We start from the raw sequence: 72,089 nt of genomic DNA, 5'->3' as shown, positions 1-72,089 counted from the left end.
GAGAGATGGGATATCGTCTCTGGCACCCGGAATCTTGTCAAGTCATCCGTAGTTCAGATGTGATATTCAATGAGTCAAAGATGCACAAACAACTTATCAAGGAAATAGAGATTCGGAGAGTCACTTTTGAGGATGTTGCCTCAGAGACAGTGAAATTAACTTAGCGGGCTAGTGATGTACCTTCCACTAGCAATGCTCCAGAGGGATCGGATAGCAATGGTCAAGGAGTGAGACGGTCTACTAGAGTCTCTCGTCCACCTGCGTGTTTTGAGCCAGGTCTTGATTACATCATGTTGACTGATTGCAATGAGCCAAGCTGCTACCAAGAAGCCATGATGGCAGATGATGTGGAGAAGTAGGAGTAGGCTCTCGATTTTGGCTAATGACACTTGGGACTTGGTAGAACTGCCAAATGATGCGAAATCTTTACCTTGCAAATGGGTTTACAAGAAGAAATTTACCTCAGGTGATCCAAATCCAAAGTACAAGGCTAGACTTGTAGCCAAAGGGTTCAAACAACAAAAGGGAGTCGATTTTGATGAAATCTTCTCGCCTGTGGTCAAGATGACAACGCTTAGAACCGTACTTGGTCTTGTAGCGATTGAGGACATGGAACTTGTCCAAATGGATGTGAAGACATCATTTCTTCACGAGGATCTCGATGAGGATGTTTACATGCAGCAACCTGAAAGGTTTGTTCAGGAGAATGCATCTTGTGAGGAGCTAGTATGTAAGCTCAAAAAGACATTTTATGGCTTAAAGAGGGTTCAAGGGAGTGGTATCATAAATTTGATGCATGTATGAGGTCTCAAGGATATAAAAGGAGCAAAGAGGATCACTGCTTGTACACAAGAAAGCTAGATCATGGCTCGACGATCATTCTAGTTCTGTATGTTGATGGCATGCTTATTGCTGGGAAATCCATTACGGAAATTGCCAACTTGAAGAAAACACTTAGCAATAATTTTTCAATGAAAGACTTGGGGGATGCTACACACTTTCTTGGCATGCGAATCAAAAGAGATCACAAACGTCCTATTCTTGAGTTATCTCAGGAAACATACATTGAGAAAGTTTTGCAGCATTTCAATATGCACGGGGGGAAAGCATTGAGTACCCCAATGCAAGCATTCTTGAAACTCAGCAAGGAAGATGCACGCAAATCTGATGCTGAGCGAGCTGAAATGGCTAAGGCACCATATTCTTCGGTAGTAGGTAGTCTCATGTATGCTTTGGTGGCCACAAGACTAGACATTGCTTTTGCAGTGGAAGTGGTGAGCCGATATATGGCAAATCTTGGCAGCAAGCATTGGGAAGCAGTGAAGCACATTCTTAGGTACCTCAAAGGTACGATCGGCAAGTGTTTACACTTTAGGAATAGTGATGCATCCATCGTGGGTTATGCGGATGCAGACTATGCGGGTTGTGCTGACAATAGAAGATCGGCATCTGGCTATGTCTTCATGTTTGCTGGAGCAGCAGTATCTTGGAGGTCATGTCTTCAAGATATTACATCGTCTTCCACTACGGAAGCAGAGTACGTTGCATTGTCGGATGCAAGTAAAGAGGTTGTATGGTTATCTCGCTTGGTCAGAAATCTTGGCATTGATGAGACTCCAGTGAATTGTGATAGTCAGAGTGCTCTTGCATTGGCAACGAATCCCGTGTTTCACTCCAAATCGAAACACATCGAAGTCAGGTATCATCTCGTGAGAGATTTCTTGGCCAAAAAGCTCATTGATTTGATCAAGATACACACCGACGACAACCCAGCAGATGCTTTGACTAAAGGCTTAGCTTTGGAGCGGTTTACACATTGCAGTGAGCTGATGGGTATAGGTTGAAGCCACTAGATTGCTTCATGGTTGTACATACCAAGTCACTTGGGCTGCGTTGGCCTTCAAGTGGGAGTTTGTTGGGATTCAGGCCGTTTGGCCGGACATCCCACTTACTACTAACCCATCTACTAACTTAACCAGGTATAAACTTATTCTTTAATACAACAGAATAAGGAGCTACAAAACAGGATAATATTGCTGTGCGCTCCACCCAAAGCAGGTCTCTTTGTCTCTCTGCTCTCGCAATTGCACTCGCACACGCTTCCCTTGGCACCTGCAATGAAGTGACTTTTGCTCCCACTTGTCGGATGACTATTGTGCATTTTCTATGTGAATTATAGCTTCATTGCCGCAATGATCCCCTTGCGGTTTTGTCAAGAAAGGACAAGAGGATAAAGTGTGCAAAGGTAAGAAAGCTTTGTATGGGTTGAAGCAGTCTCCTCGTGCTTGGTATGAGAAAGCTGACACTCATTTGGTTAAACGAGGCTTTCATAACAATCCAATAGAAAGTACTTTGTATGCAAAGCGTGAGGGTGATGTACTTCTCATTGTTGTGCTATATGTTGATGATTTGTTGATCACTCGACCGAATGAGATATATAAGGCTCAGTTTAAGGCTGATTTGAATGCTACTGTCAAGATGAAAGATTTAGGGATGTTGCATCATTACTTGGGCATAGTTTAAGCAGCAAGATGGTGGTATTGCCTTGTGTCAAACAAGCTACATAGAATCATTACTATATAAGTTTGGACTTGAGGATTGTAAGCCTATTGCCACTCCCATGGAAACATGTTTGAAGTTCAATCTTCAAGATGCTGGTGATCCTGCAGATGCTACTATTTACCAGGTTTTTATTGGATGCTTTATTTATGTATGCAATACGAGGCCGATATTCAATTTACAGTGTCACACGTCAACAAATTTATGCATAGCCCAAGGTCTAAGCATTGGCAGGCTGTCAAGGGGATCTTTCACTACTCGAGTGGCACTTTACATCTCAGGTTGTTCTATCCCAAGGAAGGATCATTGACGCCAGATTTACAAGCTTTTTTGGACTTAGATTGGGCTGGTTGTTATGACACGCAAGTGTCTATGAGTGGTTTCTATTTCATGCTCGACATTTCATATAGATCATGGTTGAGTGAGAAGCAACATACTGTGGCCACTTCCATCGTTAGGCTGAGTATAGGGAAATCTTCACAACTACACTGACAACAATCAAAGTGCATTGGTAGTTGCGAGGAACCCTATTTTTCATGCTCGCACAAAGCACATTGAGGTGCATTACCATTATGTCAGAGAGAGAGACTCTCAGCAGGAGAGATCATCTTGGCTTATGTGCCAACATAGAAGAGCCTTGCAGATCTTTTCACAAAGGCATTGTCTCATGAGAAGTTTGAAGCTTTTTGCAAATCTTTGGGCTTACTCCCCTTTGTGGACTGATCATGTCCTCAGGGCATGGCACTTCCCTATACTCTATGTGCCAACTCTCGTTCGTCGTATCACTAGGGGGGATTTGTTAACATACATATGCGGTAGTGATGTGTGTGAAGATACTTAAGACCGCCGGGGCATTTTTTCCCTTACTAGGAGGTTTTTTCCCCCATGCATTGTATATACGCCCATCACTCTAAGTTTACTTATCTTTCCATTGTGCGTGTGCCTTGAGCTTCTTCATCGTCTCCAAGTTGTGTGTGTTTCCCTGCAAACCTTTTTTCAATAGATTTGACTAAAAAGAACATTAAATCCTACCAAAGAGAATGAATCATTTGAAAATTGAAAGGTAAATCTTGTCTCTCAACTAGTGTTAATTTTATCTGACCTTTCAAAGCCTTTTGAAGTCCAGTGTGATGCTTGTGGACAATGCCTTGGAGCTGTTTTGCTTCAAGAAGGGCATGCCATAGCATATGAAAGTAGGAGATTGGATGACCAAGAAAAAATCTAGGCAAATGTGAAAAAGATATGCTAGTTATTTTACATGCCCTAGATGCATGGTAGTATTATCTCCTAGGCACTCCATTTATTTTGCGTATAGATCACCAAAGCCAGAGTACTTTTTGAAGCAAACTAAATTAAGTGATAAACAAATGAGGTGGAAAACACTATTTCACAATTTAATTTTCATATTTCTCACATGTCTGTTAAGCAAATCAAGTGGCTGATGTTCTTTCACAACGACCAAGGGTATATGTTGTATCAACAGCTACTCACATTGATCGATCCTCAATGATAGATGAGTATGCTACAGATTCAGGCTTTAAAGATGTAATGTCAGCCAATGCACTAGGGAAGAAAGAGGATCCATACAATGTGCAAGATGGTTATCTTCTCTATGGTAATAGGTTATGAATTACACATAGCTTATGTGAAAAAGTTATGTACAAATCTCATGTTCCACCTAATGCAAGATATAGAGAGATTCAAGCTACTCTCAAAGGAGTAGAGATATACTTTTATTGTACAACAATGAAGGTAGACATGACTATGTTGCCAAATGCATTGTATGTCAAAAGACAAAGTATGATAGAGGGAAGCAACCTGGCTTGCTTCAACCATTGCCTATACCAGATTCTCCATGAGAAAGTATATCCATGGATTTCATCTTTGGATTGTCAAGATCCATTTATGGGGATACAAGAATATGGAGAATAGTAGGTTGGTTTAGCAAGAAAGCACATTTTATACCAATCAAAAAGACTATTGAGGCACAACATATGGAAACCCTCTTTATCTCACATGTCTTTAAGTATCACGGCTTACCCACATCTATAGTATCTGCCGATAGAGATCCAAGAATGAGTAGAATTTTGGGAAGGGTCGCTTTGAGAATCTGGATACTAAGTTGAATTTCTCCTCGTGCCATCACGCAAAAACGGATGGACAAAGTGAGATAGAAAATTCAACTATCATTTATCTACTTAAAGCCTATGTTGTGGAAGTAGATCAAAGAGATAAATTGGAAAAGTATTTACCCTTAGTAGAGTATGCGTATAATAACATTGTCCATACTTCTACAAGAAAGGCACCCTTTGAAGTAATTGAAGGAAGACCCAAGCTTCCATTGATAGTCAAGACACTTGGGAAGATATTTGTTGTTGATGATGAGTATAGTAGAGACCTTAAAAAATATTTTCACAAGATTAAGAAAACTATATCCATCATGCAAGAAAAGCAAAAGGCTCACGGGCAAGGGAACACAAGGACGCTCAACGGGTCACCAAAAATATTATGCTAAGTTAGCAGATATTATGGCCCATTTTAAATTCTTAAGCCTATGAATGAAACAATTTACAAGTTAAGGTTACCTAGCACTTGGATCATCCATAATGCCTTTCATGTGAACCTCTTGAAATCTTATAAGGGCGAGCCACCCAAAGAACCAGTAATTAAAGAACCACCCGAGTTTGAAGGCCAAGAAGAGATTTTGCAGCCAGAGAGCATTCTACGACATGAGGACAAGGTTTTAAGAAGTGGTAAGAATATCCGAAGATATCTTGTCAAATTTAAGAACTATCCTTTCAAAGATGCAAGGTGGATGCAAAGACATCTAGCTAAAGGATAATGTACACCTTGTAAATACTTACAATGACTCCTGACCAAGATAAGAATCAAGTACAAACAAGTATGTTTTGTAAAGAAATTTATCTTGGTTTTTCTACTAAATGCTTATAAATTTTAAGTGTATGCATGTCATGAATCAACTTAGTCTCTCAAGCATGTAGTAGACATTGCCAATCTATCATGAAAGATGATTAGGGCTGAGTAAACACATGCTTACGATAGATAAGTCATCCAAGCACCAAGTGGAGTTAGTCACCATTGTGGAAGAATATCGACGGGTAAAAAGGGATCCTCTACCCAAACCAACATGACTAGCTATTGCTTTATTTTTCCTACTCCATAGTCAAGGATGAATATGATTTCAAGGGAGAGGTAATGTCATGAAAACTAATTTCTAACCTTCTTAAGAGTATTTTTCCATTTTAAATTGTCCATTTAAGTTCGGGGAAAATAAAAGAGAACAAGTGAATTTAATTTAAGTATTTATGGACCAGTCGAGTCAATGGCTTGGGACCCAAAGGGAGAAGTCCATAAAAGAGCAAGGGTAATTGCTATTTAGTTATCTCAGTTATAGATACGGGTCAAGGAAGGATGAATATATTTCGAGAATCTTTGATCAAAGATACAGGAAAAAGAAGATGACTTAGAACAATTATAGGAGTCTAAAACTAGAAAGTAGTTATGCTACTTTCAAGTCATTAAAATAACTCTTTAGACTCCAAGTATGGATTTTGGAAAGCCTAAAGGTAAATTTCTAACTTGCCAGAAAAATCTAAATTTAGTTTTGTCTAACTTTAACAAGTTTTGGGAGTAGCTTGGTGGCACCTCCAAAGCATTGTGCTAAGTTTTTTCATAGGATGTAAAGCTCTAAAGCCCAAGGGCGAATTTCATTTTTACTAAAGTTCGTCCTAATTTTGCAAGTCTTAAATTAACAAGTCGGTTCTAGTCCGGGTCAGCTTCATAAAGCCTCCAAGGTTAGTGCAAAGGTCTTGTACTGGAGCTAGTTAAATTAAAGAATAAGTTTATGATTTTTTATAAGAGAAAGGGAAAATCTAAATTCAAAGGTTAGATCAACCCCGCCATTTTTCTAAGTTGACCCCAGATCTTCTCTTCCAATTTTGGCTAGACCACATATCCAAAGTAGCTTGTACTTGCTTTTGTGAAGTTGGACAAGTTGGTGAGTGTGAGTGCACCCTTACTAAGCACAAGTCAAAAGAGAAGGGGGATAAGTCCTTTGAAGAAAGGCAAGGGAGACATGTGTTTGCATAAGCATTAAGTTGCATTTAAAGCGTTTACTTCTCATTAGACAAGTGGTAAGCATTCCAGTTTATTTGTAAGTTTGCACGAATACAAAAGGAGGGGCTTGTTGGATTTTCCTTTTTCTCTTTCTCATTCTCATATGGATGCTCAAGAGTGAGTCTCTATGCTTGAAAGCTTGGTTATGGATACAAATCCAAGTAAGTGAAAGATCTCCTTTTCTTCTTCTTCATTTTCTATCACTCTATTATGTTGAGCTATGCTAAGAGCTTGCTCATGAAGTAAGAATATGAAAAGTTTCTCTTTCTTGAAAAATACTTCTTTCATCCTCATCTACCTCTTTCCCAAAGTTCTTTTTCCCCATTGAAGTGTTTAGGGCTTGGAAAGGAGGTCTATACCATGGAATCTTGAAGAACACTATCTTCTTGGTTTGAGGAAAACTCCGCAAGAGCATAAGTTGTGTTGTAAACAAATCTCTCTTTGAGAGAGAATTATAATACAAAAACCTTTTGGAGGGGGAACTAGCTTCAAGCAAATCCGGTTCTCATAAAGTTTCAATCTTAATTGTGGTATTTCTTTGAATTATGTGCATAGTTTTTTATTTTCTAATGTGTAAATATGCAATCAAATGAGCCCGTCCCAACCTCTAGTCTCCTATAAATAATATTCTTAAGAAAAACTCTCTCCTTTTATAAGTTAAAATTTTGCTGAATCTAAAGTAAGTATTAGATTCTCTAACAAATTACTACTCTTTTCATCTAATCCAGGTATCATCAAGGTTTTGCCAAGCCTTTGTTATGTTGAATACTATGTGGCCGAATCCCCCAATGGAGTCCCAAGGAAAGTCCATATAGCTCCAAGAACGTTCCTATCAAATTTTCTTTGTGTGTTTGCCTTCTTAATGAAACTATTAGATTATATTTCTATCTATTAGCTTAGATCCTCAATCCAAACATAAAATTGGATTATTAACTCTTAACTTATATCCCCTTTGTGGAATACAACGTATGATGAGAAGTAAGGGTTGATAGCCGTGCTAAAATATTTGTCTAAAAGATCAATCCGTACTAGTCATACTTGTAATTCTCTAGATATAACCATCCAAAACATTGATTGGTTAAGATGTTTATCCATTGTGAGAGATTGTCCACAAGTATCACCCTTGCAAAACCCTGTTGGTAAGCTGATTAGAACATGCTAACAATCTTTTGAAAGATCACACATTGTACTTTGGGGTCCCATTCCACCAAGAATGCTACAAATAAGTATTACCTTGATTGTTGGTCATCTACAACTAACCATATTATACATATTTAATGTCCCATACGACCAAAAATGCGTAAATATTGATGTAAAGTGAACTTTGAGAGTATGCTTGAACTTCCAGCAATGATAGTTGTGCATCGTACACTCCTAATTTTTCTACATCTCTTGTGCAAGTGGGTCCTACTACATTTCCAAATGTGTGCTTAAAAACAAATCCAACATGAGGATTGAAGATCTTGGATCCTAGACTATCTTAGTCCAAGATTAAGTGGCTATCTGTGTCATCATGTGACATAACCTCGTAAAAAAGAGCAATAGACTATAAATCTAAGCCTCAAACATGAGGCATTGAACCTAAGGTACCCTGCAAATCTTTTTTAGTGCAATAAAAACATATAATGAACTTCTGCAAACAATTAAATCTTATGAAAGCCAAACTTGTGGTTTCATAAACGTTAATAATTCTAAAATACCCCTTGGGTTGCCAAGAAACTTTAAAAAACCCTTGCTCCATTATGAAAAAGAAAACACTATCAATGGTTTGAGGTAGGTTTAAGAGGCCTTGGCTACAAGCATAACTCAACAATACCAAGCCATGTCACACACTATAGCTTCATTCTTTATGCCATTGTGGCAATGGAACTATCTATCACAAAGCTTGTTGTAGCACCATCTTATGGTGGGATGATAAAGAAGCCATTATAAGTGTCCTTAACATAGCGCATTCATATCATAATCTTGTATAAGATGACATCAACATGGCCTTGTTGTACACATGTCAAGCAGAAGTATAAATCCAGACAACATGTCTCAAATCATATTGCTTCGTAGGGAACGATTCAATTCAATTCACATTCATGAAGTAAATCACTCTCAAATATACACAAATGGAAGGGTAGTAATGTACCTCTATTTTGTGTCAAAAATTGATCCCAAAGCACCTGTATTCAAGTTATCAATTGTCCAACCTTGCAAGAATGAAAAATTATAAGTTAGTTGATGTCCAGATAAATAAAAAATTTATAGACATAGGTTCAAAAGATCATAATCAATGCAGTATGCACTTACATGTCATGCCCTAAAAAAATTAAAAACCATACCTATGTATGTCGGGGAGGTGGTATTGTCCTTACCCAATTGGTATAAACCTTAGGGAATGTGCCGTTCACCCGTATACTTGTTCCCTCCTCCATTGTTGAAGGGTTATGATATGCTTCTCCTCCAAGGTAAGAGGTTCACTTTTTTGGAATTTTCAATGCATTGGGAGGAATTCATTACCCTTAAATGTATGCTTGCATATCACATCACTTTGACCAAGTCTTGAAGACTCACTTGTCATGAGTCTGGTTTTGTACTTGTGATGTATCTTTATTGTACCAACCATCGTGCTCTACTTAATCAATCCACGCCTTTGTGTGTAATTTCTCCTCAAACGTAAGCATTTTTTATTTTTTCATCAAGAAGCTCAACAAAAACAAAACAAAAGATCGTCAAATCGATGTTTCCAAACTGATTAGATGTATTCCTATATCTAGCTATTCTAATCTTCATCTCTTGATACACCGATTGTACTCTTACATCTATGTCAGCATAATAAAAACTTTTGTTGCAATCTTGACGTGTTTCAAGAGATGAAATTTCAGACAAATGCTTCCATCTACTGCTCCACTCTTCTTTGAATCAAGCTACTTGAATACCACTAGCATGTGGTTATACCTCATGAATAGTCTACACAAGAGCTTTATCCTTACTGCAGTTTACTCTCTCCTCAACGAAAGAAAGGTTTTTTCATCTTTCATACCTTCTCTCAACCACAATCTCCATTAGCTTTATCCTTACCGCAGTTTACTCTCTCCTCAATGAAAGGTTTTTTCATCTTTCATACCTTCTCTCAACCACGATCTCCATCATCATTTCAATCATGTGTACTTCAATCTCCATCATCAATCTTTTGCAACTTTTGCCATTGTGTCAATTATTGCGTTCACTAGTGATGATTTTCGTGAGTCCTTCAATCACCATCCCTCTAGCTACAATCTCTTATGTATTCATCGTGTATATCATGGTCTCTTCATCTTTTATACATTCTCTCAGGTCGATAGTAATCTCAATCATGTCGATTGCAATCTCGACCATCATGTCTCTTGCGATCTTCACCATCATCTCCTTAGTGACTTTTGCCTTCATGTAGATTGAACTTACACACATTCATGTATCAAGTGAGTCCTTTGACCACCATCCCTCTAATACAGTCTCTTCTATATTCATTCTCTATGTCATGGTCTCTTTGTCTTTCATACCTTCTCCCGGATTAGGAAAAAATTGAGCTCATTTTTGGACCTTGTAATGATATGGCAAGATTCTAAAAAGTGGGCACCGGTAATTTTTTTGCAAATAAGATCCAATGTTTTTGGAGGTTGGATATTTAGAATCTACCCTTCAAATGCTATCTATTGATATATAGCATGCATATATCGGACATTGCCTTCATATAGATCTAGAAAAAGGTAAATTCAGGTTTATAACGGTAACAAAAACTAGCTGATGAAAAAAATGGCATAACTTTCATAGAACTCATCCAAACTTTTCAGAACTTGGCTCTTTAGAATCCATTTTTGAAGAGCTTTCTAATGATAGGTTATATCATGGGGTTCTGACCAATATTTTGAAGGGTTTATCGGGTTGCTCTCTTTTGTGCAACTTTGGTGATGTGGCACCCTTAAAAGGCCAAAAATGAGCTCAATTTTTTTCTAATGCCGTGGGATTCACTCTTTATAGAAAAGGACATGCCACCTTCAAGAGCAAAGAGTCCTAGAAAACCCCCTATTTACAACTTTTACATTGTAATTATGAACCCCCTTCTTACGATTATAAGAGCTATAGCGAAAAAAATTTATTATATACCTATCATACATATAAGGTTTTGCATGGCTCTTTGAATACACACTGTATCTAAATTTTTAGTGGATTTGTTTTTTTAAGCACTAGTTTATGCCGTTATATCTTCGTGGGATTAACCTTATTCCTAAGCCTCAAATAATCCTAACACCAGATTATATTGGCAAAAATATATAGGGATTTTACAATCACTCCGTAGCCAAGATTTCAAGTTTCTTGTTCTTCTCACCTTTACAAATTGTGAGTTCACATATCCAAATGTCTTTAATGTCGGAATCAAGCCAATTACATGGTACGTCTGAATGACTTCTAGCCTACCAATTGCTGACGTGTTAGCCGCTGCAAACCTTCCCCCCTCCTAATTTGGTGCACATCCTTGTGTGTCGCTGAAAATGCATGGTGACATGGTGGAAGTTACATTCTCAGAAGTAATGTTAAGCTGACAAAAAGTATAACATGTCATAAGTATCAAAGGCCAACAAATATACATAGAACATGAAGTGCAATGAAAGACCATGCAAAGTGAATTGTTCTTGCAAAAGATGGGTCCAATCATAACTAAAGCTAGACAACATAAATAAAAAAACACCTACACTATTATGAAGATTAAAGAACTAATTTTTTTAGATTTATGAATGTAACATAAGAAATCAAATATGACCCTACGTTAATGCAAGTTCATAAACCTACTAGTTTAAAACATATGATCATTCTTAACACAACAACCAAGTCTATGCATGTCGATGGGTTACAAAGAAGGTCAAAAACCCATCAGTACATTGTCAATTAGGTTTTAAATGAAGCGGATGAAATATTTCTTTTCGCATTTAAAAAAATAAATAAAGCACATCACAAGGCTACCACCCCAAGGCAAGTCAAGCTATGACTCTTAGCTCCATGTATCCACAAGGAAGTGCTCCAAAAATCTACTAGCCTATCATGGTGATGGCTAACCCCTATTAGCCTAAAGCATTGGTTTAGGGCCTCGAACAAGTGAGCCAAGGTGGTTTCCTTCACCTGCCAAGTGCTAATAAAGTGCTAGGCCTAACATAAACACAAATTTAAACATAAAAATTTTGATTTTCAATGTGCTGCTTGTTTGGAACACCTTTTTTTTCACTTTATTTGTTCTTTTTTAAGCACTTTTTATGCTTCCATAATGAGAGATGCTTATGGAAAATGGACTAAGGGATCCGTAGGTCATGTAAGAAATAAGTGGGATATTAAGGCAATCATTAGGAATCTAGGACTAACAAGAAATGAACCTAAATTAATCTAAGGTCAAGGTCAATTGCCTATGATTAACATAAATAAAACCAAATTTTCAATGTTTGTGTTAAAACTTTAGTGTATGCCTCATGCGCATGATCAAAAGTTGATTAAATACTTGCTCAAATGAAAATTTGAATCTAAGTCAAGCCATGAGCTAGAAATCATTCAACTTGAAGAAATGAAGTGGCTCTTGAAAGCCAAATTTTGCATGTTTGATTCTTCCAAAAAGTTGGCTAATACACGCTAAAGAGAAATTTACAATTTTAGGTCAATCCAATGAGCTAGAGATGATTGCAACTTTTGATGAAGTTGAAGTGTTTGGCTTAATAGCCAAATTTACAATACAATGCGATGCTGACCCCTCCATAGGTCAATGGAATCCCATTGTAGCTATCAATCTTCAAAAATGGACTCGATCATTAGTGCTATGCTAGCATTTTTCATTCGAACCAAGCAATAAGAATGTAACAGTCAAACCCATGTCCAAATTTTTAGTGCACAAAGCATCAAATTATTGTCAGTAGCTCTTAAAATGAAGCTCACATGAAAAAAGAATTTCTTTTAGTGCATAGAGGATATTTAGTTAAGCCAAGCACTAAAAGAATGTGTAAACTAAAGTTTTTGTGCAATGAAGTTCATTTATGCATAGAAATTATCACAATCATCACACACAATGAATGCCTTTCTTGCTTTATGTAGCATTGTATGGCATACGTAACAAAGAGAGAGAGAACTATATAGTGAATTTTGATCTCTCTTGAGTCAATCAACACTGGATTTTGTGTTATTGGCCATTTAGTCTACCGTTCCAAAATAGAGCTCAATCATTGTTGATGAAAGTATCTTGCACAAGGATCAATTTTTATGAAAATCTCATTATTTAAGTGCAAACTCTTTCTTTAAAATCCAATTTTAGTGAACAATGGATGCACAAATTTGATGCTAGCAAGCTCTCAAATTGGAAGTTGGTTCATAAAAATTAAAAAAGAGAGAGGTCTCACTTGCAAGAAAGCTCGGTCTTTAGTGCATGATAGCATTTTTCATTCACAACAACAAGCACAAAAATAAAAAACCATCACAAATCCCACATTTTTCATACCCAAGAATTTTCAATGAATCAATGAAAAATACAAAATTCATATCCCATGCTCTAATGTAGCAGATTTCAATACCCAAAGGAAGGAAGGAGAGAGAGAGAGAGAGAGAGAGAGAGAGAGAGAGAGAGAGAGAGGTATTGATCATTAAATGCACATAAATCCATTCAAAAATTCAATTTTTAGTGTTAAAAAAGGGTCTATTAGGCACAAGCACTGATCAATCAACATTTATTGCAAACTTTGAGCTCACCTTTTTTTTGTCCTAACTCTAACCACCATAGTTTTCCATGCTATCCTCGGTCGTGTTTTGATCTCCCGATTGGCTCGATGGGGCCCCTTTTTTTTATTGAGATTTTTTGGGTCACAAGGGTGGGCACTCCCTCTTTTAAAAAAATTTAAAAAATTACAGATTCCCCTCATTTCAAATTGATCGTTGCTAAGTAGGTTTGTCAACTAGTCTTGCATGGCCACACACAAATTATCATAAATTTCACAGCAATTAATCAATCATAGTGAATTTCCAAACCGAGTTAATAATCATTGCAAAATCAATTGCTCATATCCAATAGCTCTAATCATCCAAACCCAACGGATTTTTCATCTTGATTCGTGAGGCTACACACACATTCAACTTAGAAGCACACGATTCAATGCATCTTTGTCATATTCGTCCAATTGTCAATCATCACCATGGAAATACACATAAATTACCAAAATTTTTGCACAAATTGAGTATTCCAACTCAACTCTTGTGTCAACTTTATGGTTCCTACGCACCAAGTCTTTGGCCAAAATAATAATCATGAATAGAAATGGCTACTAACCATTCATTCACATGTTTGGATATCAAATGCCATTGAATAGGCATACACACCCAAATTTAAGTCAAAATTGTATGTAACAAATACATCAATTTCTCATTGCATTTTTCCAATTGCATACTTGATCAAGCATAGATGAGTACATGCATGCTTAATTTCTTAAATGCAACAAATATATCAATTTCTCATTGCATTTTTATGATTGCATATGTGATCAAGCATAGATGAGCACATGCATGCATGTGTGTGTGTGTGTGTGTGTGTGTGTGTGTGTGTGTGTGTGTGTGTGTGTGTGTGTGTGTAAGTACTTATAGGCGTAGAATTTATTCAAAGATTGTTTTTCGTAAAGAAAATTGAGCATTATGAGTTTTTAGTTATGTTTTTTAGTTTAACTAACTCTCTTGTCACTTTCATGACTACAATGGATGATACGCTACGATCATATTTTAGAAATTCGTCATTGTTTTCTTAGATAACATTTTGGTCTATAGTGCTACTGAAGAATAGCGACAACATCTCAAGTTGGTGTTTGATTTGCCAAAAGAGCACAAGTTTTTGCAAAGCTCAATAAGTGTGATTTTTTGAAAACAATAATCAATTACTTAAGGTAGCTCATATCTTCTGTTATCTTCAAATGGATCCAATTAAGAAAGATGTAATTCTACAATAGCCTCATCCTCTTAATTTGAAAGAATGGTAGATTTTTTTGGTATGATACGCTATTATCGTAAATCCATTAAGGATTATGCTAAAATAGTGGTTTTTATGAGAGACAAATTAAAGTCTCAATGTAAAGCCTTCACTAGGAGTGAAGAGCAAAAATCGAGTTTTGATAAGCTTACGATAGCTTTAAGTATGACACCTATTTTATCTATTGTTGATTCTCTCAAACTATTTGTGCTTGAGGCGAATGTGAGTAACAAAGCTATTGGCGTAGTGCTATTGCAGAAAAGACGGCATGTCACTTTTAAAAGAAAAAGGTTAGCATTCACTATTTAGTGCTCAATTTGAAATTTTCTTTGATCATGAAAGCATCAAATGATCTGCACAATAGAAAGATCTTAAGGGACAAAAAACGAAGTAGGTTAAAATCTTTCAAGAATATGACACTATTGTGGCTAATCTTTAAGTCACATGTTTGAAGTCAATGCTCTTGCATTTACAAAGATTCAAAGTGAATTAATGCGATCTCTTAAGGGCAAATGAGAGAATGATCAGTCTTACTCCAAAATATGGAGTCATACTATGAAGACCTCTCACCAACAATCAATTTAGTGTTCAGGACTCTACATAAAGTTCCATTTTTTCTAGTGATAAACTTAATCGATGGAAGCATTTCTCTATTGATAAAGGTTACTTACTCCACAAGGGGAGAGTTTATGTATTGATAGATACTAACATCAAGCACCAAATCCTAATGAGTCTCATGATAGTTTTAGTGTTGGTCATCTCAAGATAAGAAAGACTTATGCACTCATACGTCGCTAATTCTACTCGTCACACTTGCATAACGACGTACAAGATTATTGATTAAATTTCAAAAGTGTTATGTTAATAAGGTAGAAAGAGTAAAAGTAGGAGGGTTGCTTCATCCTTTAAAGAGCAAGTAGAAAAGTATCTCTATGGATTTCAACGTAGGACTTCCGACTATTTTACATGGACATTACTCCATTTGAACAGTGGTTGAGTGTCTTACCAAGATGTGTAGGTGTATTTTTAGTAAGCCTATTGTTGAACTCTAAAATTAGCAAGGCTATTCGTGAAGAACCTTTATAAGTTGTATGATTTATCCATGAATATTGTGAGTGATCGTGATGGTAAGTTCACTAGTCACTTTTGGTAAGCAATAGTTTAAAAGTTGACGTCCAAGTACGTCTGACCATCACCTTAAAAGTGATGGGTAAACTAAATAGTAAATCAAGCCATAGAGAATATGTTATATGCCTATGTGAGCAAAAAACAATCAAGTTGAAAACATTATCTACCAACTTCAAAATTTTCTTACAATAGTCTCAAGCATTAGAACGTATTTTGGATTCTCATGTTTTACATACAAAGCATCAAAAATGCCATCAAGTGTTGGTTAAGTGGAAGGATGGATTTGAAGAGGGTTCCACTTGAAAGAATATTAGTTTGATTAAGAAAAGATTTTCTACTTTTGTTTTTGAGGATGAAAGCTACTCTTCAAGGGGGAGTAGTGTGAGGGCAAGGGTCATGGGCAAGGCCTAGGCAAAGGGCAACATGGATGGCCAGGAGACTTAGTATAGCAAGGTCTATTTAAGTGTAGGTTAGTGGAGAAGCAATTGGCCATCCCCTTCCCTTCGCCTCCTTAGTACACACCTTCAAGTAGTTTGATAAAAATAATTACATAGATGCACTACAATTATGAGTGTAGAATTCACATTAAAAAAAGCGACGTTATCGGTTCATTGTCGAGATAGTATGAACTGAAAAATTAACATGTTTTTATTAACAATGGTCTTTCATAATTTACCTTTACTCCCACCTTTGGAAGTTGTTTTATTTGTTCAAATGTGCAATCCCTATCTTCGCAAGATACAAGGGAGTGGGTGTGGAGAATGGGTGTGGAGAAGGCATACTATCGATGAGTTTTCAATGCTAAGGAAGCTTTGTATGCAAAAGAAAGTTTACATACATGATGGCGTTGATGACTTTTCAACTACAGTTAAGAATAAGTTTTCTAGCCAACATTTATGGAGTATTCATACTAAAACCCATTTGTCCATACATGCAATAATTAGACTCTTTCTCAGTATCATTTCCATATATGCATCTTTCATCAATAGCTATTAACAACATCACCAATTGATATTTATTCCCAAGAGAATGGATTCGATATGCCAATTCTAAATCCTTGTGCATGGGCTATGAACTCGATTCTGAGGTTTTTGATATTATGGTTCTTGCCTTGCACATTTTACTTTTTAGAGTAGATTCTCCAAGGAAACAAAAGAGCCCCTTTTCTGAGCTGATTCATAGTAGGGGAGAGAGGGATGGTGTGGATGTGAACGTATGAGTGGATTTTGGGACATATCAATGATAGGGAGTGGGTGTGAATGTGGCCAAAGATCTCTAATGGTTTTGGAAGCACAAAATTTCTTTTAATGATGGCAATCTAAATTATTATTTTTGTTACTAGTATTTTTTTCACAAGGATGAGGATTTTGAGTAGCCGTTACCCATATGTATCCTCCTACAAACTAGTTGTCTCTCTGAAAAAGCTAGATGGCATGTACTAAACTTCTTGGATACATATACCTCAACATCAGGGATTGTAGTTTTTATTTTGCATTCTTAATGACAAAAGGATGTGTGTGTTCAATTTGTCCACTTGCGGGTAGCACACCTGGCGTGTGGATAACAATACATCATTAACACCGTTGAGCAAAATGAGTGATGAATAACTGTTAGTGGTATTGCCTAGAAAAGCTTGGCAATCAGATATTGTCAGCCGGACACCCATTTTGATCTTAATTACTCGACCATGTTTTGTGGTTAATCAAATTGACACTACAACCACCTCCTACACTTACCAAAACATACAGCTTAGCATTGATGCTTTTCTTTATAAAGTAAAAAAACACTGGTTCAAAAATGTTCTTTCCTCCCAAGTCAACATGTAGTATATCTGTCATAGCTGTTGGCAAGTCTGAGCACATAAGAAAATTGGTTTCATGGTCCCAATCAGTTCACCAAGCCTGTTCAAAAAACATCCTCTCCTACCAAGATGTCGCATGCTTGTACGAAATACGCATGTGAGTATAGGTCTAATGGTACTGTAGGTCGACTTTCCTGGCCATTAGATTTAAAGAACCCTAGACAAACCTGATTGTGTACGGTGCAGATGATTCCTAATAGACGACAACATACACTACAAAAAGGTTTGCCCATGGACACACACATGTATATGACATATTTTGTAAACATTTTATGGATTGTTGTAATATCTATCAAATGTGTACAATGGGCTTACATTTTTGGTATCTAAATCTAAATTAAGTGATTTTAGCTAATCATCTCATATTTTAGTGCTCTTTAACATAAACCAAAAAACAAATCATACAGGAAAAGACAAATCAGAGATATTAGTCAAAAGAAACGTTTGAAACATCCTCTGATTCCTGATTTATAAAAGATTTAAGTGTCGTGATCCATGATGGCTGAAAGTACCACCTTTGCGGCCCTCCATAGCCAATCTAAACTCGCATATATACTAACAGCACAATGACATAAGTTTCAGGGCCAACAAGTAAAAAATAACAATGAATCACTACATGCATATGGAATTTCTGTACAACAGATATATACCAGATCACAAGCTCGTTCCATATATATATATATGGAGTGCAGCCTTAAACTAGACCACTTTTGATCCATCAGTATCGTCTGATCAATGCTGATGGATAGTGTTGGAGAGTGCCATGAGCACGTTAGACAATTTGCATAACATCTCACTAGCCACGTCAGCCGGCTGTCTGTGCCCCACAACGTTCCGAGAGATACTGCTTGATTTGTTCAGCATTTGGCTTCGGCTTGTCAGAGTAGATACGTCAACTTGGATTGCATTTTTGGAACTGCAAAAGTTTCCCAAAATCTACTGCTTGGCGCTGGGCAATTATGTTCAGCAATTCGAAGCTCCCCACCCTTGCTTGTGCAGTAAGAACCTCTCTAGAGTCCAGTAAACCTTTCTGCACCCGTGAAGTTTCAAAGCTGCTTCATGTTTCATAAATGGCAACAGTAATGAGGGTATGTTAATTCATAGCCATCATCAAGCTTTTGAAGAAAAGCCCTCTTCCAATTTACGCTATCAAACAATCAGATGGTCAATCTATGGTTGTCCTCAGATGTCTTCATCTCTGCCGCCATACGACATTTTTGGAAAAGCCCTGATCCAAATTTCTCTGTTGAAGAATCAGCTGGTCGATCTATGGTTGTCCACAGATGTCTTCATCTCTGCCGCCATATGACATTTTCGGAAAAGCCCTGAACCAAATTATGCTGTTGTAGATTCAGCTGCTCAATCTATGGTTTTCCTCAGGTGTCTTCATCTCTGCCACCATACGACATTTTTGGAAAAGCCCTTAACCAATTTATGCCCCGCTGAAGAATCCGCTTTGCCGATCTATGGTCGTCCTCAGTTGTCTTCATCTCTGTTACCATTCTACATTTCTTCTTTTCGTGATCCTTCTGATGAGATATAGATAGGTTGCAGTTCAACGCGGGTTGTGGAAGCCTCACCGCTGTCTAGCAGATTTAAATCAATGGAAAAATTCTTAACCTTCTCTTCTTTGCTCTTTTCTTGGCCCAACTGAAATGCTCTGCATGATTGTTCACTCTGCAGCTTTAGCTTCTTCACCAGCAACTCCTCCTCCAAGCTGTCAATTTTTCTTTGCATTTCCTGTTCCTTTTGCTTGAAGGCAGACGCTAGCGTACTCCGCATCATTCTTTCTGTATCTAATAGATTCGCAAGCTCGATTGAATGTTCTCTTAGACTCCTGACTGCTGCACTTTCTTCAGCTTCCTTGTTTGTGACGAAACTCAAGGGATAGTGAGCTAGTTGGTCTAAAACCTTATTTGCATTTTCAAGCCGTTCCAGAGTTGCGTAGTGAACCGTAACCAGCTTGTTAAAATTGAGCTGGTACAATTGTCTCTGCTTTTCTTCTTCTTGATATTTTGCTTGTAGTTCCTCCAGCTGTGCTTCAGCCACTGACAAACTGTCCACCATTGCCCTGTATTTGGCCGCTAGGTCTTCCTTCTCGACCCTAAGCCGTTCAGTGAGCTGTTCTTGTGCTGCAAGCATAGCCGAGTACTTCTTGAAAACCTTAGTTTTGGTCTTGTATCTTTGCAGAAGTCCCACTATATTGTCCAACATTTCTTCACAGTCGTTGGTGCTGATTGTTACCATCTGCAATGTGTCAACTGGCAGATCAAGCATGCAGCTGGAGATTCCTTGTGAAGGGATTTGAGATATACTGAGTGTACCTAACCCAGTCTCGCAGCTAATGCTCTGCTCCATGCTCCCTTTGTCCAATGCTCTCTCATCACTTTGAGCGCTTGGATTTTCACCTGATGGTGCTGACGTTTCACCCTTCTCCAACAAGACTTGCACCTCCCCTGTCTGTGGAGTAGAAACAACCGTCCTCGCCTCAGTCTTCTCTTTCTCGTACATTTTTTCCCATCCATCTGGCTTAATTTGTAACTCTTCAGCTTCTTTTTTTGTCTTCCACTCTTCTTTCTTCTCCTCTGTGGATGCTTTTGCGATTTCTTGAGGGGTTTGCGTGAATGTGAGCGCTCTCCCTCTTACCCACTCCTTCAACGGAACCTTTCTTTCCATTGCAGTGCTTGTATCTGAATCACTCGCATTCGCACTTGATTGGAACACACAAAGGGTTTTGACATCGTCAACTCGCTCTTCCTGCTCACTGTGTATCTGTTGTTGATCACCTTCTACTCCTATTGGTTCTTCTGTTCTTTGTTGATCTTTGGAGCACCCCTCCTTACCTTCCTCACTACCTTTTTCTTTGCTGACTTCTTTAGCTATCTGCATTGTTTCTTGACTCCTTTGAGGGCTAGCCACGGGGGCAAAAGATAATTCTTCATCGTTCTTTGTTTCAAGCAATGCCTCAGCATGAGTTCCGCTTCCACTTTGCCCAGTAAGACCCAAACAGGCTTTGATTTGAGGTGTTCCCTGCGATGTTACATTTGAAAAAAAATGCAGTAACTCAATAGTATATTTTCTGTCTTGATCACTTGTCACCTCATTGCCAGCTCGGTCGGTGCCTATAGCAGACTGATCTTCCTTAAAATTTTCTTTATTCTCAGCTGCATCTCCCTGTGGATGATTCATTTTATCGCCCTTAACATTTGGGGGCTCTCCCTCCTGTTCTTTACTTTGGCTCGATGGCCTTGCACTGCTCAGCTCCTCATTTTTCTTCACTTGCAATTGCTCTTGTGGATCGTCCGTGTCTCTGTCAAGCTTTTCAATAAACTGGGGATCTTCTTTTTGTTTTGTCCTTTTCTCCTTTGATGCAGACTCAAGATTCATAAGTCCTTCATTTCCTTTCCTCTTCTTTCTGGCAATGTAGTAAGCTCTCTCCAACCTCATTATCTCCTCAAACTTGTAAATTTCGTCCAAGGATGGATCTTTGGATAAAATAGCATTAGACAGGCTGGATAATGGCTCCATTTCTCCTTCAGACATTGATTTTCCAATGCCTTCATTGTTGCCTTCCTGATCTTCCCCGTCCTCATTTTCTTCATCGTTGTCATCTTCATTTCCATCTTCTGACTCCTCATACATCTCCTGCCTCCCACTTAGTTGTCTTTCTGGCTGTGATGGGACTGAATCTAAGTTTCCAGGCCACATTAATGAGCTTGCGCTTGCCGTGATGACTGGAGGCAATTCATCTATTATGCCCAATGCATGATAAGCAATCCTTGTAAGCATGTGACCCCCTGCTAGGTGATAGTTCCTCTGAAAGTTGGCTCCCTTCTTAAGTTGTTTGATGTCATTTAGAATGGACTTTATGAAATTGTAGCTCAAGCCGGTGTTTGCAGTATGAGCTTTTGTGTAAGGATGTGCCAGCTTTGCATCAGGTTTTGTGTGCCGTTCTGGCTTGAGCAGCTTGAAGTGCTGCATGTGTATCCGTAATGGAGCTACTACATCCTGACACACCATAGACTGAAATGTATACGACTGGCCCTGGATATTAACAAAGACCTCTTCTCTTTCCTTTGCACTGTGCATTTGATCAAGGTCTTTCTCTCCTTTATTAAGCTTGAGAGCCTCCTGAATTAACTCTTCTGTGATTGTGACTTTCACTCTATTGCCATCTAGGTCAGTGAGCAATGCCACACCATCGTCATCAATTGAGGTCAACAATTCCCAAGACCTCTGTATGTCCACCCCCCAAGGCTGAAGGGAAAAATAATTCTCCAATCCTAATCTCCTGAATATGACCTTGTACTCTGGCTTATACTGCATGCGAAAGAAAGAATCTGAGAGCATTACCAGTGTGGCTCGGTAACCTTCCATTGTGTTGAAGCGGCCTTTAATGATAACTGCATCATGGGCATCTAGGATCTCTTTTGTCACCCAAGAACCTTCCCCCTGCTTAGGCTTATAAAGCTCATAGGGATGTTTCACTACTTCTTTTGCCTTCTTTGCGGAGCATTTGTTACTCTTTGGTGAGGTATCCGAGGATTTGCTACCTGCAAGGTCACGCAACAAGTTCACTGTTTAGTTGAAGATTAGGACCTGCTTAAACTCTTTCATGATTGCAAATCCTACAAAGATAAATATTGAGTTTCTGCTTAGTATCTTTTAAACAAGTTCTGCTGATGAAACTCGATGAGTCTTCAAATGAAGCTTGTTGACAACTTCTTTCACTCTTTCTTTCCAACATTGGGCTTAGCACCCACATGGCAATGCTACAGAATGTATGGCATCCCATCGATTGGGCCTTGATAGGCTTGTAGCCGAACTACTAATGGAAGCGTGACTGGCATATATTTCAGCACCTAGACACGAACATACATAACCTAAGTTTATACAGGAAAACACAACACTCTGACATAGAGACAAAGACTCCGAGCGAGAGAGAGAGAGAGAGGGAATCTGCTGCACAGCGCGAGCCCTAACTGTGGCCTTGCGCGAACCCTAGCTGTGGCGTGCTGCGCGCGAATCTGCTGCACCCTGCCTGCCCTGGCGCGCTGCACCCTGCCTGCCTTCGCGCGAACTCTGCTGCCCTGCGAGTACTCTGCAGCCTGCGCGCGCTGCACCATGCCTGCCCTCGCGCGCTCAGCCTGCGGCCCTGCGCATACTCTGCAGCCTGCGCGATCAGTTACCTGCCTGCTGTCGCGCGCTCAGCCTGCGCATACTCTGCTGCTGAGCGTCACCCTAACTGTCAACATTTCCGAAACCCTAATTTTCCGAAACCCTAATTCCCAAACCCTAACCGTGCGCCTCTTTCTACCGCCTGCAAGCGAAAGAGCAAAAGAGAGAGAGAGAGCGAAAGAGTTCAAGCTTCAATTCGGGCCGTGCTTTTCCCGTTTGCCAGTTTCGCCCATTCTTCATGGCGGCTTTGCCGGTCTTGAGCGCATCACCACTTGCCTGTCGCATGGACTGTACTGGCGACCTGTTGACATGCATTGACTCTAAAGTACAACACTTGGCTCAGCATGCCTTGGTTGGCAGGATGATTGGACAATCTCCACCTCGATCTTCTATCCGTGATTGGTGTCAGACTGCATTGGGCACTACTCAGGGACGGATCTCGGAGCTTACATTCCTTGGTAGAGGCATCTTCATGGTACGTCTTTCAAATCCCGCCACTGCCTCAGCTCTCCTTGCTCGCTCTCCGATACTCTCTGATCGCAGGATGATATACTTGACGAGGTGGTATCCCGAGTTTACTACTGAGGAGTTTGACAGTCGGCATCTTATTCCCAGATTCCCTCTGACGCTCTCCTTCCCGGATATGCCTCTTCATTTTATTGATGAGCATCTCCTTCAAATGATTGCTGCTCATTTTGGCACAGTAGTTCCAGGATCCTGCATCTTCTCATCTGGTCCACCTCGCATTCAGGTCCTGGTGTTTGGGGATACTTCGTTACCAGATACAGTTATTGTGGCTGTGCGTGATAGAGACTACTCTTGTCGAATGGTAGTCACTGGCCGCCCAGGATAGTGCCTACGTTGTCATGCGATGGGACACTTGACACGCGATTGCCCCACTCAGCCACGGCATCGGCGACAACAACAGCCGGCTCGTGGCACCCAGGCTCAGCCACGTGGTCAGCGTCCACAGCCGGTTCCTACTACTACTACTAGAGCACCTCAACAGCCTACGGGTGCTCCCTCTGCTTCAGTTCCTACTGAGATTGCATGGCAGACAGTTGGTCGTAACCATTCCTTCCGTCCTCGTCAGCAACCCACACCGCATTCAGCCCCCAATGTTAACTCTCCTGCTCCCTCTCAAGTTTCCGCCACTCCCTTACCCCCTGCTTCTCCTCGCCATTCTTCTTCTTCAGCCCAGGATCACTTACCTCTGCTACCAGCTCCTCCTTCACTTGCCATTCCCCTGCCCGTTCCTACCCCTCTTCCCGAGGTCCCTATTCCCATGCAGATGGATCATTCACCACTACTACCTCTTCCTTCTCCTCCTCTCCCTCTCGCCCTTACTCCCCCCCCTCCACCTTCTGGTCCACCCCCTCCCTCAGCCGCTCATACTTACATCCCACGCAGCTTTCTCAGCTCTTGCCCTCTTTCCTGGGGAACTCATCGGGCTGAAATGTGCGGTGACTCAGAAGGACCATTGCGGGTACAGCTCTACCTTATGCATCATAAGCCAGGTTGTGTTCCCTCTTTAATAGGCGGTCGCTCTCAACCTACCCATTCCTTTTTCCTTCCATTTCATGCAGCTCAGGAATGGTCCGAGCATCAGGTTCTGCATTTTGTGCATGCACAAACTATGGCTCAGCTTCATTTATGGTTGCCTACTTCCGCTCCGGATGTATTGTCTCCACACTTCCCTTCATGTATTGGTGCTATGGAATGGAGTGATGTATATGCTTGCTATTCATTGCCTATGATCATTCATGTATCCTCAGATGTGGTGCTTCCTATGTCTATGCGCATTTGGGGTGTCAAAGCTACAGCATCGGTCATGCAATGTAAACAAGCTGAGGTCCGCACTTGGTGCAATGAGACACCATATTTTAGAGAGGGCTTGTGGGTTGCTTTCCTCCCGCCTGAAGCTCACCCCTTGGATGGCCCAGCTGCCTCCAAGAAGATGCGCAGTTAGACAGATGCTTTACCCATTCTTTCATGCAGACTATGGATTTACATGTAGTTTCTTGGAATGCTAATGGTTTACAGACTTCTCGGGTAAGAGGTTCACGTAAGCTTTTACTTCGCAGAGATTTACACGCTCATGTAGTAGGCACTGTGGATATATTACTAGTACAGGAGCATAAGATTGCCACTCCCTTTGGTAAGCTCATGCCCTCAAGAGCTCACACTTTTTGGGAGCCTGCTCTGGGCATTCATGGACAGAGTTGCGGTGTATGCATATCAGTGGGGCCACGTTACTTGGCATCAGTTCAGCAGCATGGCACCCTTGTCGCTGGCAGAGCAGTCTATGTTTCTATCCGGATTCAAGACTCTATCATTGGTTTTATGTCAGTCTATGCACCCACTACTCCTCGGGAGAGAGCTACTTTTTGGTCCTCCTTGGTTGCTGCTCTACCTGCTGTAGACTCTTGGGTTGTTGGAGGCGACTTCAGCAACGTCGAGAGCGACTCTGACTGGCGATCGATCACTCCTCCGGTTCTATCCTCCATTTCTCCCGATGAGCAGCCAGCTTGGGATCGATTTCTTCTAGCTATTCAAGGTGTTGACGCTTGGCACATACCCTCTTTTGGTCACCACCCTGCTACACTTCATTAATCGTGGGGGTTTCAGAGACAGCAAGGAAGATTATTAGAGCGACTTGATCGTTTTTACATTGGCCCTTGGGCAGCAAGTCTGGGTGGATTTACTACTATTTGGCGAGGGACCAGCCTCTCAGATCATTTACCCATCTCATTGTTTATCTCTTTCACTAGATCCTCTGCACAGAGACGAGGCTGCCGCATCCCTGACAGTGTTCTCACCGCTGAAGTTTTGCAGCAGCAGATTCGTGACTTGTGGTCCACGGGTGCTTCTTATTGTGGTCCACCTGGAGAGTTCCTTGCCCATTGTATTACTCAGTCTAGTATTTACTGCCGTGATCAAACTGCTACTATTCATCGTCAGTTGAGAGTACGCGAGTCTGACCTCCACATTCCTCTTGGTTCCACATAGCGCTTGCTTGAAGAATGGCCTCAGGATGCTTATCTCGCTACTAGACAGACAGAGCTCACAGAGGAAATTCGTCGCGTATAGGAGGCTAGGTCTGAGTTCACTCATCATGCTTCAGTATCTCACTGGATAGCTAAAGTTGATCGAATGAATAAGGACTTCTTCGCTGCGCATAAAGAGCGCCCTCCTGGCACCACCCTTCGGACTTTGTGCGATGCTCAGGGAACACTTCATATGCAGCCTGATGTTATTCTTGATATGTCTGCAGATTATTTTGAGGCATTGTTCACTGCTGATGTATGCACTACTGAGGTTTCACATGCCCGTGAGCAGATATGGCATCACACCCGACGTCGTTGTACAGACACTATGGCAGAGATCTTGTTGGCTCCATTCACACTTGCAGAGCTTTATGCCGCTATCGAGAGTCTAGACCCATCTTCCTGTCCAGGCGAGGATGGCCTCACTAGAGCTTTCTTTTTGACCTATTGGGATGTATTGCAAATACCATTGCTTCGTGGTTGTCAGGATATCTTTGCATCAGGATATATGCATTTGGATCTTTGTTCAGGTCTCATATCTCTTATTCCGAAAGGGGGTGACACCACACAGCTTCGTCAGTGGAGACCTATTACCCTACTCCCTTCGGTCTATAAGATATTAGCGTTACTGATCAGCCATCGCTTGCGACCGTTCTTACCAGATATTATTCATACTTCTCAGACAGGCTTTGTCATGGATCGATGCATACTGGATAATATCTTCACTTTTTATGAGGCAGTAGAGTGGGCCAGATCATCTTCTGAACCTCTCGCTTTTTTTCATCCTTGACTTCGAGAAAGCATACGATCGTGTTGAGTGGGAATTTCTTGAAGGATCATTAGCCAGGATGGGTTTCCCTTCGTCATGGATCTTAGGCATTTCTGCTCTCTTCAGGACTGCTAGCAGTGCTATTACTATTGGTGGTCGTATCAGTCGCAGTTTCGAGCTCTCTTGATCTGTCCGTCAGGGATGTCCTTTAGCAACATATCTGTATCTGTTTGTAGGAGAGACTATGTCCGACTTTCTTCGAGCGCAGAGTCCTGCATTTCGTGGCTTGACCATGCCAGTACCTTCAGCTCCGGACCTTATCGATCAGGAGTTTGCTGATGACACTATGCTGATGTTGTGCTATTTGCTAGCAGCTCTTGATGCCATGCGGGAGGCCTGGAGGTTTTTTGCATGGCCAGCGGTGCACGCATTAACTGGCATAAATCCTATGGGTTACTGGTTGGCAGTGATGACATACCTACTTGGGGGGTGACTGATGGTTTCACATGGCTGCAGCCGGGTCAGACATGCAGATATCTTGGCTTTCAGGTTGGATTAGACATTTCCTCACAGCAGCAGTTTGCACCCGTACTACAGTCTATTCGCAGGAAGCTATGTCATTGGTCTTCACGTCATCTGTCGTTGGCTGGCCGTGCATTGGTCGCCAACCAGGTCATTCTGGCTACAGTATGGTATACGGCCTCCTGTTGGATGCTACATTCTGGTGTGATAGCTCAGCTACGCAGACTCGTGCGGAACTTTTTATGGAGTGGCACAGATGGGACTACTAATACTCATGCTCGAGTTCGCTGGTCCACGATTATTCGTCCTAGGTCAGCACGCGACCTTGGCATTATTGATCCAGAATTACAGAGCCGCGCCCTTCTTACCAAGCTTATCGTTCGAGGTCTCTTTCCCGGCCAAGAACCTTGGAAGATGCTTCTTCAAGCCGCTCTTTCCACAGCGACCCCACGTCTCGGCACTAGAGATGGCCATACTTGGCAAACAGGGTATCGTTTTCTCTTTACAGATGCCCCCTTGTGCACCAGCACTCTCTCACCCTTCATCCGCTCACTCCTTCAGATTTGGGTATCCATGCGGCGAGCTATCATACGCTCACCTCCCTCATGCCGTGAAGAGATTGAACGCCAACCTCTCATTTGGAATGATGCAGTTCTTGATTCTTCAGTTAATCCACGCCGTCAGCTTGGAGAGAGGACTCACATTGATTGGGCTGCTTGGGACACTGGCCCTGCTGCCTCTATGCGGTTGTTTCATGAGACACGTATGCTGGATGCAGATTTTGTGGAAGACCATTATGACATTGGTCGCGGAGTAACAGACAGACTGCTTGAGATTGACTTCGCCATTCCTTCACACTGGGACGCGGTCATGCAAGGCACGGTTCAGATGCCTCCACATTGTGGCTGGGAAGGCCTCTTTGCTCAGAGCACTCTCTTATTAGTTCGTTTTGACACCATGCTGTTCACAGTTGAGACTGACTACTCTCCAGGGATGCATGCTAGATTGACATATGCTACCACCTCTCCGCACCTTCTCTACAGCGGCGCTCGATGGGAGGCCATATGAGTAGTTGGCTCCCGCGGGAAGCGTCGTTGTGTTGACCCCCGTTTCGCTTCCGCTGATGCTGCACTTTGGAGGCTTTGGGTGTGGGAGGGTCGTGCCCTATCTCAGCTTCATTGGGATCCAGGAGAGTGGCATTGGCCTCACCCTAACCCCACCGGTACACATGTATCATTCTTTGAGTACACTGTCAGAATTGGAAGATTAGCATTGATGAGACAGCAACCAGAGCAGCCCACTCGTATGCGTTTCTGGTTACATTCAGGTCTCTCCCATGCCTATCTACAGCAGTTTTGGTCAGCCATCTGGGATTTACATGTGGCTCGCCGTATTTCTTTTTTCATGTGGATGATTGCACATGCAGGACTTCCGGTTGGGACTTGGCTAGCTTCTATGGGTCACGATCCGTTATGTACTCGCTGTCCTTTGCGACTCCCTGAGTCACCTGCACACTGTCTTTGGTCATGCTCGTCTTCTCATGTAGTGTGGCTAGCAGTTTGCTCTTTACTTAGCAGAGCTCGAGTTCAGCATGGATTTCTCACTTGGGGATTTGTCTCCTGGTTGATGCCGATGCCCGGACCGCATCTTTTCTACGAGGGCTCAGACACAGATCCAGCTCTTATGCTTAACTCGACTGGTTATCGGCGAGGGACTTTGGCTATGTTACCACAGATTGCTTGGCAGGGGGATCGTGATGAAATCTTCTCAGTTATCACTAGCATTGCACTATGGAATGTTTGGAGAGCTCGTTGTCTTCGCATTCTCAGTGCGGCTCCACAGCTCCTTCCGGATACCCTCACTACCATTTGGTTGGACATCATTCACACCCTCATTTGGCAGTGGGATTCTTCCTCAGGTACATCTAGAGCAACCGAGGCTCGTCGATTTGACTTCCTTCGACGTTGGGCTCGATCTCCACTCTTCTTCACACTTACAGGTGGACAAATTACATGGCATTATGCACCTCCTCAGTGGTTTCTGCTCCACTCATCATATAGACCACCATGAGATTGTTCTAGTAGAGTTGTCACTATAGTGGCTATCACCCTTACATTCAGCTTGTACACCCCACGTGATAGGCTTTTTCTGGCATCCGCTGGGGATTATATTGTACTCAGTAATATACAGCCCTGATTTTTCCACACAAAAAAAAAGCCAGACTCCAAGCTCAATCTATAGATAACTTGTCACATGCACATGACTCTGTGTGCCATGCGGACATGCTACATCACCTTCCAAAGTCACGTTCTGACATGCATAAATAATTTGTACACACATTCTGTTGCAAACTGGTGACGTGGCATGGCCCTGGACAAGTGGGGAAGCAGACCCGGACACTCTCACTGGCTGGACAGGCCCAAAAAATGCGGAAGACACGCTGACGTGGCATTCCGGAATTTCCGGTGCAAAATGCGGAGGCACGCTGACGTCGCAGAGCGTACGGATTTCCGCTTTACGCTGATGCTGTACGGATTTCCTGCTTTAGTGCTGGCTGAGATTTACTGGCAACTTTTGGGGATAAACTGCTTTATTTTCAGAAGCTTTTGGATTGCTGCTTTTGGGCATCCCTTGTAACTTATAAATAAGTGGGCAAGGCCCTCACTTCTCAGAGCATCTGGACGTAGAGTCTGAGAGTGAGAACCCTCCCACTCTCTTGTACTTTGACCACATATTAATACAAAAAGAAATACCAAAAGTGGCGCCAGTCTTTGGGGCCAATATCTCTAGGCACAGAACTCTGCCTGGCCGTGTCGAATCAATAGTGAATTGTGAACTCTTTTGAAGTGAATCTCTGCTGTGTCGCACTAGAGTCTTGACTTGGCATGTCCAAGTTTGTTACAATGGTATCAGAGCGCGGCCAATTTCTCTTCTACCGGGAAATCCGATCCTTTTCTCGCGGCACTTATGGATTCCAACAAAGAACAATCGACTTCCTCTGCATCTGGGGATGCAGGAAGAGACCATGAAGAAGATTTGCACGAAGAGTACGGCCCACCTCGGCCTACTCAGGCGGAGATTAAAGAGATGGAACGTCAACAATTGGTTGGCAACGCGACAAAGATGATGTCAACCTTGCGAAGGATCCGAAATTTGCAAAATTTTTTGACTCAGACATCCTTCGACGAGGTGCACACCCAATGGCAGAAGGCCATAGAGCCACCCCTCAAACCGGCACTCAAGAAACCTCCTACTCCGAGGATGTTTACAAAGCAAGAATTGGAAGAGATAGTTGATACACGGATTACTCAACTTTTTGACGCGAACAACAAACCTAAAAAGCACGACAAAAAGCAGAAGAAAGGAACTGACTTCCCGGGATATTTAGGTCGTCAATCTACTTTTGCCTCGGCAAGAAAGCAGAAGAAGCGTGTGCGATTTGAAGGAGTATCCAGTTCTTCTTCTTCTTCTTCTTCTTCTGACAGTTCTTCTAGCTCTTCTGACTCGAGCGAAGAAGACACGAAAGGGAAAAAGCGAGGGAAAAAGCGAGGCAAAAAGCAAAGCTTCAGAAAGGGCAAGAAAAAGGCAAAGAAGCCTAAGTTTCGCCTAGTTTCTGACAGTTCTACAGAGGACTCAAGATAGCTCGGACTCCGACAATCACAGATTTTACACAAAGAAGAAGCATTTCTATAAAGCCAATCAGTATGACTTCCTCGAAGATAAAAGCAAGAAAGTTCGAGAATTTAAAGAAGGTGGACGGTCAATTAAGTTTGACACTTTTTTTGGGTACCGAGATGCTTCAAGGGCTTTGGCCTTCATACAACAGTTTGATATAGCTTTCTCTAGAGGGCATTACTCAGAGCACTCCAAGATTCGGAGGCCTACCTCTTTCTTCAAGGGAAATGCTCGAACATGGTGGTCCATTCCTCTATTGAACAAGAAAGCGCCAGTTAAATGGCTGAAATTTAAAAGGCTTTTTATTTCTTCTTGGCTGACTCGGGAGTACGAATTAGATATACGAACTGCTTGGAATCATCTTCGGATGACCAAGAGAGATTCTTTGGACGCATATTGCGAGAGATTTTGGAGCTCTTTTCTACCAGCTTCTTCATTTAAGAAGATCTTGATTAAAGAATAGATTGAGCGGTTTTGTTGCGGACTTCCTACAGAGATCCGAGATCACTGCTTAGAACAAAAGTCAAATTCTATTCAAGAACTGATGGGTCATGTGAAACGGGTTTTGCCATACATTCAAGCAACATGACTTACCCACAGATGAGATCATGACTCAGAGAACCGAACAGACTTCTAACAATGAAAGTAGAAAGAAAAAGAGCCCCCAAGAAAAGGAAGATAAGGATTCACACCCCCGGCTCACTCTTCGGGAGAGGGCCAACTACATCAAAGAGGGGAATTGTTTTGGATGCGGGGAACATGGGCACATCTCCGCGAAGTGCCCTAAAAAGGCACAGAAAGAACAAGATGAAGAAAGGCCAGAGAGTTCGAAAGCAGATGAGGAATGTGGACGAAAAGGCAAGATGAAAGCAGGACTGGTTCCAGACTGCATGGGTACTGACCCAAGCACGATTGATGAAAGTACAGAACTTTGTCGAGCTTGGGGCAAAGTGAAAGATCAAGAAGCCCTGATTTTCTTTGATGGAGGAGTCAAGGCCAACTACATTTCACCTAAATTGGCGGCGCAGCTCGAGATTACACCCGATCGGATGGGACCACAAGCAAAGGCAATTCTAGCGGCACCCGGCAGGGACGTGGCCATTACACCTATCATTGGCAAACTTCGGTTGCATTGTCAGGGGTATTTGGGGCACGAGGACTTCTACATAATGCCCTTGGAAGGTTGTGATGTTCTCCTGGGAGTCCCTTAGTACCATAAGAACAATGCCGTGGTCGATTATCGGGCGAAGAAAGCAACATTGACTACTGAAAAGGGCCGAAACATTGTACTTGATGTGAAATTGAAGGGCGAGTCTGTCCCTATTGTATCGGCTTTGGCCGTTTCGAAATTAATGAAATCCAGTATGTTTGTTTACTCGATCTTTTTGAAAGAGTTGAATGATCAACATATGACAAATATGTCTGAACTTGATAAAGAACGCCAAGATTTTCTCCACACTCACGCCGATTGCTTTTCTGAGGGCTTGCCAGGCGAGTTGCCACCAACTCGTCCTAAAGATCATACCATTGATCTGATACCTGGAAGCACACCACCGAACCGGCCACCTTACCGTGTGAGCCGAGCCCAGAATGAAGAGATTATGAACCAAGTGAAGACCCCTTGGAAAAGGGTCTTATCCAGCCGAGTACTTCACCTTACTGCTCTCCGGTGTTGTTGGTTTTGAAGAGAGACGGATCTTGGAGAATGTGCATTGATTATAGATCTCTCAATAAAATCACCATCAAGAACAGATTTCCGATTCCTAAGATCGATGATATTCTAGACCGACTACACGGATCCTCTTGTTTCAGCAGGATCGATTTGAAGAGCAGATATCATCAAATCCGAATCGCGCCAGGATATGTCTACAAGACAACTTTCGACTTATTTGAATTTTTGGTGATGCCTTTTGGCCTTACCAATGCTACAACGACTTTTAACCGAATGATGGACGGGATTTTCAGAGAGTACAGATCTTTTGTTGGCACTTTCTTTGATGACATTATTGTCTTCTCCTAGGATGAGGCAGAACATAGAAAACATCGGCTTCAGGTTTTTCAAGCATTGTGAGATCACAAGTTGGTGATTAATGCAAAGAAGAGTAAATTTTTTCTACCAGAGATGCTCTCTTTGGGACACATCGTCTCAGCAACACGAGTGCAAATGGACACGGCCAAGATTGAGACTATACGTGATTGGCTCGATTTGAAGAATGTCCATGAAGTTAGAACCTTCTTGGGCTTATGTTCTTACTACCGGTGGTTCATTAGAAAGTTTGCAGAGGTTGCTTCCCCTTTGCGTATCTTGACACAGAAAGGAGTTTCTTTCTCGTGGGGAACCACAGAGGTGATTGCCTTTCAGACTTTGAAAGAGAAATTGACTACAAGACCAGATTTGACTTTGCCGGATTTGCAGAAGTCATTCGAAGTATATTGTGATGCTTGTGGTCGTAGTCTGGGTGCATTTAATGCAAGAAGGCCATGTCATTGCCTATGAGAGCCGATTGTTTTCAAGGTCCGAATTGACAACACAGATATATGAGAAAGAGCTTTTGGCGGTTATCCATGCTCTTACTGTCACAAACTGCTGGCATGTCAAAGCCCTGAAGAAGGGAGCCAACTTGCAGATGTGGACCGAGGGGCCTAAACCCTAAGAAGAACAATGTCACATGACACATCCCAACCCTATGTGTCCGTGGACAAGCTACACCACAACAGGGTTCAGTCAAGTCAAGTCAAGTCTAGATTAGCAGTGATCTGGCACTTTTGTGAGTCTATTCGTAGACCGTGCATGCCCAATCACTTAGCATAGATGCATATCCTCCGATTGCACACAGCATGATCATCGGAATTCCCATCAGAATCCATTAGCATCAATTAGGGGAATTTTCCAGTGCATTTAGCCTATTTTCCTATTTATTGGGATTTTCACTTATTATTTTTAAGTGACTTTCCAACAAAAGTAGGTAGGGCAATTTTGCTAAGTTAATATATAAGCAAACCCAAGTTAGCACTTTCTGGCAGAAGAGGCAGCAGGAGCTTCCCGCTCAACCGGTAACTTCTCAGTAGTACCCCCCCTCAAGGACCCCTAGCGTTTCTGTTCCCAGCAGTAGACCACCATCTCTGGTGTTTCCTCTCCAGCAGTCATCGCCATCCCCATCAACACACTAGTGTTAGTAGATTGATGCCGCCACAAAGACCATCAGCATTAGCGTTTTTCCCAGAGTTCAGCCATGCCAGCGTTTTTGCTTGAAGATGCAGATTAGCCTGGCGTTTTTCACCACAGACATAGCCATCCAGTGTTTTTGATCCTCAGCCCAAACCAGCAGCCTTTCTAGCGTTTTCAGCCCCAACTACTAACGCTAGGAAACCTGCAAATTCAGCAGTGAGAAAAACGCAGATTTTCAGCCTTGTGCACAGTAGCAGATCCCCCCAAGTTGGTTGCAGATGATCCCCCATTTTCAGCCAAGAAAAACGCAGCCAAAACAGTCATTTTCAGCCACCAAGACAGTCCCCGAATTCAGCGATTAGAAGCCTATAGATTTCAGCCGTCGAGTCGTCGTCATCATCACTGTCGTCGTCATCATCACCGTCCAAGTTGCATCAGTCCATTGCATTCGCATTGTACACTTTTGTGCAATCAAGTAGACCACTCTCGCCGACGAGAGTGGGGCCTTCGGAGGAGGGTTTACAACCTCTAGGTGTCGTATCTCTTCTCTCTCCTTCTCTCAGTATCATTCACTTGCACGCACAACATCCACTCATTTTGTTCGTGACCACAGCACTCTACAAGACGGAAAGCTCTCTCTTTCCCTAAGAACTAAAAAGGAACCTTGAGCAATAAAGATCACTAATCTTGAGAAAATAAAACATTCATTCCGCTGCACCTTACATTGGTATCAGAGCCTTGGAAGTATTCTGCATTACTCAAGGGAAGAACCACAAGAATTTTTTTTGCTTGTTGCGGTCGCACGAACCCAAGTTCGCTTGGGCGTGTCGATTCCTAATCGTGTTTTGTTGAAGAGTGACAATAATCCCAAGAAAGAAGGGCTTGTCTAGCCTCCCCTTGTGTCTCTTTTCACTCATTGAGAGCGGACCGTGCACTTAGCGGCCTGCCAATCGACGTGAGGTGGGAAAAAGCAACTTTGGTGTGAGCGCAAGGCCGCCAAGGGGTGCGCCCGCAGAAAAGGGTAGAACTCGAGTGAAGAGAAGATCCTTCTCCAACGCGATTTGCAAGCGAAAGAAACCCTCGAGTACCTCAAGATCCAAGCACTCAAGAACCTCAAGACCCTCAAGAACCAAGTTTCTCGTGAACTTAAGAACCAAAGATCCTAGTGCATGGTCGTCACGCGAAGCGGCATGGATACTTCGCATTCAGGTGATGAGCATGAGAGAGGCGACGAAGGATTCTCCCCACCAGGAGATTTTTCCAACCCTCCCCCTTCACCATCTACGCCACGAGTTGTCCTCACTCCTATGGAGATGATGGTCAAGTCGATGTTGGACATGATGGCACAACAACAACAAACGAATGGAGTTGCATTGGCACAACTCGCAAGCAAAGTAGATATAACAAGCAGCAAAGGACCGTGCACAAGAAGCCAAGGACCGCGAGCGCGATGAAAGAAACGCCACACTTGCTGCCAAACAAGAAGAAAATCGCCTTGCTCGGGAACGTGAGCGCCTTGCTCTTGCCACAAAACAAGAAGAAAATCGACTTGCTCTCGAACGCGAGCGCGATGAACGAAATGCACGAAAAGCAGAAAAGGACGCAGAGCGTGAAGCTCAAAGGGAGCTTCGCAATCAAGAATTTATTGCCCAAATCCTAGCCACGACGACCGAACCACCCAAAGATCATGGAAGTTCGTCAAGTGGCGAAAGCCATGATGCGGGTACCACGCATCATGGCAAGAGGCACAGCTAGCCGCGCACTTAGAGGCAGCCGACGATTTCACTCCCCTCTCTTTTAGTTCGGCTGATTTCCAACACAAGCTCAAGGCGCGGTTTATGCCACGTCAGTACCTTGCATTATTGAAGGACGATTGGCGCGCTCTCAAGCAAAATGGTATGCCAGTCATGTCTTTTTCTAATCGTGTTTTGCAGCTAGGAACCCAATTACGCATGTCGGATGAAGAGCGCAAAGAGGCTTTTCTCTTTGGATTGGACGAGTATATCAAGTACGATGTCGAGGTACTCGATCCAATCGATCTCAACAAGGCAGTAGCGATTGCTCTTGCACAGGAGATGCAGCACAACAAGGGAAAGCCTAAGGAAAACAAGACTTCCACAAGTACCTCGCAGACTCCTCAGAACGGTAAGAACGGTAAGAATGGTAAGAATGATAACTCTTCTCACCAATCTACCAGCAGTATCTCATCAAAGAATTCTTCCAATGAATCTAAGGGTAAGGCTTACACAACTCCTAAACCTAAGCTTACTCCAGATGAAAAGGTAGCACAAGGAATTGTAGGAGGATACATCACGTCAGAAGAACAAAGCACTTATTCTAAGGAAGGTCGTTGTTTTCATTGTCACATTAAGGGTCACATAAAAAGAACAGTCCTAAGCTTGAATCGAATGAATCTAAAGAACCCACAGCACCCACTACATCTGTCAATGCAATGAATGATAACACGATTGTGCTCAAAGTTTCTCAGGACCCTCCCATTGATGATTCTCTCATTAAATGTTATGATCGTACGTCGGGGCACCGTTTTGTCATATTGTTTGATCCACGTAGTATGGATGACGTGATCAGTTCCTCTCTTGTTGAGAGAGCCCGCCTCGAGGTTAGTCCGAGATCTCCTATCGAGGTCTCTGGCTTTCGTCCCGGTATGGATGCTCTCATCACAGAGGAATGCCTTGACGTGTTGTTTGCAATTCAACAGACTGCATTCACTAGAACATTTGTTGTTTCTCCTCTCTCAGGATGTGATATGATTTTGGGCATTCGATGTTTTCGAGAGACTAACACTCTCATTGATTTTGAGGCTAACACTTTAACTCTCAATGCCAAAAGTGAGTCTCCTACTGTCTTTCATGGAGTGGATACTTCTCCTTTTCCATCTCTCATTGCTAATATGCAGGACAAGGTTGAAAGGATTCGAGATAAGGAGACTCTTTCAGTCTCTCTTTCTCCACAGCATGACACACAGAACTTGCATGATTATGAGAAGCATGATGATTTGATGGATAATGATTTGCATAATGATTTGGATGAAAAAGACAAGCATGATGAATTGCATGAAGATGATGTGATTGTTCACAAGGATGATGTGTTAGTTGATGCTTTGTCTAGCGAAGCTAACCTCGTTGTAGATTGATCAATCACCAAGAATCGATCTTGGCTTTCGAGTCGAGGTCCACAGATCCCCCACAAGACGATTCGATAGATCCCGAAGAAGCGATCTTGGCTCTCGAGCCTTGGTCTAAAGAACCATCACAGGAAGTATTATGTGTTCGCATGATTGATACGCACGCATTGTTCGAGTGTTTCATTCGTGAAGGTTTCATGTATTTTAATCAGCATCGTTATGTGATCCCTTTTCCTAGGCATGACATATTGTATGTTGAGCACGTTTCGCTCATGGATGAGCACGAATGTATGCGGATTGTGCATGAAAAGTTGAAAAGTTTGTATGTCAGGAAGTCACATTCCATGTCTCTTCCTTGGCATGACACAATTTCTGAACGAGCACATGATTGTATGAGTACCAAGCATGGGCATTTCCATTGTGATTTGCCACAGTTGATTGATCTCGATCAAACAAAAAAGATTCGATCGCATTGTTTGCATGTGTTTGATGAACGGGTTGCCACTCCGTCTCTATGTTCATCAACATTGCATACACAGTCTTTAGAGAAGACAAGATTTTTTTCCTTCACTTTACATGGAATGGGTATGTTCATGGTTTTGTGTTGGAGATGGTTTCAGGAATTTTCAGCCATGGAGATTCTTGAAGACGAAAAGAGCAGGACTCTAGACGAAGTTGAAGCATCAAAGGAGCCAGGGAAGACTTTGAGTCGCTTTCGGTGCGGCCCAAAGAAGCAAGCGTTGCAGACCTTTATGAAGTTCAAGTACCGCACGACCCACACATCAGAGTGGGCCGGCGAAGAATCCCTTCCAGGATTCCGGATACTGTTGGCGATCTCCCTCGACGCCATACAGTTCGGTACCAGTACCTCACTTTGAAAAGGAGGGGATGTCACGTGACACATCCCAACCCTATGTGTCCGTGGACAAGCTACACCACAGCATGGTTCAGTCAAGTCAAGTCAAGTCTAGATTAGCAGTGATCTGGCACTTTTGTGAGTCTATTCGTAGACCGTGCATGCCCAGTCACTTAGCATGATCATCGGTTAGCATGATCATCGGTTAGCACACAGCATGATCATCGGTTAGCATCAGTTAGGGGAACTTTCCAATGCATTTAGCCTATTTTCCTATTTATTGGGATTTTCACTTATTATTTTTAAGTGACTTTCCAACAAAAGTAGGTAGGGCAATTTTGCTAAGTTAATATATAAGCAAACCCAAGTTAGCACTTTCTGGCAGAAGAGGCAGCAGGAGCTTCCCGCTCAACAGGCAACTTCTCAGCAGTACCCCCCCTCAAGGACCCCTAGCATTTCTGTTCCCAGCAGTAGACCACCATCTCTGGCGTTTCCTCTCCAGCAATCATCGCCATCCCCATCAACACACTAGCGTTAGTAGATTGATGCCGCCACAAAGACCATCAGCATTAGCGTTTTTCCCAGAGTTCAGCCATGCCAGTGTTTTTGCTTGAAGATGCAGATTAGCCTGGCGTTTTTTACCACAGACATAGCCATCCAGTGTTTTTGATCCTCAGCCCAAACCAGCAGCCTTTCTAGCGTTTTCAGCCCCAACTACTAACGCTAGGAAACCTGCAAATTCAGCAGTGAGAAAAACGCAGATTTTCAGCCTTATGCACAGTAGCAGATCCCCCCAAGTTGGTTGCAGATGATCCCCCATTTTCAGCCAAGAAAAACGCAGCCAAAACAGTCATTTTCAGCCACCAAGACAGTCCCCGAATTCAGCGATTAGAAGCCTATAGATTTCAGCCGTCGAGTCGTCGTCGTCGTCATCGGCATAGTCCAAGTTGCATCTGTCCATTGCATTCGCATTGTACACTTTTGTGCAATCAAGTAGACCACTCTCGCCGACGAGAGTGGGGCCTTCGGAGGAGGGTTTACAACCTCTAGGTGTCGTATCTCTTCTCTCTCCTTCTCTCAGTCTCATTCACTTGCACGCACAACATCCACTCATTTTGTTCATGACCACAGCACTCTACAAGACGGAAAGCTCTCTCTTTCCCTAAGAACTAAAAAGGAACCTTGAGCAATAAAGATCACTAATCTTGAGAAAATACAACATTCATTCCGCTGCACCTTACAAACAAGTAACAGAAGAAGAAGTCCTACCAACTTATGGGGACCCCGTTCGATGGGGCCCCAAGTGACATAAAGGAAATAAAGCAGGACCCACACACACAAATTGCGTAGCTGCTGATGATGTGGCAGATTTTCGAAAAATACGTTGCCTGATGATGGGCAGGCTGTACGGATTTCCGCGTTTTGCGCTAACTGTTGATGTGGCAGCTGTACGGATTTCTGTAAATTACGCTAAGAGCTTTTTGGCATTCCTCTTAGACCAGGAGCTTTTGAGTTTGAAGGCTTTTCATGTAAACTGCTTTTCATAGGCCAAGGGCCTTTTAATATGTACTAAGGGCTCATTCTCTGGCATGCTTCCTGGAGAAGGTGTAAAGTTTGGAGTACCGGCTTGTAATGTGTTGATGCAATATAAAGAAATACCGAAAGGGGCGCCAAGGTTTGGGGCCAATACTCTCTGAGGTGGAATTCCGCCACTCCATGTCGCGTGTGGTCTCTCTCTTTCAGTTTAGTTGTTACTAAAGTGCTAAAAGTCTGTTCTTCTCTATTGGCACGTGGTGTCCGTCTTGTGACACTTACTCGGGGGTGATATTACCTACTCGGAGCCAATTTTACAGTCTCTACTGACCATCAGAGTTTACGCTACTACTTGTCACAGAAGCAGCTTTCAGAAAAGCAGATGCGGTTGGCAAACAACTTGTCACAGTTTCACTTCCAGATTGTCCATGTGCAAGGACAGAAGAATTTGGTGGCAGATGCTTTCCGTTGGTCTTAGCTATTTTCGTGATACATCATAGAAGCTTCGAGGATATGGTCGTTCAGTACGCCACAGATCCATATTTTGCAGATGTATTTGGTCAAATACATAATGGGGAGGCAGTAGCAGGATATTCCATTCGGGATGGCTACTTGATGAAGAAAACGATGTGTGTTACACAGCTGTTGAGGGAAAAGTTCTAATCGAATGCCACTGTCCACCATATTTACGGGTCACTACGGCATTGATACCACCTTGAAAGTACGTCACAGATCCATATTTTGCAGATGTATTTGATCAAATACATAATGGGGAGGCAGTAGCGGGATATTCCATTCGGGATGGCTACTTGATGAAGAAAACAATGTGCGTTACACAGCTGTTGAGGGAAAAGTTCTAACCGAATGCCACTGTCCACCATATTTACGGGTCACTGCGGCATTGATACCACCTTGAAAGGTGTGGAGAGATACTTCTTTTGGCGAGACTCAAGGACGTGGACGATTTTGTACGCAGTCGCTTGGTATGCCAGAAGGTCAAGTTGAACAGGCATAAAGCACAGGGATTGTTACAGCCTTTACCCATTCCCAACCACCCCCGGGAAAGTATTGCTATGGATTTCATTTTTGATCTCCCGAAGACACAGAGTGGGCACGATGGTATCTGGACTGTTATTGACAGATTTAGCAAGCAAGCTCATTTCATTCCAATGAAGAAAACAGTCAAGCCGGATCACTTAGCGAGACTCTTTATTGCCTACATATTCAAATTACATGGCTGCCTGAGACAATTGCCTCCGACAGAGATCCCCGATCCACGAGTTTGTTTTGGAAGGCTATTTGGGAGAACATTGGCACACGGTTGCAGTTCTCGTTATTTTTCCACCCACAGACAGATGGGCAATCTGAAATGGGTGGTGACTTCAATAAATTCAGTCGTGCTGGATTTATTGAAGTCTTACATTTCAAATCAAAAGACTCGACGGGAAAAGTATTTGCCCTTGGTGGAATTTGCCTACAATAACACGATTCACTCTTCGACAAGGAAGGCGCCATTTGAGATTATTGAAGGTGCTCCGAAGGTTCCACCCTTCTTAAGCACGAAAGATAAGATTTTTGAAGCCGACCTTTACACGAGGGACTTGGACATTGCTTTTGCCAAGAAGAAAAAGGGAAAGGAGCGCCTTTTTCCAAAGCTTAGCATGAGATACTATGGACCTTTCCAGATAAAAGAAAAGATAAATGATGTCTCCTTTCGACTGAAGCTGCCCGATACTTGGAGAATTCACAATGCTTTTCATGTGAGTCTCTTGAAGCCTTTTAAAGGTGATGTGCCCGATGATGGGGAGCCAGATGAGCAACCCGAAGTGGAGGAAAGCGAGGAGATACTCGTTCCAGAACAGGTATTGGCACGTAAAGATAGAAAGATCAAAGGTAAAGCGATAAGGCGGTTCTTGGTTAAATTCAAGAACTATCCCACATTGGATGTGAAGTGGATGGTGAAGGAGGACCTAGCAGATACTCCTCAGATTGTGAACCTTTACCTTGAGGCATTCGGTTTAGCATAGTCTACTCCGATAGAACCCCAATTTCAACATGGGCGGAATTTGGTGCAGCGGGCTTGCACAAGAGGGGAGTCACTCCGCTCCTTTGTCAACAGATTGCCCCGATTTTTTATAATAGAGTCACTGATGTCCCTATTGGGTTTCAGGGATACTGTGAGATGACAATATTCTGTTGTAATGACTTTAAGATTTGGAATTCTCGATAATATGATACTGATTTGTACTTGACTTGTTTAAGTGCACGAACTCATAGACGAAATGACTGTAGCTTTTTGGTCTGATAAATCTCTATAGACATGATTGCAATAAGGATTAGTTAAGATATACCTAGATGAATCCAGGATAAGCCCAGATTCACCCTTGAAGGAAAGTGCAAGGTATACACCCATGGTAGTCACCCAACAAATACATGGCGGTTGTCAAAACTTTGCAATTACTATTTTCTTGTTAGTAGCAAAGTAAGCATTAAATTAATGCAACCAAGAATAAATCACCGATGCATCCATCTTACCATCATACTTACTGAAACCTGAAAGTCAACTTTTCAATGACTGGCTTATTGAAGTCGTCGTCTCTACTTGGTCTACATAATGACTCATCCACCTCCTTGGTTGGATCACTCTGCGAGCAGAGCACATGAAGGACCAAGTCTTGTAGGCGTCGGTCCCGCAGTGCCTCACACTCTAGCTCCATCGCTGCCCTCTTTTCTTCAGCCGTGTTATGCCTTGAGCTTTGTGTTCCCTCTCTAGAGCCATGCGTTGCCTTTTGACTACGGCCTGTTGAGCCTCCTCTTTCCTTTCGACTTCGGTCCGATGAGCCTCCTGCTGTAGCATCATCTGTATCATGGACTTTATCAAAGCCTCCATAGAATTTGGTGCAATCCGTGGCGTAGATAGGGACAGAGGACGATTCAATGGTCCTCTTTGTGTAGAGACATCTTCTCCAACTTCAGACTCGTCACTTTCACGTAAAGTATCCATTCCGCTTCGGGTGATGACCATGCACTCAATACTCGGGTAATCCAAGTTACTTGGGATACTTGGGTTCTTTGGGTACTTGGGGTTCATGTGTACTTCACGTACTTGGTATTCTTGGGTACTTGGGGGTACGTAGGGTTCTTGGTACTTGGTATTGCTTGTAATCTGCTTTTAAGAAGGCTTTTCTCTTACCCAAGCTCCACTCCTTCCTGTAGGGGCATCCCTTGGCGGCCTTACGCTCACACCAAGGTTGCTTTCTCCCACCTCACGTCAATTGGCATGCCGCAATGTGTAAGGTCCGCTCTCAATGAGTGGAAAAGAGGAATGAGCAAAAGCTGGACGAGCCCTTCTTTACTTCCTAGGATTTCATAAACCCTAGAAGAAGGAGTTACAGCTTGTCTGCATGCACATAGGATTAGATGTGCACGTGACAATACTCTCTTCCAATAAGGTAAGAGGATATAGTTCTTCGTGCTTTTCAATCATGTCAATGGCCATCCGTACTTCCATTTAGGAATAAAAGTATGTATAATCAATCATGGTTCCGTAGACATACTTGGCTTGGTATCCACTTGACCTACATCGATCGGCTTGATTACCTTGAGTGAGCAAATGATGTGAGCGCCGTAGCTCTTCGGAATTCACCCATTTTTGTGAGTGCATTGCATCGGGCGTGTGGAGAGTTTTCCCTCTACTCTGGAATTGGCTGAAAACCTGTGCGACTGGAAAGAGCACTCACCTCTTATCTGCATCATAGCCGCCCCGGAAGACGATAGCTCCAGCTCGAGTGTGGATGGGTATCCCCGCTCTGACTGTGTTTGGGGCGGGGGGCGCCAGAAAATGTACACCGGCCTTGAGTTTAAAGTTTAAACCCTGACTGTCTGTGGGGTGCGTGCGTGAGCCAGAAAATGTACCCTGGCCGGCCTCAGCACTATATGGCGCGGGCACCTTCAAATGGGATCAAGGGTGGAGGTGAGAATGGTGAGGCGCGCGTTTTGTAGGCCGTGCGATTGGGCGGTCCAAATTTACAAATTTGCGGATCTGAATTTACTTGTTGGCTCGAATTTACAAATCGGCCCGAATTTAAAAAAACATCCGATGGCTCGGATGACCCTCACCGTTGATCCCATTTGAAGGTGCACGTGCCAAATAGTGCGGAGGCCTGGTCCTTAGTCCAAGCCCTAATGTGTCACGGTGTGTGTGTGTGTGTGTGTGTGTGTGTGTGTGTGTGTAGCTGTTTTACCATAAATAATATGACATAATTGAACTTTTAAGTTCAAAAGACAGCTGGCTTTGGAAGAAATGAAATGATAAGTACAAAACAATTTAAACTTAGAATTATTTTGTACAATGTTTGTAAGAATGAAGCCTCATTCCAGTATATACAAAGTGACAGAAGAACCTCCCAAGCAGTACGTGAAAGTGTAATCCAATGTAGGACAGCTTGCCAAAGCTAAAAAACCTTCCAAGATAAGATAGAGTCCTTACTTACATCCATCCAAACAAAACAACAATTCAATTAGCTTTGGATGTGTTTTATGAGTATCAATGGACCATATCAGTTGTTATCCATGTCCATCTTACAAGCTTTTTTTTAAAAAAAATCCAAGCTTAAGTCCTAAAAATGTTAATTTCTATCCCCAAAAAAACCAGAGTTTAAAAAAAAAAACAAAATATCATTTTGATTAGAAGACAATCACCCCTTCTAATGCAAGTGTCTGAATTCACCATCACATTGAAGTAATATAGTTCCTAAAAACCTAATCAAGTGTAATAAAAATAAGAAGTTTTTCTCAAAATATTCCAAGTTCTCAAACTTTAGTAGTAAAAAAAATTTGGTCACCAGTCCATTATGGTAGAATGATCTATAAAAAAACCATAACCATATCACCATCTTTTCTCATTCATTGAAAAAATATACCCCATATGTCATGTAATTTACCATGTCTATACTTACCTTGGTACTTACAGTTTATGAGATGAGCATCATTAACCTAAGTATATTTATCCAAACTAAATTCAGTTATAGTCCTTAGTGCGGCCATGGTAAAGCGGCCAAACGTTTTTTACAAAAACAAACTACAGTGTAGCTGGATAGAGACCAATCACGGTTAGCCACCAGTCTATGTATGATTTAGACAATGTAATGAATAGCTTAACCAAGTCCATTAGGTGAAAAATAACAGGATGGTGCAACCAACCTCAAAATATTCCAAGAGCTAGAGCAAAGCAAGATAAAAAATTACGACCTCTTAAGTAGTTAAATATGCCAAGCAAGTTAACAAAATCTATGAACCAACAGGTATTCGGTAGGCCCTTTTCTGTATCAGATTTCCTCCGAGAATTTTCAGTCAAGCAAGGTAACGCAGTGGCAATCCCAAGAGGACAACCCATTGCTACAGTAGAGTAGTCACATACTCAATCCTAGTTGATGACAAAATTTAATCAAGCGGCCCAGTAGTTGAAAAACATACCCGGCTATCAAAAAAAGATAGTTTATACGACCAATAGCAAAAACAGCGACAGTTTTTGTTAATCCATGTAGTATGCTGACATCTATTAGGCCATCATGGTATGCTTAGTACCCCTCAACAAAATAGAATCAAGTTCAGCAGAGCGGCAAAAAAGAGCCCTCATCAAAAAAGGCCAGAAAAACCTCATGCAGTAAGCAACCAGTAAACAACTTTATCATTTACAATGCCCGCAACTTACTACAGTCACCATGACATAGCATGATTAGCATATATGCTTCCCATCACGGAGTATCACAACCATGTCATAAAATATAATATCTAACTTTACCAAATGATTTTCTCATATTAAATTGATCATTTAATGTGAGAGAATAAACGAGAACAAGAATTAGAATAGAGACATGTGCTTCTAGACCTATCTCAACAAGGGACCAAAAGGAGAGATGGTTACATCTCAATAGGGGTCCAAAAGGAGATGGTCTATCAAAGAGCAATGTGCAATAGGCGCTTCTAGACTTACCTCAGCAGGGGACCAAGAGGAGAGATGTTTACATCTCAATAGGGGTCCAAAAGGAGGTAGTCTATCAAAGAGCAATGTGCATCTAATGGAGCTTAAAAGACCTTAGGGTTAGCTTCATTAAAGACCTCCAATAGTTAGTGTTTAAAGTCCTTTGACCTTAGGCAAGCTAGGGTTGAGCTTGAGGTGGGAACCCAACCTAAACTTACCTTTGACCTTAGGCAAGCTAGGGCTGAGCTTGAGGTGGGAACCCGACCTAAACTTTCCTTTGACCTTAGGGTTGAGCTTGAGGTGGGAACTCCACCTAAGGTGCTTGTCATGCTTGATGACTAAGGTACTTGAAGTACTTGAAAGATAGGGGAATCTTTGACCTAACCTTCCACTCACCCAAGGGGCACCCCTTTTCTAAAAGGGCACATGGGACTGTCAAACTCTCACTAAGCTTAACCACATGGTGTGCTTGAATGCTATTGGTTGGGATAAAGAGGGGTCCAATGAGCTTCTAATTCCGTCCAACAAATATCTAGATATTTTCAAGCTCTCTCTCTCTAAGGGGTAAGGAGGACACTTGTCAAAAGACCACCCATGTACTTGAATGCATGCAGCATGTGATTGGCTAGAGGGAGAGGGGTCCAATGAGCTTGCAGCATGTGGAAAAGTTAGCCCCAAGCAATCAAGGGGGGTGGTAGGGGGATATACACCACACACACACACACACACACACACTCACACTCATTTTGTGGATTCATTCCCACTTGGGGAAAGTTAGGGTGATATACACCACACACACACACACACACACTCATTTTGTGGATTCATTCCCACTTGGGGAAAGTTGAGGAACACCACCTCCTTCTCCAAGCTTGTGAGAAGTGAGAGCCTACATCAACATTCTTGGCTATGGAATGCAAATCCAACCAAGAGCCATGCTTCAATGCTTAAGCTTGCCATCTTCTCCATCTCCATTACTATGCTATTATGTATGCTAGCAAGAAGAGTAATGATAAGTGAGGAACTATTTCTTTCTCCTATGGAATGTTTCTTCTTCCTCTTCCCTACCCTCATTCCCCGCTAGCTCTCTCCACCTTTGAAGGTGTTTGAGGCCTTGGGACCGAGGCTTGGGATAGTTAATGCTTTTTACAAGTTTATATTATGCTTGTGATACATGAAGCTTTCCATCTTCATTGCAGCACGTAGGTCACAAGGAACACAAAGATTGTATTGTACCAAGTCTCTCTTGATGAGAGAAACTATAATACAAATGCCTATTGGAGGGGGGATCGGCTCCGTATGAATCCGGTCCTCAACTATTGTCATGTTCTCTAAACTCTCTCTCTTGCAAAAGTATTGTTCATGCCAAGTTAACTAAGTACCATGTTTATGTTGCTACCATCAATTAAGTTCACCTGCTATGCTCACAAAGTAATCTCTCAAAAGTGCTTTACCTAATTTCCTAATTCCGCTACTCTCAAAGTTCATAGGCCATTTCCATTGCAACCAGGTATTAGAGCAAGAGCAACATACTTAGTAAAAAACACCCTCAACAGTAGTTATTTCAAACCAATGCTCCCCTTTTCATTTTTTATTAAAAATCTGCGAAGAAAAACACATGGCCAAGGAAGCAGACCTATGTGCCAGTACTAGTGAGCTCCATGCTTCAATGTCAAAACACAACGCAAATTTTTCTAGGCAAGGCAACAACCAAACAAAGCTAAGTGAGGTCCAGATATGCGCCCTCACCTCTTTATATAGAGGAGGGAGGGAGGCAGCCCGCCAGATTGTAGTCATGAGCAGAATTGCCATGAGTGTACCGACTCCATTATGCGACAATGAGGCCGCCCATGGTTGCAGAGATAAAGCCCCTGCGCCTTCACGGCAAGTATTGGTAGTAGGGTAGTAAACTACTAAGTAAAAACCTACTTGCATGTGCTAGATACGGGCCTAGTCCCATGGTGAGGAGGTGAAGTTAAAAAAATATAAGCCAAAAACTATAGTAAGTACCACAGTGTGTGTGTGTGTGTGTGTGTGTGTACCCGCCCTAACCCAGGCGCCATACACAATGGGTCAGCAATAGGTCCATTGTGTATGGGCCTACTACCTTATTAGAGAAATGAGATTATCTCAGTTAAAGTGTAACCCAGGCCAATCAAGCTGAGTAAGAGATTGTTTAATGATGTTTAAGACATGGTTTCTGCTAAACTCGTAAAGGCAATACTTTCTAATTAGTAATTTAACATCCTCCCAGGCAAGGAAGTAGTTAGAGGAGGAATAGCAAATTAAATGTAGTAGGCTGATACACGAGCTAATAATAGCCTTGTGAGGCCTGTTGCTATTCCTTTTAATGAACTCCACAGGTGGCAGTTTTAGGAGATCCCTTTTTCAAACATATTTTAGGTCATAACCTCCAACAGAAGGAAAATGAAGAGAGATAGAAAGGTTAAGGAATTGTACTGAAGTACAAAAAGGCCCATTGGGTGGCATGAACTCATGTAAAGAAGTAGGTTCAATCCTTAGGCAGTGAGGATAAATTCGACCGATTTCACTAAGGAAGTTTTTATTGTTGATGCTTAATAAGTCATCCATGTATCTGTAGGTATGTCCGAATTGTGAAAGATTATCCTTGCCGGTTTCCATGGCCATGAGAAACCATTTGTATTCGAAGTAGCCAAGGTAGATATTACACATAAGTGGAGAACATGAGAACCCCATGGGGATGCCCAGGCATTGGTTAAAACATAAACCGCCAGAGGTGATGGTACAATTATTAAGTAACCATGAGATGTAAAGACAAAGCTTCTCTTCGTTGAAGTGTGGGGGGTGTACAGAGTAAGATTTTTTAATCCACCTGGGTTTATTGGAAAGAGAAATGTAGGAAAAACAATTTTTTTCTAGCATTAGAGAACGCCATTTTAATCACTTTGGCTAAGAAATTCTTAAGGCCAAGATTACCATCAAGGGGAATATTTTATAGCATATTGTGATATTAGCTGAAAAAATGTGGAAAATTTGTTTTGGGAGGTTGAGAGAAACTTTAGTGGAATTTTTTGTTAACCAAATGGGGTTGTACTGAATTTGTAGGAAGTCATGGCATATTTTCTGTTTAGTGGCACATATAAGTTCAAACTCAGCTAGAACTAATCCAAGGCAAAGCGTGATATCTTTGGTGATATCAGTAAAGATACCATTCGAAGCATCAGAAATCCATCTGAACTTATGCTTATGTAACTTATAGGTGGGAAATAGTACTGGTAATTTAGTGTCATGTATACAATAGCCCAAATTACCTAAGTGTTTAGAGATCCTACTGGTAACTGTTCGTAATGAGGAGTTAATCCTAATGAATTCTTTCCCAGAGACTCGGTCACGGGCAGCATTCCATGTCAGGTTTTTACAGATAAGAGTGGGACAATTAGAGCTTTTATCAAGCCCAACTATGAACCATTTGTGAGAGATTTTTTGAAATTCAAGAGCAAGCTGTGATGTTAGCCAGGAGTTATCAGTGGATAACCATTTTCTAGGAATCTGTGATACTTTCTGAACGAAGCATTCTTCCACTAATTTAGTTAAGTCTAGTAGGACTGTCTTCTCCAGTCGAAGAGAACTGACAAGGTCAGTTAGGTAGCATAGTACAACTGATAGAGCAAGATAAGGGTTTTTAGGAGAGTTAGGTATGTGATTGAGCCCATTGGCCAAGACCTTTTGTATCTTTATGTTCTCAATGATGCTAAGATCACAAGTACAAACGTGCATTCCATATGAATCAAAGCTCCTACAGAATGTGGTAAAATGACAGCAAGAACAATCGGGAACTGATTTATGTCTAAGGAAATCATTATTATACACCAAGTTTTTAACAGGTGGTTGATATATCTAACCAATGAGAACATTATCAAGTAATTTGTGATTGCCAAAAAGGAATCAATCTGTCTAACATGTAAGAAAGGAAAAACCTTAGAGATTTTTGGCACCAATTCTAAGAGGTTGGAGTCATTGAGGAAACAAAGATTATTTTGGAACTCTTTGACAGCTTCAAGAGTAGCACTATCCCTATAGAAAATACCACCAGTTTGTGGAATAGTCGGGGTAGCAGGTGTGCAAATGAAGGACGGATTGAGGCCGCACAGCTTCCCTAAGAAATTAGACAGGTCTGCCCCCGAGGAAGAGAAAAGGGCAAGCTCTTGGTATTAGAGAGAGAGAATGGGAAGTTGTGCAATGTACTGAGTGATCAAATTAACACCTTCCTTGGAGTCTTTGTCTAAGATGGCCAAAACTTTAACCCAATCATTAAAAGACAGCATGTGTAAGATAGACATTTTCTTGTCTGAAGTAAGAGCCGAGTCGTAAATTAGTTGAGAAGCATCCAAGCTGCTAATACATCTGAGAACTAGAGACGTGGCTATAGAGAGAGGCTTAGAGGTCAATTCGAAACCTTGAGAGAGAGCAAGAGTCTGCAATATATCCAAAAAAGTAAAGTGAGGATATACTTAATTACAGTAGTAAGTGATACCATCCTTGGCCTTTCTAGAAAGGAGGGGTCGGGTTCTAATTTCCAAGGCTTTTTTTTGTTTATTGTTTTTTAGGTACAACTTAAACTGATCCAGAATATTTTTGTATGATTTTCAGGGTTGTGTTTTACACCATGCGAGCTATCATTCTAAAGGGTTTGTGGTCCTGAAAGGAAATATAACAACATGAATAGGATCAGATTTAGTAAGTTGGGCCTGCAAACCTTAAGCCGACAAAGTCAAGGACTATAATAGCCGTGAGTAGGAGACCAAAAAAATAGTTTAAGAAGGACCACCTAACACTAGTCAACCAGCCAGGGGATAATAGACTATGGGTCAATCCTAGAACTAAGTTTCCAAAATAGTTTCCAGAGCCAGCATCCCGGTTTTCCCAGAGAGAAAAAACCTTATGCATAGGATGTGTGTGTAGCTGTTTTACCATAAATAATATGACATAATTGAACTTTTAAATTCAAAAGACAGCTGGCTTTGGAAGAAATGAAATGATAAGTATAAAACAATTCAGTTTTAGAATTATTTTGTACAATGTTTGTAAGAATGAAGCCTCAGTATATACAAAGTGACAGAGAACCTCCCAAGCAGTAAGTGAAAGTGTAATCCAGTGTAGGACAGCTTGCCAAAGCTAAAAAAACCTTCCAAGATAAGATAGAGTCCTTACCTGCATCCATCCAAACAAGACAACAATTCAGTTAGCCTTGGATGTGTTTTATAGGTATCAATGGACCATATCAGTTGTTATCCATGTCCATCTTACAAGCTTTTTTTTAAAAACATTTCCAAGCTTAAGTCCTAAAAATGTTAATTTCTATCCCCAAAAAAACCAGAGTTTAAAAAAAAAAACAAAATATCATTTTGATTAGAATGCAATCACCCCTTCTAATGCAAGTGTCTGAATTCACGTTCATATTGACGTAATATACTTCCTAAAAACCTAATCAAGTGTAATAAAAATGAGAAGTTTTCCTCAAAATTATTCCAAGTTCTAAAACCTTAGTAGTAAAAAAATTTTGGTCACCAGTCCATTATGGTAGAATGATCTCTAAAAAAACCATAACCATATCACCATCTTTTTTCATTCATTGAAAAAATATACCCCATATGTCATGTAATTTACCATGTTTATACTTTTACCTTGGTACTTACAGTTTATGAGATGAGCATCATAAACCTAAGTATATATATCCAAACTGAATTCAGTTATAGTCCTTAGAGCAAAGTAAGATAAAAAATTCCAACCTCTTAAGTAGTTAAATATGCCAAGCAAGTTAACAAAATCTATGAACCAACAGGTATTCGGTAGGCCCTTTTCTGTATCAGATTACCTCTGAGAATTTTCAGTCAAGCAAGGTCACGCAGTGGCAATCCCAAGAGGACAACCCATTGCTACAGTAGTGTAGTCACATACTCAATCCTAGTTGATAACATAATTTAACCAAGCGGCCCAGTAGTTGGAAAACATACCCGGCTATCAGAAAAAGATAGTTTATACGACCAGTAGGAAAAACAACGACAGTTTTTGTTAATCCGTGTAGTATGCTGACGCCTATTAGGCCATCATGGTATGCTTAGTACCCCTCAACAAAATAGAGTCAGGTTCAGCAGAGCGGCAAAAAAGAGACCTCATAAAAAAAGGCTAGAAAAACCTCATGCATTAAGCAACCAGTAAACACCTTTATCATTTAAAGTGCCCGCAACTTACTACAGTCACCATGACATAGCATGATTAGCATATATGCTTCCCATCAAGGAGTATCACAACCAGGTATTAGAGCAAGAGCAACATGCTTAGTAAAAAACACCCTCAATAGTAGTTATTTCAAACCAATGCTCCGCTTTTCATTTTTTATAAAAAACCTGCAATGAGAAACACATGACCGAGGAAGTAGACCTGTGTGCCAGTAGTAGTGAGCTCCATGCTTCAATGTCAAAACACAATGCACATTTTTCTAGGCAAGGCAACAACCAAACAAAGCTAAGTGAGGCGCAGAGAAGTGCCCTCACCTCTTTATATAGAGGAGGGAGGGAGGCGGCCCGCCAGATCGTAGTCATGAGCAGAATCGCCATGAGTGTACCGACTCCATTATGCGACAATGAGGCCGCCCATGGTTGCAAAGAGAAAGCCTCTGCGCCTTCACGACAAGTATTGGTAGTAGGGTACTAAACCACTAAGTAAAAACCTACTTGCAGCTAGATACGGGCCTAGTCCCATGGTGAGGAGGTGAAGTTAAAAAAATATAAGCCAGAAACTATATTAAGTACCACTATGTGTGTGTGTATGTGTGTGTGTGTAAGAGAGAGAGAGAGAGAGAGAGAGAGAGAGAGAGAGAGAGAGAGAGAGAGAGAGAGAGAGAGAGAGAGAGATTTATTTATTTTTGTGTGAAAAAAGGAGAAGTGATGAAATTATAGCATAGCTCAGGTTTCAAAGGTAGATAGATAGATTTTATTATCATCCTCTAAGGTCAAAAATGACATATGGGACCTAAGATACATGTGTTGTACTTTGTGTGGGGCTAATAAGTGATTCGTGATGCTTCAGGATTGGTGGTGATGAGAATCGCAATGGAGAGCCCACACTCTGGCAGAGAGAGAGAGAGAGAGAGAGAGAGAGAGAGAGAGAGAGAGAGAGAGAGAGAGAGAGAGAGAGAGAGAGAGAGAGAGAGAGAGAGAGAGATTTTATTGATGTTTTTGAAAGGCCAAGGTCAATCTATGAGACATATCAATGTACACTTTGTGGTATCTCCTTGGTCATCCCAAACAAAAAAAACGGAACAAGGCAGTGTTGGAATGAGGGTTGCAGGAAAACACACACACAGCTTGGAGAAGACGAAGGAAGCTCAAGGCACACAACTGAGAGTATGTTACTTAGTGTGCAATGGAAAGATAGATAGCCCTAGAATGAATTGGTGTATATTCAATGCACGGGGGAAAAAACCTCCTAGAGAGGGAAAAAATGCCCCGACGGTCCTAATGTGTTCACACACATCACTACCACATGTATATGGTAACAAATCCCCCGTGGAGTGATGCGGTGAAGAGACCTAGCACATGAGTAAAGGGAAGTGTCATGTCTTGAGGACATGATCAATCCACAAAGGGGAGTAAGCCCAAAGCTTTGTGGAAAGCTTCTCACTTCTCATGAGACAATGCCTTTGTGAAAAGATCTGCAAGGTTGTCCTGTGTTGGCACATAAGCCAAGCTGATATCTCCTGCTGAGAGCCTCTCCTTGATATAGTGGTAATGCACCTCAATGTGCTTTGTGCGAGCATGAAAAACTAGGTTCCTCGCAACTACCAATGTGCTCTGACTGTCAGTGTAGATAGTGTTGGCAGAGTCTTGTCCAACACCCAAATCAGCCATAAGGCGTCTGAGCCATACACACTCAACAGTAGCTGTGAAGACTGCCTTGTACTTAGCCTCACAACTCGAAGTGGCACAGTAGGTTGCTTCTTGCTCAACCATGATTTACATGAACTGCCAAGCATGAAACAAAAACCACTTGTGGACACTCGCGTGTCAAAACAACCAGCCCAATTTGAGTCCAAAAAAGCATGTAAGTCTGGCGGCAATGATCCCCCCTTGGGATAAAACAAGCCAAGATGTAAAGTGCCACTAAGGTCGGAAAATCCTCTTGATAACCTGCCAATGCTTAGACCCTAGGCTATGCATAAATCTGTTGACCTATGAGACTGCAAACTGAATATCTGGCCTCGTGTTGCATACATAAATGAGGCAGCCAATAGCAGTTTGGTAAAGAGTGACATCAGCAAGATCGCCAGCATCATGTAGAATCAACTTCAAACCTGTTTCCATGGGAGTGGCAATAGGTTTGCAATCCTCAAGTACAAACTTACATAGCAATGTCTCTATGTAACTTTTTTGACACAAGGCTATTTTACCACCATCACATTGCTTAAACTATATGCCCAAATAATGATGCAACAACACCAAATATTTCATCTTGAAAGTAGCATTCAAATCAGCCTTAAATTCAGCAATGCGTCCCTCATTGAGACCAGTGATCAGCAAATTGTCCACATAAAGAACAACAATGAGAAGTACATCGCCCTCATGCTTGACATACAATGTGCTTTCTGTTGGACTGTTACAAAAACCTCGTTTGACCAAATGAGTGTCCAGTTTTTCATACCAAGCACGAGGAGATTGCTTCAACCCATACAAAGCCTTCTTACATTTGCACGCTTTGTCGTCTTGTCCTTTCTTGACAAAACCGCGAGGCTGCGTTACATAAACTTCCTCAAATTTGTCACCATTCAACAAAGCAGTAACAATGTCTGCTTGATGTACATCCCAACCAAAATGAGCTGCCAATGCACATAGAAAACGAACAGTAGTCATACGACAAGTGGGAGAAAAAGTTTCTTCATAATCTATGCCTTTTAGCTGCGCATAGCCTTTTGCAACAAGTCGAGCCTTATGGCGATCAACCTCACCATCCGGCTTGTGTTTCAACTTGTAAACCCACTTTGTACCAATGGCCTTTTTGTGAGGAGGCAAATCACATAAAGTTCACGTGTCATTTTCTATAAGTGCATCATATTTTGATTGCATGGTAGCCATCCAATTTTTTGGATTCTATGCTTCATCAAAAGAGAGAGGTTCCTCAACATCATGTAAGCTAGACATAGCCAAAGCATAACAATCTGATGCATAAGATGCATGGCGAGAGCGTGAACGAGTACGACAAAGTATGCACCAGCCATTTTGGCATACCTCTGGCCTGCTCATTTTCAACCCTTTCCTCATCAAGTACATCATGTACATCTGCATCAGTAATAGGCTGATTTGTAACATTTTTGAAAACCCCCATAGGATGTATATTTGCCCTTTGTTTGCGGATGATACAACCTGTAACCTTTGCTTTTAGCACTATAACCAACAAAAATGAATTTGACAGCCTTATCATCCACTTTTCTGCGCTGTGTTTGTGGCACAAGTACATAAAGTGCATCAACAAGTGTGAAAGAATTGCCATTTGCAGTAGTAAGCACAATCTTTCCAGCTTCCTAAACCGGATAAGAGGCATTGTTGGCACAAGTGACTGAATTCCCATGAGGGACATACTCGAGAGAGGTGAACAATTCACGATGTGAGGTAATGTGCTCTATAGCACCATTGTCGAGATACCACACATGTGTATCTGTAGCAACTGACATGCATGCATCATGGACAACAAGATTGTAAGTGCAATCTGCATTAAAAGCCCATTTTGCATCAACATCAACATCATATTCTCCTTTCACAGAAGACTCAACAATGGCTGCATTTGTAGTGGAACCAGCATTTGCAGTGGAACCACCCTCTTTCTTCTTAGCCTCTTTGGCCTTCAACTTAGGACACTGCTTGATCAATTGATCAATAGCTTTACAATAATGGCAACGCATCTTCTTTTTGCCCTTATCACCAGAATTTCCAGAGGAATTGATGCCAGCAGAAGCATTAGGAACAGAAGTTCTGCCACTCGTAGCAGAACCGTAAGAAGTGGCTGCATTGTTGTTATACCACCTTTCTTTGAGAAGCAATAAAAGCCTGCTCAAATGCACATTGCCTAGTCTTGTTTTTTCTAGAAAGTGACTCTTGCAACAGCAATGTGCATAATGCATCAAACTTGACAACTTCAGGATTTCCTTGGGTCATCAATCTCCAAGTACTAGCAAAAGTCTGATATGAATCTGGTAAGGCATCAACAACAGTTTGCACAAGGGGACTGTCTGAAATGACTTCACCTGTAGAAATAAGTTGCTCATTGATATCCTTGACACCAGTAAGGAAAGTGTCCATATCATCTTTCTCATGCATAATCTTTGATTCCAGGTCTTTGCGCAGCAAAGCAATTTTAGCTCATTGCGGCTTGCATAAAGACCTGCTAGAATATCCCAAGCCTGTTTTGCAAATTTCGTTGAACGAATGTGAGGAGTAATGGTGCGCTTTACAGACAACACAATCAACGCATGAGCCTACGCATCCTTTACATCCCAACGAGCTTGTTCTGCCGTAGGCAAAACAACTCTAACAACAGCAATCCTTGCAGCAAGACCTGCAGCATCCTCAATATCGCCTACATCCTCAAAACTAGGATGTACATCAACACCCTGCACAATATTCCAAATGCCCTTTGACACAAGAACATGTTGCATCATGTAAGCCCACATAGGGTAATTGTCCCCATCCAACCTGTCCTCAACAGCAAACATCTTGAACACATCTGTGTTGTTGTCAACCATGGAAAATGTCTGCACCTGATGTGAAAACTGCTCGAAATGAGGAGAAACTGAGTGAGACCAGCATGTGCTATATAGCACAACCCGTAGTAGACTATATGGGACCTGTTATGCAGAAAACGGCACTGATAAAAATTCTACACTAAATGAAGAAATTGCATGTGCAAACCTGCCTGTAGTGGAAACGGAGGCTGAAATGAGCCCGAATCAGAAATCTGAGCAGACTCAGCTCTATGAACTATCCTGAAATTTTTGTCGACCTGCGAACGCTCGCCAAATCTCACTGAAATCGGAGAAAGTGAGCAGGCGTGTGCTAGAGTTGCTGGCACTAAGCCCGGGAGGACGCAACCTGCTCTGATACCAATTGTTGGAATTAGGGTTGTAGGAAAACACACACACAGCTTGGAGAAGACAAAGGAATCTCAAGGCACACAACTGAGAGTATGTTACTTAGTGTACAATGGAAAGATAGATAGCCCTAGAATGAATGGACGTATATACAATGCACGGGGGAAAAAACCTCCTAAAGAGGGAAAAAATGCCCCAGAGGTCCTAGTGTGTTCACAGACATCACTACCACATGTATATGGTAACAGACAGCACATATGCACGGCAGCATGGCCCCAAGGAAAACTGTAGCATATTCTATTAAGCTTTTATGTAGCACATCGCATTCACCATTGAGACTATACTAGTATGGCAACCTTCTCTATTCTCTCTACACATGAGACAACTGAAAAAAACTCGAGTTGAAAGCATGCCCCAGGGAAATAAGGTTTAAAGTATGACTAGACTAGTAGTGTGTAGCTTGTTAGACCCTTTTATTTGATGCCTTTTTCAATGTGTAGTCGTCCCACCTATGGACCCAACCCTTGCTCAACCAATAGCGCCATTTGCTTGCTTTCCTTCTATCGTAAACGCTTGTTCAAACAACTTCGTCTTCAATATCTAACTTAAAGGAAGCAGTGGCTTCGGTGGTATGGCACAAACCTCCATTGGTTCTAATGGTCTTCGCTCTCTTATTCAGGCGCATGTGTGCGCACACGCACACACACACACACACACACACAAAAGCTTTCACGGGACAAAAAAGCTTAGTTGATGATTATTTCAGGAGCCCTTCATCTACATCTCTATTATGCCGCCCATTACATGATCACACAAACAGCTGTCACAGTAGAAGCAAGTGTTTGGACGCTCAGCCAAAGCTATGATACGAGTCGCCAAGGCTACCCCATACTCCCGAGTGTGGTGAGTACAGTTAAAATATCCTCTTAGTTGATGACCATAACTACGATATAAGAAAATCTTATGAGGAGGTAGAAACTGGGCTAGGAGATATAGCCGATCTGAAAAACCGGGCTTTATTGAATGTTCGATGTAATAATACTTTGGCCCTAGGCCCACTGCTTCAGTAACCATCGCCAATCGGATATTGTTCTTGAAATGTTCACGACCCCAAAGGGTCACTTGTGTCACTCGGTCCTGATATGTCCACCACTTTGTTTGGGAAACAGAGGTTCCTAACTGCGGAAATAGATGAAGTTCATAACGGAGTAATGTTGCTCGACGTATAGCTTCATTTGACATAAAGAGATGTGCATTTGCTATGAAAAAAACCTAGTCGTGACTGTATGCCATAATTTACTAAATACACTGAGGAAGCAAAATAGTTAAAGACTGCTAAGTCTGGAAATGATACTCTGGACTCGGGTTTTATATTTGACCAACCATCTAGAATAAACCAATTTCTGACTCCTAAGCCAAATTGGAAATAGGAAAGTGTACCCGAAATTGATTATACTCTCACATTGTAGATCGGGGCTTTTTTTACACTAAGTGGATTGCTAAAGCTTATAGTAGGGCTGGGATAGCAGGTGTAAATACCTACTGTGTATGTATATCCAAGGCCGGATACAACTTACTCACTACAAGTCTAAAGACCGGGCTTTGACTATGGGAATTGATGCTATCTAATTTTACCTTGTGGTGAGGTTGACTGTCGGAACGGGCTTTACATTTAACTTGAACAAAATAGTTGAAGACTGCTAACTCTGGAAATGATACTCTCGACTCAGGTTTTATATATGACCAACCATCTAGAATAAACCCATTTTTTGACTCCTAAGCCAAATTGGAAATAGGATAGTGTACCCGAAATTGATTATACTCTCACATTGTAGATCGGGGTTTTTTTACACTAATGGATTGCTAAAGCTTAATGTAGGGCTGGGATAGCAGGTGTAAATACCTACTGTGTATGTATATCCGTGGCCTGATACAGTTTACTCGCTATGAGTCTAAAGACCGGGCTTTGACTATGGGAATTGAGGCTATCTAATTTTACCTTGTGGTGAGGTAGACTGTCTGACTGGGCTTTAAATTTAACTTAAACACTCTCTGTTCATAGTACTAATCTTTACTCTGTAGCGTGGTATTATTCACTGCATTGAGTCCTTCTTGCCTCTGTTGCACGCCACCACTTAGGTATTGGGGTGTGGGTCTGCTGCCGACTATAGTATGCAGATATGGCGGATCTCGCCAGTAAGCCTCCAGATCTTGGGCTGTGAGGGATCCCGTGGTATTTGGCCTGTGCTGGCATCCTCGATTGTGGGTTAAACCTGTCCAAATCAGGTGTCGCGTCTTCTACAGAGGAGCATCAAATGGTATAAATAGGCTCATAAGGTGAGTAATCATACTCACTTAGCTGCGTGCTCTGTTATCACCTATGTGTGTGTGTTAGTTCAAAACTGTGTGTATTTATCTACTGGCTGCTGTGGCTCAACATGCCGAAAAAATCGGAGAAAGCTATTGTGGAGGCATCGTCGTCTCCTAATCTACAGGTTAACAGAAATCTGTTTTTTGCTTCTTGAATATATAAAAAGGAAGTCTGAGCTGGGTAAATTGGCTGTAGCTCGTTTCGGTGGAATATATTTAAATGTAGAAATTAAATAGTGTTCTAATATGTTTGCTTGTTAAAAATACCTGGTTCGGAAAATAGGTTTCTTTCTTGATAAGAATCAATGGGTATTTTACTTGAGGTTTACTTGTGACAGTTGTGCGGTAAGGATCCGCTAAAAATACGGGTTCTCCGAGGAATAAGTAATGGGGCAAATAATGTCTGGTCTTAAAAAAACTAAAACTGTTTTTTAACTGAGATTATATCCTATGGTAAGAAAAACGGCCTGGTTTCGAACTTTGCTTGATAAATGACTGTACTAATTGCTATATGGCATGGTGACTAAATGGAATTTAGTACCTCTATGAGTTTTTTTTTACTTCTCAAAAGGAAAGTGAGTACTGAAGAAGTGGATACTAGGGATCCAGCTCTTGGACAAAGGGGATCTTATTAAAGCTCCTTTCAATATGAGTTTCCTTGATGATAAAAAATGTAGTTCGAATACAGGTTTATATGCAAGAACTAAAGGGGTGATGACCTTTAGTAAAAGTAATGCTGATTACTACACCGAGACAGTGTGGAATGTGTTCAGGCCTTGCCTTAAGTGTGCTTGCAGATTCTTAGACCCCAAAGCTGCTTGCGAGTCAAGCATAATTTGGTTTGACCATGCTATTTGGTATGCCCTCAACAATCTGCCTAGTATCTTTCCTGATAAAGAAGAAGAATTTCACCCTTCCCTCTTTTGCTCATGGCTTGGTGGACAAGCGAAGGATCTGGTCTTAGCTCAAATTGTCTTTATTCAGAATAGATCAATTATGTGTGACACACTTGAAGAGCTTGGATTGGATGGGTGCGGTACTCTGCTAACCACTTATGGCGGCTTTAAAGGTATCAAAAGTATGGTTGGGCAAATCAAACCGAATATTGAAGAGGATGAATCTCAAGTTTGCAAACGTCCTAATACTCTTGGCTCTCCGGCGGCGTCTTACACCTCTTTCTTAACTCCCTCCTCGAGTGAATCTGTGTTTGCAAGAGGGAGAGGTAGAAGTTATGTGAGAGGTAGGGGAAGAAACCTACCAATCAGAAACCTTTTGGATATGTAATATGCAGGATCGAAGGATTGCTTGTGGAAGATGTTACGTACCTCCAAAGGAAGAAGTGTGTAAAAAGATTATCTCACATTGCTTGTTTACTAGCAAGATTTTGGATTTCTTTACTCCCCAAGCTATTTTCTCAGAATGTTTTGCACATATTTCTGGATCGAATTTATTACTAAAGGATGTGATGATTGGATGGAAATACTCGCCGCCTATTAAGAATCTTTTTTATTCAAATGAATTTCTCCATAATAATGAGATACCTATCTGCTCTTGTCATCTATTTCAAAAATTCTGTAAAAACTTCACTAAATTTGGTTTACATGTTTGTACATCTAACTTAGAAATCATTTCAGATCCACAAGTAAGGAGTCTCTTGAGTAAAGGCTTGAATCATATTCCTCCTTTTCCACTAAATCCTCAAAGTACCTTATTGGCACTACTTGAATGCCTGGCCAACTTGGCCTTAAAACTCCAACTAGAGGAGGAAGTTCACTTCCAACTTACTTCAACAGTCAAAAGAATTTTTTGGAAAAAGATCAGTCTATGCCACAAGTATGGCTAAGCACTGATACTACTTGTCTTACGCCTAAGATGAAGACCTCTATTTTTGACACTAAAAAGAAATGGCTCATTATTGGCCTAGATAAAGCCTCAAATACGACATCCTTTATATGTAAAAAATTAGCATTCGAGGCTGCCAATTCAAGACTTAATAGTAAGGACTTTCTTAAACTTGAGAACTCTCCGCTTTGTGTAGCTACAATATTGAATAATGAATTATCAGGACTCGGTTATTGTCCCGACTCTCTGAAAATTCTTGTACTCTTCCCAACATATAAGAATCATAAGCATAAATTTAGATGGATTTCTGACGCTTCCAAAAGCCTGTTCTCTTGTGTTACGAATGATATCACCCATTGCTTAAATTTTGTTCTACTAGAAATCGAAGATATTTGTGCCATCAAACACAGAGATATAAAGAGATTCAGAAATATAAATTATTGCCCTTTTTGGGTCATAAAAAACGCAGCTGAGGTGTTTATCAACCTCCCAGAAAGCATTTACTCTATCTTCATGGTAGACATAACTCAATGCTATGAAAATATCCCTTTAGATGGACTGTATGGGCTTGTTTATACCTTATCTTGTCTTATAAAGATTGCCTTTGCCCACAGAAAGGAGCTTGGGTATACATGCATCTCACAAAAAGGGAATAAAGGATGGGTAAAAAAATCGAATAAATATGCACCTTTCATCTTTAAAGAGGATGATTTATATAGGTATATCTTTTGGCTACTTAATAACAATTGTATCCAATTAGGTAATACCTGCTATAAACAAACTCTAGGGATACCAATGGGTTTTGCATGCTCTCAGATTATGTGTAATCTATATCTCTGTTACTTTGAATACCAATGGATCCTAAAAATATTAAATAACCCAGCAAGTAATTCGTTACTCACACACTTTGCACATTCATTCAGATTTATGGATGACCTGTGTAGCCTCAACAATCCCATGTTTGAGATTACTCTTAATTATATATATCCACCTTGCTTAAGTATTGAACCTACATTTTCTGAGAGAGTTCTATGGCAGGATAAATGGATCATTTCTAGGACACACTTCCTGAATATTGAGTTTACTTTAACTTCCCCATTTTTGGGAAATTTTTCTGGAAAAGAGAAAAGCTTAAGCTCGTGTCCTCCGAATTTACAAAGAAAAAAGCAATAGACCTTACAAGAATTCTCTACACACCTGTCTAGGAATGATTTTTCTTAAAATGTATGCCTCTTTCGACTGTTTTAGAGCATATGAAGAAATCAATACTTTGATTACCAAGTTCATTAATAATGGGTTTACAAAAAAAGACCTTGTTGCATGCATCTGCAACTCCCTAGAAAAACACAACTGGACCTACCTTAAGTTTGACTTACAAAATTTGATAAGTCTACTTAAATCAGAATAAAATCTAACCACAGCATAGCATTTTGCAAATTAATACAAACACTTCATGAGGTGGTAGGCCCCTATTCTATGGGGTCTACTACCTCATAGGATAGGGTGCCTGAGAATGGGTGGGCACACACACACACACACACACACACACACACACACACACACACACACACACACACACACACACACACACACACACAAAAGCTTTCACGGGACAAAAAAGCTTAGTTGATGATTATTTCAGGAGCCCTTCATCTACATCTCTATTATGCCGCCCATTACATGATCACACAAACAGCTGTCACAGTAGAAGCAAGTGTTTGGACGCTCAGCCAAAGCTATGATACGAGTCGCCAAGGCTACCCCATACTCCCGAGTGTGGTGAGTACAGTTAAAATATCCTCTTAGTTGATGACCATAACTACGATATAAGAAAATCTTATGAGGAGGTAGAAACTGGGCTAGGAGATATAGCCGATCTAAAAAACCGGGCTTTATTGAATGTTCGATGTAATAATACTTTGGCCCTAGGCCCACTGCTTCAGTAACCATCGCCAATCGGATATTGTTCTTGAAATGTTCATGACCCCAAAGGGTCACTTGTGTCACTCGGTCCTGATATGTCCACCACTTTGTTTGGGAAATAGAGGTTCCTAACTGCGGAAATAGATGAAGTTCATAACGGAGTAATGTTGCTCGACGTATAGCTTCATTTGACATAAAGAGATGTGCATTTGCTATGAAAAAAACCTAGTCGTGACTGTATGCCATAATTTACTAAATACACTGAGGAAGCAAAATAGTTAAAGACTGCTAAGTCTGGAAATGATACTCTGGACTCGGGTTTTATATTTGACCAACCATCTAGAATAAACCAATTTCTGACTCCTAAGCCAAATTGGATGTTGACCGCTGGGTCAACAACACAACATAACTCAAGTTTCATACCAAAGTCTTATCTTTTGCGAGTTATGAAATGCTGCAGATTATGGCTATAAACGTCATTTGTAATGAGTAGTTATTCTAGTTTTAGAAGCTGGGGTGCAATGGCACTTCCAGATTGTAAATACAAAGCCATTTGACCCTTTCAACCCCATTTTTGGTTAAACCTAAGGTAGCCTTAGTATATAAGGTACCTAGGTCATTTTGTAAAGAAGACTTTTTATCATAATCAAAACTTAGCGCTGCCGTCTACTGTGTGTGAGAGAGAAAGAGAGTGAGTGTGAGCTTCATCCTCTTGCTACGCCCTGCTCGCTCAACACATTGGAGATCCGACTGCACCATTGCTGTAGGCTCGAGGAGAGCTATGTGACAACGCCAAGCATTCCACGCGAGACGAAGCACACACGCCGACGCATCTACGAGCTATTTGTGGCCGTAAGTGTATCAAACGATGCCTGTTTTCTGCATGCTAGTAGTCTATAGAATCGTGGCGACGTAAGCTACGCATAGGTACTCATAAATTTCAGTTTCGGGCACTTTCAAAATTCTGTTATGTCATCCTACGCGTTTTCCGCAGATGGGTTTAGAGTGAGGGTTTTGAGTGTAGAAGCTTAGGGACAGGTGTATCCTAGTGAGGGGACGGTGTTCCTTCAGTTTCGTATGATTCTGGCATGATTAGGTGAGTTACCTTCCGTATGTGTGTATGTGGCTAGGTGGTGTAGTTGAGGGCAGTGAGGTTCTTGATTGTGGTTTAGTTGGCCTTCCAGAGTGTTGTATGTGTAGGATGGTCTTAGCCTGACAAGCTTAAGAGATTTCCTCCGTGTGCCTATCGTGTCATCTGTGTCCTCGATTGACATTATGTTGATCTAGGTAGTGTTTGCATGCACTTCATGGGTGTGTGAGACTTCCCGTCCAACATTGGCACCGCTGCCGGGGACACAAGGACCTAAGTAGGTTTCCTACTAACACTTGTGTGATGGTTGCTTGATTTAGTTTCGGCTAAAGAAAGCATTTTTCTTAAGTGGATCCGGAAGAGGATATTCCGTGATCAAGTGGATAGCCAAGAAGCGTGTGTCTTGCCGAGGGTCTGCGACTAGATATGTTTAGTTAGGATCTGTGGATTAGAGTAGTTGTTGGTGGTTGAGTAATTTGTGAGGTGATAAAAGCGTTTACTAGTCCGTGTGTGACAGTGAAGCGTTTTTCTACTCATAGATGCAAAACCCCATATGATTTGTAGGAGTAGCTTTAGGTAAGTGATCCGATTCTGATCTAGAGCTATTCATCACTGAATTATTTGCTAAAGTGCTTGATTGCATTTGAAATCACGGAAAAGTGTGCTTTTGAGGGTAAAAATGCAATAAACAAGCTTTTGTGGACATTTTTGTATGATTGACTGATGCTGTGTATATAAAACAACATTTGCAAGGGTTCTGTGAAGAAAACCTGCAATTCTGTAAACATAGACATCCTACGCGTAGGATGTCTCAAGGGGGTTCTGGAGACCAAATTTGAAAATTTTGAGTGCACCAGTGGGTTCAGAGGGTAGGTTTTACCCTAGTAACATATTGACTTGGGTGCTTTTCCCTATTTTTGTTGACCAAAAGCCAAAAGGCGGAGTCAGAAAACGCAAAATTTCAGAAAAGGCTTAAATTGAGTGATTTTTGCATGTTTTTGCAATTGTGAAGCATACTTTCACTCGCTGAGAGCATAAGGAAGCATCAGGGACACTTCAATCGTTCAGAAGGTAGGTTTTACCCTAATTTCACCTGGAAAGTGGAAATTTGACCAAATTTTGACAGATCAAAGCCAAAAGACGAGAATTGCCAGACATCCTACCCAAATTGTGCCCAAGGCATAATTTTTGAGACCAAACCATAGGATGACTCCATAGGCATGTTCTAAATGATGTTTTGAGTACATGTGAGAGTTTTAAGCTCATTTGGGTGAGAAAATTGGGTTCAAAGCGGACTTTAGCACTTTTGACTGAAAAAGGCAAGAACAGCTAAAATTTGGGTCTTTTGAGATCCAAACTCAAATCTAAGCATACCACTGGGTTATTGACATCAAGGGGAAGCTGTGGGACAAGTCTGGGGTCAAACAGGCCAAAGAGGCATCCTACGCGTAGTATGTCTTCTGTGTGATTTTGGACTTTAAACAAAATTCTGAGCACACCACAGTGATCAGCACCTTAAGGAGAGTCTGTGGTTCAAATTTGGGGCAATTCTGAGCAGTTAGACATCCTACGCGTAGGATGTCTAAGGCATAATTCTGAAACCAAAGTTCTACTGTGACCATACTATGCTATTGTATAGCCTTAGGCAAGCCTCCTAGTCAAATTTAGTCCAATTTGGAGTTGATTTGACTTGGGAATTCATCAGAACAAACATCAGGCTTCTGGAGCAGATTCTGGATCATTTGACCAACCCATAGGTGTCAGAATCAAAAAGTAAAAAGAGCTGTGAGCTTAGCACATCAAGGGGAAGCTACAGTGCAAGTTTGAGCTGAAACAGAGCAAAAAGACATCCTACGCGTTGGATGTGAAGCTGTGAGCTTAGCACATCAAGGGGAAGCTACAATGCAAGTTTGAGCTGAAACAGAGCAAAAAGACATCCTACGCGTTGGATGTCTCAAGCTTGATTTAGGACTCCAAACCAACCTATGAGCACACCACTGTGATCAGCACATCAAGGAGAAGCTGGGGTGAAAATTTCAAGAAATTCTGAGCATACCATTGTGTTGCTGGACTCAAGGGGAGTCTCTGGACCAAATTTTGTTAAATTTTGAGCATATAGACATCCTATGCGTAGGATGTCTCTAGACCAGTTTTAGGGTCCAACTATACTTTTGACCATACAGAAGTGTTCACAGTGTCACAGAGATCCCAAATATTTTTTCAAAATTGAATTTGGACTCATTTTGACCAGCCCAAACTGCATTTCACTGTTTTGGCCATAACTTTCACAAACGGTATCGGATCGGAAAAGTTTTTATATCAAAACGTAGCCTGCGAGCGGCTCTACAGATCTTAGAGCAAAACTTGAACTAAGTGTATGCCGGCGTCCACCATTTAGTTCAACTTTGAAAAAAACATCGTTTAAGGCCTCAAAATTCATCCGGAAGTTAGGGGTGTCTGAAAGCGACAATTTGCGAGAATTGTGACTAAACGGTCGCGGTTTTTGACATAGTTTCGACTTTTCCCTAACCAAAGAACTTGAACACAGTGGACTAAGTCTACTTGAACCAAGCAAAAGCTCTTAAGCCTAGAAATCATGTCTACCCTAGATTCAAACGCAGCTTACACAAGCTTGGAGATCCCGACGATAGAGGAATATCCTCCCACAATGGATCTTCCAAACTTGCAATTGATAAAGACCCATCTTGTTGAGAGAGTTTGGATGATTGGTCATGAGAGAGAAGGACTATATAGATACATTGACGACAATGAGGTCAATCTTTATAGGTGCTCAGATCCATACCTAGAAGAGATAACGGATTACAAGCTCTTATATGTCTACACATACGGAGTCGACTATCAATGGAGATCTATAGTTGTCGACAAGTATGGACGAGAATACAAAGTTGTAGAAAGCACAAATCCACAGACTGTACTAGAAAGAGGTGGATATTTGGTCAATGAAGGACCACCAATGTCTCCACCAAACACGAGAATTCCTATAGGAATTCCAAGAAGAGAGCCACCAGGATTCCCTTCAAGAGCGATAATGAGAGAAGGATTGGGAGAGTCTCTGGTTAGACTTGTAGACAATCGACGAGTTAGACCATCCCAAGTCCAGAAATGGGTAAACAGAAAATACTTCGGAGATGAAGATCCGAGAGATCATGTAGCGGCTTTTAGAAGAGTGATTAGAGCAGAGGAAGTTTCAGATTTTGTGACACAGTTTGCAGGATTTGGATTGACTCTAGAAGATGATGCAGCTACTTGGTTCGAATCGGTGGAAATATGGGATTTTGAGACCCTAGATGAGCTGTTTGAGGAGTTTATTGAAGAATTCTCGCCAAAAGGCATTGCTCACAACACGGTCTCGCAAATCCATAGATTCAAACAGAAAGAGGATGAATCAGTACGCAAAGCATCATTACGACTCAAGAGATATGTTAAGCTCTGTCCGAGAGCGGAATTACCTACGCAAGCACGACTGATGCTGATCTTTATCCAGGGAATGAGACATGCGGGCCTTTAGAAGGATCTGCATATGATAAGCAGGATGACGCTAAACGAGTTGATCAAAGAAGCTCTTTATCTAGTGGATAACTGTAAGGCATACAAAGAAAAGGACTTAAAGAGTCAAGGAGATGACACATCCTCTCAGCACAGTGTTTCACAGATAAGTGAGTCCATTGACAAGCCAATGGCACCTATTGATCAAGAAAAGCTTATCGATGACTTGGTCAAGAGGTTGATTCCTCTTGTAATGTCTGATTCGGGAGAGCCGAAGTGGTGTGAAATTGAGAGAAAATGGACGAACCATACGGGGGAAGAGTGCTATTATAGCATGGATAATGCTAGGGAGAGGTATGTACAACCTGTTCCAGAAGAACCTACTCCACCTAGATACATTACGGGGAATGCGCCAGGACCAGTAGGAGTTTTAAGGCCACAGCTTGTCTTAGGACAACAACCTCCGCAGCCAGGTGCTAGAATGCAGGTAGACATGAGATACATGCCAATGATGAAAGCATCAAATAAACCAACGCCAGTACCAGCTACAATGTGGTATAGCAACCAAAGTGGGTACTACCCTTTGGAGAAACAAAATGTGAGAGAAATACATGGAGTGGTGAGGCCGGTACAACCTCCACCTCCTGGGTTTCAATCGAAAGAAAGAAGGTATGAAATGGACGAAAGAACATTGCGATTCATTGCAAATAGCGGCTTATCTAGGTGAGGCCGGTACAACCTCCACCTCCTGGGTTTCAATCGAAAGAAAGAAGGTATGAAATGGACGAAAGAACATTGCGATTCATTGCAAATAGCGGCTTATCTAGGTCAAAGCTTGCTTATAGCCAAGAGAAAATGCTAAAAGAATCTCCTCAACCAGAGACAGATTGTCACAAAAGTCGTGACAACCACTTGGTCAAACAATGTCCTCATACGGAGATCACTGAAGTAAATGCCTATTGTCTTGAGTGTGGCATCACTCACTTGATCCCCGATTGCCTGAAAAAACCAAACCAAATCAGGAAAATCACGACAAATGTATCAGGGATTGTTCAGCTCCCTAGTAGCTCAGAAAATGAAAATGTCGTACCAGTTCAAGTGGTTATGAGAGCACAAGCTCAAAAGAAAGCTGATGAGAATCCAGAGACAAAGAACACGGAAAGTGACATGAGTCCAAAGACAGATGATGGACCAAAGACAGATGCACCTAGTCAGAAAACCAAGAGCAAACGAAATAGTTGGAAAGCTAGAAAGACTAGGATGAAAGCACGTAGGGAACGAGAGAGAAAATCCCTAGCTGAGAAGCTTACCGAAGCTGAGGAGAAGATAAAACAACATGAGGAAAAGGAGGCACCTTCTCTTACACAGATGATCAAACCTCTAGAAGAACCATCCACAGATGAGAAACCGAGAAGTGCTAGTTCAGGAGGATCTGTGTTGGCAGAGAAGGTTAATGAGACATTAGATGCCCTCTTGAAAGCCTATGATGCGAGGCTCAAAAACAACCAAACCCAAGAACACAGGTGGATGACATATCCCTATACGGAACTAGAAAAGCAAAGGTTTGAAATGTGCCATAAAATGATTCGAATAGCCCAAGCTTTACTAGAACCACCAGTTGCAAAACCTGAGGATGCGATCTGTGTCATTCCTACACAAGTAATCCCACCAAACCACAAACTAAAAGAGCCAGATTCTAGTCATGAGCACATACCAAACCTCAAAGACCCAGCATTAGAACCAAGGATAGTACTGAATACCACGGATAACTCTTCTGAGGGATTTCACCAAGCTATACCTGAGGATTGTAAAGAGATAGATGGTCTTGAAGAATTGTGGAAACAAGTCAGAGAGGCCAATGAAGCTGATGACCTAAGAAGACGAGTAGACAAGACTGGTGATGAACGAGGAGTGTTTCTACCACCAATAGAGGAATTTGAGACTGGATCTCAAATGAATCTAGACGTGCAATCGTGTTGGGGCGACAAAGGATCTGTACAATCTATGGATAGTCAACCCCATTCGCTAAGAACACTACCGTCCTACATGGGAGAGTACGAGACCAAGTCAGATGTGGTTGCAGTCCCATCAAAGAGACTGTCTCTCAACAAGGCCATCGATTCAAAGGGGCTAGTAGATATTCTATCTACCCCAGTCACCTGTACAATAATGTTAGCCGAGTTGCTCAGAATAAGAACAAACATGTGGGCTAATGTGGGTAAATGTCTAGAGAAATTTGGTGTAAAAACCCCAATGACTCAAATCGAGGAGAGCATCAAAGAGCTTGAAATGCCTCAACTAAATACTAGGCCAGTGCCATTAAACAAGGTAGGCGAGTATTACGAGGGAGAAGATGGAAACACCACCCTTCCTGTGGAATTCAATGGTGAAAAAACCATGGCAATCCTTGACAGTGGAGCTAGTGTGGCCATTGCAACCAAAGAGGTTTGGAAAAAATGGGGAAAACCTGCCTTGATATCCACACGAATGACCCTGCAGCTTGCAGACGGACACAAGGAAAAGCCCATAGGACTGCTAGAAAAAGTACTTGTTACTTCTTGTGGCATTGAATATGAACACACTTTTGCTGTTGTTGACTTTGGCAAGAAGAACAACTATGACATCATTCTGGGAAGACCGTTCATGCGACAATTGAAAATGGTCCAAGATTGGGGTTATGACCATATATACCTGAGACATATGGAAACCATAACAAAGATAAACTTGAGGGACCATAGCTATAGGGATGTGACGAGAACACCGGTTGAGGAGTTTGATTCCGCCACAGTAGCAGGATCAGAACTTCCAGCTTGGTTAGGTAAGCCTAAAGAACTGTGGATGTGTGGAGCTTCACAATGTGGTAGCTTGAAACGTGAGGAATGCATCCTAGAGTGGGTTATAGAGGATATGGACTATATCCCAGAACCATTTCCTAAAGAAGAGTTAGAGCCTTTTGGATGGGAACACATCTTGGCTACTCTGGACGTGTGCGCCGTGGAGGATGCTCCCACAACAAAGTTTTGTGATGAAAATGGCTATGATGTCGTTCCTTATTTTGCAGTGAGTGTAATCCAGGAAAACGAAGAGAACCAGACATCAACAAGCTCTCGAAATAAAGATCAAACAAAGAAATGTGGAGAATCAAAAGATGAAGAAGACGACAAGTTCTATGACTCTGTAGAACACTTAGAGCTTCAAGAAGATCAACGACCCAAGAATCAATGTCATTGCTACACGAATAAAGTGCATCAAAAGTGGATTCCAAAGTCCTCAATGAAGACACAACCACCACAAGCATCCTCATACAGGGCTCCTAATAAGGATGCAAAGACTCAGCTAGGAGGAATACGACCAAAGCAACGAGCTAACAATGCTCTAATCAATGGGCTAGAAAAGTCCTCCAAGAAACTACCACCCACGAGCAAACAAACAGTAACTTTCCACTACCAGCCAAAAAATCAAGGGAAAGTACAAGAAGTCAACCTTGCTGAGGATAGTAGCGATAGTGATGAATCTTACGACATCCCCTATCATCAACTCAGACCATCACTATCACCAACCCCTTCAGCAACAACCATGATAGGTCAAAAGAATAGGACAACAAGTCAAAGCCAAAAAGCTCGACAAATCTGGATACCGAAAAGCCAGATTGGCCAAAAACAGATATGGATCAAGAAGACAAAGATCTCTAATGACAAATCACAAGATCCAACACCAAAACAAAAGCAAGGAAAGCGTGCACGAACGGGTAAGAATATCACAAAGTCGCAAGCTTTCACAACTCAGGTTTGGGTTCCAAAGAAGTTGATTCAAGCACAAAAAAGTCAGGAATTCATTTGGATTCCAAAACAACCACAGTATCAACTTTCAAAGCCTAAATCCCGTCACCAACCAAGCGTACAAGGGCTGAAGCAAAGACCACTGTTGACTCACACAACAAAAAGGTGGATCCCAAAGAAGTCTCTTCAAACACAAACGAAGCACGGGCAAGTATGGGTTCCGAAACAAGAGCCAACAACAAAAGAGCCAATAATCGCAAAGAAATGGGTCCCAAAGAAGAACAACAAAACTGTTGTCAGTGCATCGCCGCTTGAATTCTTACAATTCTTCCTACGATTACAGTACAGTTAGAAGAGAGCAAGTCGCTTCAATCAAGCAACAATACAGGATCTCCAAGGACCATTACATTGCTTAGAATAGGAAGCCTCGCCAACAAATGCCAATAAGCAAATTGCTTATACCCACATCTTACACAACATAAATCTTTTCCATGCATTGACTGTGTATGCATAATAGGGCTACATTAGAAGGCCTACATAGGCACAACTTTTAATTGCCCAAGCACAACACATACCCTTTGCGATACCCTGTCGTAAAGGATGACTCCAAATAGGAAGGGGGGAGGCATTCCGAATGCGGACCTAACATTATGACTATTAGAGGGCAATGTTTTGTGAGATGCATTGAATTTTTGCGTTTTATTGTGATAATTTTTTGACGAAATTTAGAGTATATGCCCTCATAGTAGTGTTACAGAGGAGTATGGGGACAAAATCCATATATGAGCCCCTAGGGACATGTGTATAGTGTACATAGCATTTAGATTTCTATTTGAACGATTTTTCTTTTGTTAAGTTTTTTTAAAAAAGATTTTCTTTGTTTATTACT

General features: G+C 41.7%; 1 protein-coding gene across 1 annotated transcript; it reads right to left on the bottom strand.

The window, feature by feature from the left end:
* Window positions 1–18,121: 18,121 nt before the first annotated feature.
* Window positions 18,122–43,520, bottom strand: LOC147426699 (uncharacterized). Its single transcript, XM_086498804.1, has 2 exons — window positions 43,325–43,520; window positions 18,122–22,243 (listed from the first exon to the last, which is right to left on the bottom strand). Exons 1-2 carry the CDS (start codon window positions 43,338–43,340, stop codon window positions 19,194–19,196), a joined length of 3,066 nt encoding a protein of 1,021 aa, XP_086354930.1. The 5' UTR covers window positions 43,341–43,520; the 3' UTR covers window positions 18,122–19,193.
* Between the last annotated feature and the right edge of the window lie 28,569 nt (window positions 43,521–72,089).

This window comes from Adiantum capillus-veneris, chromosome 24 (assembly GCF_014529385.1).
Source record: "Adiantum capillus-veneris isolate H3 chromosome 24, ASM1452938v2, whole genome shotgun sequence".
NCBI classification, from domain to species: Eukaryota; Viridiplantae; Streptophyta; class Polypodiopsida; order Polypodiales; family Pteridaceae; genus Adiantum; species Adiantum capillus-veneris.
Note: the sequence above shows the minus strand (reverse complement) of the source record. Positions and strands in the feature narration are given on the sequence as shown.